This window comes from Thalia democratica, chromosome 1 (genome assembly GCF_965202585.1).
Source record: "Thalia democratica chromosome 1, ktThaDemo2.hap1.1, whole genome shotgun sequence".
NCBI lineage: Eukaryota > Metazoa > Chordata > Thaliacea > Salpida > Salpidae > Thalia > Thalia democratica.
Window position 1 is genome coordinate 68,451,558 of NC_139165.1, and position 72,089 is coordinate 68,523,646.

At 24.7% G+C, this 72,089-nt stretch overlaps 3 protein-coding genes across 3 annotated transcripts; 1 reads left to right on the plus strand and 2 right to left on the minus strand.

Annotated features, from left to right (window-relative positions):
• Positions 1-1,341: 1,341 nt before the first annotated feature.
• Positions 1,342-12,203, minus strand: LOC145833795 (uncharacterized). Its single transcript, XM_082940987.1, has 10 exons — positions 11,315-12,203; positions 10,772-10,953; positions 10,565-10,617; positions 9,675-9,861; positions 4,881-4,948; positions 3,652-3,812; positions 3,270-3,387; positions 3,107-3,166; positions 2,625-2,766; positions 1,342-1,690 (listed from the first exon to the last, which is right to left on the minus strand). The coding sequence occupies exons 1-10, from the start codon at positions 11,933-11,935 to the stop codon at positions 1,516-1,518; spliced, it is 1,767 nt and encodes a 588-aa protein (XP_082797113.1). The 5' UTR covers positions 11,936-12,203; the 3' UTR covers positions 1,342-1,515.
• Positions 12,204-13,247: 1,044 nt separating this feature from the next.
• On the minus strand, positions 13,248-13,716 carry LOC145838285 (protein UXT-like). The gene is made up of 2 exons (XM_082945857.1): positions 13,323-13,716; positions 13,248-13,267 (listed from the first exon to the last, which is right to left on the minus strand). The coding sequence occupies exons 1-2, from the start codon at positions 13,714-13,716 to the stop codon at positions 13,248-13,250; spliced, it is 414 nt and encodes a 137-aa protein (XP_082801983.1).
• A 23,106-nt stretch (positions 13,717-36,822) lies between these two features.
• On the plus strand, positions 36,823-44,987 carry LOC145838297 (thrombospondin type-1 domain-containing protein 4-like). Its single transcript, XM_082945869.1, has 10 exons — positions 36,823-36,904; positions 37,859-38,037; positions 40,139-40,493; positions 40,723-40,852; positions 42,205-42,412; positions 42,622-42,795; positions 43,697-43,888; positions 44,241-44,456; positions 44,540-44,687; positions 44,800-44,987. Exons 1-10 carry the CDS (start codon positions 36,823-36,825, stop codon positions 44,985-44,987), a joined length of 1,872 nt encoding a protein of 623 aa, XP_082801995.1.
• Positions 44,988-72,089: the final 27,102 nt, after the last annotated feature.

Consider the following 72,089-nt stretch of genomic DNA (forward strand, 5'->3'; position numbering starts at 1 on the left):
AGTTATCACTTTTTCATTATTTGGTATGTGACTCTTATAGTCGTTTCAAAATTTAATATTGAAAAGCTTGAAACAGTTTTATTACTAAACTAAAAAATCTCATTCATGAGCATTATCAATTGAACTTTGTAACACAACAAATCACTGCGCTAGCTAAGCTTTTCATATTAAAAGTTGACTGGCATGTTATTTAAGTAAAATAAAACAGTGATTCAGTCAAATTAAAAATAATACAAATAATTCTTAAATAAAAAAACTTATCAAAAAAAAGTTGATTTTTATACTGAAATAAAACGTATATTATACTTAACAGGAAGACTTATTTTTTAAAGATCAACAAAATTAAAACATTTCAAGTAAGTGAAAAAAAAAAATTAATAGTATAGAAAACAATATTTTACTTGTTTTTGACAACTATTTTGGATGACGATTGTAAGCATGAAAAAGTCGCATTTTATTTAAAATATAGTAACGTTTATTAGTAGAAGCTTAGTATAATTAAAATTAGTTTTAAATTTTAGTAAATTTCTATTTATTGTTCTTAGATTTTTCTGTTAATACTCGTAAATTTCTATTGAATGATTTTTTGTTTAACCATTTAAAAATTAAATTGCATAGTTTAATTTAAGTGTTTAAGTTAACTTATAAGTATTAAAAACTTTGTTACCAGTAAGAGACAATTTGTAGTTTGAAAAAGCTAAAAGTTTTAGATTCAATTTAAAGTACTTAACGACTGTTTATAATTAATAATAATATCTAACAAAATAAACAAAAAACCAAATTATATACTTACTTAAATCTTAATGTTTAGAGCGCTTTTATTAGATTTGTTTGTCAATGAAATTTACTTGTAAAAGCTTCCAAACTGGGATTATGTTCTAATGTCAATATACTTTTGCTTGTTTACCTTTTGAATATAACCAAGTAACTTTTCCAAAAAAAAAGATCTAGTCGCAAGTTGTGTTTTGCTATATATATTTGTTTGATAGTTTATCTTTATCTTAATTAACTTTTACTTTCAAATAATAGACTATAGCTTATAACAGTTGATGAATTTTAATTTCAACACCTATAAAAGAAACATAACTAAAAAAACTAAATAGTTAGTAGCTTTAACTATTTTGTTCAAACTAGCCAGAATAAAAAAAAACTCAGCAGTTGTACATGTAGATCTATAAAGCTGTCAAAATTGTCCATTGAAACAATTTTGGTAATATTTTAATCAATATATGCACTTTTATAATTATTGATAAAACATAACTTTAAATAAAATTACATTTAAATTGAAAATATTCAATTTTTTAAATCAGAGTATCAAAAGTTTCAAACTAGGTTACTGTCACAACTTATTATGTAATGAACAAAATACTTTCTTAAAAATTAAAAAATAATGTTTCAAAGCTTCATGTTCTATTTTGAAGAAACTAAACATTTATTAACTAATTATACAATACATACAAAAAATATTTCGAAATAGATGATAAACATATTTCCTAAAAAAGTATATTATGAAAATTATTGTTTTGGATGTATCAAGCCCTTCAGAATATCAAACGAATTACCATCAGGATGGAGACTTATGACGTCACATTCAGTTTTAACTTGCAAAAATCCACTTTCATCAATACCTATGATCTTACCAGTCATTTTACTGTCATCTTTATGTCTTCTGTACTCTATGACTCGATCTCTGTTAGTTTGAAACTATAACTTTTGTAGTAAGGAGTAAATTAAATAAAAATTTATTAATATAATATAAATATAAAAAAAATATTTTTTGATATAATATTCTTCTTTAAATATTCAAGCGAATTTTTTTATTTAAAAGCGAAAATAAGTTTACTTAAAAAAATTTAAATTTAATCTCTGATATCCAAAAACTTTCTAGATTAGTTGATGAATATAGTTAAAAAAACGTAATTAAACCTTAAAAGTTATTAACAAAAAAATTAACTAAATTTTAATCACGCTTAAACAATTAAACAGACTAAACACGTTATAAATAAGTGACTTTTAATTAACACAAGTAGATCTACTTATTTAAAAAACATGGGACTATTTTTATACATATATATTTTCTTTTACTGGGTTAAAAACTTTGACTATCACACAACTTTTCTCATATGAAACAACACATAAATTGGTCTATTAAGGGTTGCCAAATGTTTTTGGCAAATTTTCTTCCAGGTTTTTAAAATTACACATTATAGGGTCTTTTTTACTTTAAAATTGAGTTTAAGGTAAAAAAAAAGTGTTAAATAGTATAAGAACATTGGAAATATATATTTAAGTTTCTTTAATCGTGCTTTTTGTTAAAAAATAAATTGATGATGGTAAAATTTTTGTATCTATACGATATATTTTTGTGTCAAATCAAAATTTTACTACTTAATATTTAAAAGTTGCTTAAAATCCAGGTTTTTTAGTGACTTTTGTTTAAAATTCCAGGTTCTTTAGTGATTTATGTACAAAATTCCAGGTTCTTTACTGACTTATGTACAAAATTCCAGGTTTTTTTTTAAATTTATCAAATTCCAGATACTTCCACGATTCCAGGTTTTTTGGCAACCCTGTCTATTAAATATAAAAATTTTATATTTTTAATAAAGTGCTTGAAAACTAACTGATGAATCCAATATTTATAATACAGATGAAAAAACTCTTCGGAATTACCATTTTGATAATCAGTGACTAATCGTTCGAATTGTGTTAGTATTCGAGCAATCACCTGTTCACAGGACAGAACCACATCTAATAAGTAGTTATCTGTCACAAGGTTTTATTTCAGTTAAGAATATTAACTTCGACTAGTTAACTAAATTCAGGTAGCTTGAATTTTTTTTATCTCATATAGCTTTGTAAATTTATTAAACAAACAATAATTATATTAATTAAAACACATCCTTTCGCAAACTTACTAATAACTACAATACTTTTAGAAAAAAAAACATATGTCTGCCTTTTAAAACACCATAATTAGAACTTAAAAACTTTTAGTGCATTGTAAAAATACAAAACAGAAAAATTAGGTAGCAGAAGACTAAAAACTCTACGGGAACAAACCATATTGTTTCAAAACTAGGTTGAATAAAAAATTGAAACATACTTCTTAAAATTGTGTTGATTGAAACTAAAGGCTCGTCATTGCTTACATTTATACCACAACCTGAAAAAAAAACTAATTAAATACATAAAAAAACTTAATTCAAAATATATCCTTTTTTTGTTTTTAAAAAACAGATTAAAGAATAAAAAAAAACTAAACAAACCGATCTTGAAGGTAAAGCAATTTCGAGCAAAAGATGATTGCACAAGTATTCCGCCCAACTTAATTAGTTCTTCACCAAAGTAAATATCATTTGGCCATTTTAAACGAATGTTAACATCCTATAAAATATGAGAAAAATTTAAAAGAATACAAACTTTTAAGTCTCATATTATGACTTAAAAAGAGAAAAACATTTTACAACTCTTTATTCTAATAAGTTTATATGAAAATTTGGCTGTTTTTTCAAAGCAATATTAATCAATTGTATTTGAAAAAATTAAACTAATATTTTTTAGCATCTAACTTTTTTTTAGTAGTCATAAAAAACAAGTATAAATTTTTATTGTAAATCAATTATCATGGAACTAAAAACTGAATACCACCTTCAAGCCATCAATGGTCCGGATGGCATGCACAACTGCAACAGACATGATGTGTTGCACAAGTGAAGGCTTGCCGCCGAGTTCAGATTGAAGTGGCATCTTCATTGTGAGTGTGAACATGGCGCATCCTACCGGACTCAACCACTTGTTTCCACCTCTGCCTGGTGAACATTATAAATCAGATTAAGCATTAAGTTTTCTGTTAATTTATTCTAATAGTGACAAATAAAATAAAAAATATATAAATAACAAAAAAAATTAAAAATTAACTCCATTCTCGCTAAATTTTTTATACAGTTATGTATCTAAAGATCAAAGTAAGTTAAAATAAATTACAAATTAGACTGTTTTTTTTACATTTAGGACCTAGGACATAAAATTAATTTAAACAAATTATGATGATCGGAAAACCATACAACTGAAATTAAAACAGTTTTAATAACTAGATTTTAAATAAAACATAATAAAAAGAATTAAAAAAACAGACTTCATTTATTTTCAAACTACAAAAGTAACTATTTTTAATAAATTTATTATGAATAAAACTAAATGGTACTTAAAAAAATAAAAAAAGCTTAAGAATATTTAAGGATCGCAGTAATTTGAAGTTTGTTCAATTATTCTATTGCCTGTGAATTCTAAAAAAAATTAAGATAAAAAATAAACCTAGATTTAATGTATTCACTCAATATATAAAAATAATAAAATAAATTATTTATTTAAGCACTAAATATTTTAGAATGACTTATTTTAACTTTATAAAACAATAAATCTTTTGTGTTTAACTTTTTTTATCTTAACATTATATTATTTTTAAAAATAATACAATTACATTTAGATTTAAGGCATATCTAGGAGTTTAAAAACCATTTTTGGTTTATTGAATATAAATACGAAGAATAATAATTTACTGTTTAGTATTAGTGTTTTGAAAACTTATATCTTACAACTAATAATTCTTTACTTCTTATGTAAGATACAGTGTTAATATGAACTAAAAAGTATAGGTTAAAACAAAAAGTGTTATAAAAAATTGTATTTCTAATACTGTTTTCTTGATCGTATTAATTTGTTTTAAACTCAATAGTTAAAACAAAAGTGCCAAAGTATGAAAGTGCAAAACTGATAAAATAAAAACATGGATTCAATATTTTCTAAAAATATACAGTTTAAAAAAAAATACATATTTGATAACTAAAAAAGAGAAATAAATTAAAACTTAGTTAAACCTTTTCCTTTATTTTGTTGATTAGCAATTACAACAGCGGTAAACGTTTCTGGAAACCAAAAGTCTACACTGAAAAAAAATATTAAACGCTAATTTTTTATTAATAAATAATAAAACTAAAAAAAATAAGTTACACATCTTTTATATAAAATGATATGCCCTTATTAAAAAAGAAGAAGCTATTTTAGTAAGAGTATATACAATTAAATGGACCATTCCATACAATGGAAAATTAACTTAACTGTGTAGGCTAGTAAAATGATAAAGCGTGTTAATTTCATTGAAAAATTAAACAAACATAATTTAGTTTTAAACAAGAAAAGAAAAATTAGGATAAACCTAGAACGTCATAGAACTCAACAAAAAAGGTATACCATTAAAACTATGGTTTTACTAAAGTTGGCTAATTTTAATGACTATTTTAATATTGCTATAGAAACATGGCAGCCAATGATTTTATGAAAATTTTATCAAGATTTTCTGATTTCTTCCACATTTCTAAGTAAAGTTTTCCTGTTCTTCCTTAGAAAAAAAATTATTTATAAAAAAAGGTGCTTTCAACAGTTTAAAACTACTGAAAAAACACCGTGTCCAAATTTTAAATGTTCTTGTCTTACAAATGCAACTTTTTTAATTTTTTTCAATCAACTCTTCAAAGTCCTTGTCATATGACTGTCTAAAAGCCAAAATACTGATATAACATTTGTAGTTTTAATACTTCATTAAAATTTTAGTTTGGTTATGTTTTTTGAAGGAAAAAAACTCAGTTTTTTTTCTAAAATACTGAGCTAACTGACTTAATATCATAATTCGACATTAACAATAATAAAAATAAATATGGTTACATGATAATTAAAATTCTGGCAGTTCAAATTCTTATAAGAATATTGTTTGAATAGGCAGATTTCAAAAGAATAATTGAAATTAAAAAAAATATTCGAAGGTATAATTAATGCGATTATGATGGTAAATAAAATCATATAAAGTTTATAACTACTAAAAAAATCTATAACTCAGTAAGTTAAAAAAATTGTTTAGTCATATAACAAAAATAGTTTAAGTTAAAAAATAAAAATTTTCCAGAAGGTCTAATTAATAAGACAATGATGGTAATAATAAAACTATTAAAAGAGATAATTAACTATAACGCTCAATATCTAAAATTTGGAATGTAGGAGTTAAAATTGTCATATATATTGATTACAATTTTTAAATCAAGAAACAAGTGATACAGTTTAAAAACTAATTTAACAAATATCATTTATTACAGAAGACTATGACTTTTGTAAGAGCTGCTACTCTTCAGTGTACTAAATAGGGGTAGGTGTCAAATATGCACGAAGGGACATTTTTGCACGGCTTTAACTATGCACGAGGGGTCACTTTTGCACGGATTGAAACTTTTTATTTTAACAATTTATTTTTTTTATTAATTTCAATATTTTGTTTATTTTATTTTTACTATCACTGTTGCCCTTAACCCTTGATCGATAACTTTTTTCTTTTTCATTTTATTATGATTTTTTCTGACTAATATTATTAGCTAGCTTTTAATTTTTTCTTTTACTATCACTGTTAGCCCTAACCCTTACCCTCGGTCGGTAACTTTTTTAAAAATATTAATTTGTCTCGTTTTTTTCAATTTTTTTTATTTACTGTTTATTTTTTTTAAACCTTAAGCGAAAATGACCCTTCGTGCATATTTGACCGTTCCTATTAAATAGACAGTTTTATCTGAGGGTAACAACAACTTTTGTTTAATTTTATATATATTGTTCTATTGAATACAAAATAAAAGCTTAACATAATAAAAATATGAAAAAAAGCTCAAAATAAGTTTAGTCAATATACATGGTGTAAAGAAAAACCTTTAGTCTTGGTTTAAATCAGTTAAATAAAATATAACAACAAGTAAAATATATGACCCAACTAAAAGTAGTTAAGTAAAGAAAAAAAATTATAAATCTGTAAAAGATATTAACTACGGCACTTTAACTTAAGTGTTAAGTGGTTATTTGTGTTCTAATTCTGCTAATTGACTAGATTGAATAAAATAAAACACTTTCTTACTATCCTGCATAATTATTTACAGTATGGTAAACAAGAGAAGTTTAATAACAGACTTATGTAAGTATACTTATAAATAAATTAAATGGTTGCAGGGGCGTAGCGTGGGGAGGGACGCTGGCGCATGCGTGCCACCCAAAAAAAAAAAAGAAGTAAAAAAAATATAATATCTTTATTCTTTATTTTTTCTGATTTATTTGCCGTTTTTCAACTAACTTTTTCTAGTATTTGAAAAGTAAAACGAAATTTCAATACTAATTAGTGACAAGTTAGGGAAATTACCCAGTATACTGATTCGGTGGGTGATTTCAAATGTGCACCAATGTTGATGCAAAACTCCATAAGGAAAAATTTTATAACTTCATTAACTTCATAAGAATTTACACTCAAACAGTACGCAACCAGTTAGTGCACCGCAGTAGTATAACCTTATGAGAGAATTTTCTACAAGGACAAATGCTAACATTTTGTTAGCAAACCATAAAGCTAAACCTGTTTTATAGTGATAATAATTCAAGAATAAACAAATAGTAGCAAAAATAGCAATTAATAACTGCTAATAAAATAAAAATAAATTGATAATAAGAACAAAAAATATTAACAACATAATTTAAAAGATAAATAACAAAAAAAATAAAATAAAACAAATAATAAATAAACAGTTCATACTGTGAATGCAGTTTTAATCTCACTGTACAAAAATTATTCTTTAAATTACCCTAAACTTAAAGTTTTTATTAAAAGTAGTTTCTTTTTTTATTAAGATAACAAACAAATCAAACTTTGCTATTCTATCAGCCATAAAGTTAGAAAATTAATCAATTTTTGTAGCAAGTTATTTTAAAATTTATTCAGTCACATCATGAATAATATTATAGTAACTTGTAAAACAGATTTTTTACAATCAATATGTAGTCTTAAAGACTTATTTGATTAATTTTAAATTTATTTAATTTTAAATCAAGTTTAAATGGTATTTTAAAAAAAAATCTTTCTACCCACTGTTTGTAGTATTTAAAAAATGCTATTTCCTAAAGATCATAGAAAAACTGATCTCAAGATAAATGAAAAGCTATATTTCTTGTGAATTTTTCAAAGCATTGAAAAGGTTGACCTTCAAAAATTTATTTTTTAAACTTTTTGTTTTGTATCAGAAACATTTAGTAAAATCTTTCCACACACTCAGGATAACTCAAGATTCTATGAAGTTTTGGAAAACTTTAGTATGACTCAGTTAAAACCAGGATAACTTTTTTAATTTTTTATAAAATTAAGTATTTTTAAGCTCAGGCTGACTAAGGATATATTTGTTTTTTTTGTTAACTCAGGGTAGATTAAGTGGTTTTAAAAGCTTTTTTTAACAGCCTAGTTTCTATTAGTTTAAAAACAACAAAAAATATCTTTAAAATAATTTAAAATGCCTATGATGACACATGATATTTTTAAACTAACTCAGGATAGTTATTTTGACTCAAAGAGTGGCAAGGCAATCCTGATAGCTTCAAAGTTGGTTGTTTTTTGAAAATTTGTTTTATAAAACTAAATAAAAAGTAAAAATCTGTTTTCATTAATTTTTAGATTATTAATTAAAAAAAATATGCAAAGTAGTATTGTATGGAATGTTGCAAGTCTAAAAATATGTCAGATAGGAAAATTATCTGAAGCTCAAAAACTTGAATTGAAAAATAGCAGACCAACACCAGATATTGCTATTACTCAAGACTGCAGTTCAAGTGGTATAAAATTTTAATTTTTGTTTATGTTTCAGATCTTCTTCATTTGTTAAGATATATTTTTACAGTTTTATATTGTAATATAGCCAAAAATGTAGAAGTTAAAACAAAAAAAAAACTAGCTCTTTAGATTCAAAACTTTTAATTTTAATACTGAAATTTTAACATTTTTATATAAAAGATAGAGATAGTATATTGAAAGCTGCAACAAACTAAAAGTATGAGTTATTTTAAGTTTAATACAATTCTTTTTTGCTGATATAAAATAGATATTAAACATTATTTAGAAATTGCACAGAGAAAAATGTTTTGATGTATTAATTGTTGTACTTAGTTGACTATTTATTTGTAGTTTAAGGCCATAGGGGGGGTAAGCCATGTTTTTTAGTAGTTGATCTTATTTGAAATATTTTTTTAAGCTTTAAGATGCTTTTTATTGTTTTAAAAAATTCGAATTATTTTTTGAGATATGACCAGTCAAAGTCGGGCTGCATAATAAGTTACCTATTGGAAGGAAAAACTAAAACAGCGAAAAAAGGCTAGTTTGTTTAAAATCTATCTACTAATACTTTTTTCAAGCAATCTTCTTCAAACTTTAACAGTTTAATCTTTATACAATAACAAAAAAACATTACTTGTGAATTTAAAAATTTGTAGTAATTTTTTGATTTTTGAAAAAAAACGACTGTATTTTTAAATTTTTTATATAAAATTTTTATTTATTTTAATTATCTAAATTAATAAGTACATTTTTTTCTTTTAATGTAAGGAACATTTTCTAAAATTTGAAGAAGATTGCTTGAAAAATGAAGGAGATAGATTTTTAGTAATTTCTTAAATTTCCGAGAAAATTGACCCCGAAAAAATTGCGGCCCAAAAGTTTTAATTTAAGGGATTTTTTGAGAAAAAAATTTGCGCACCCCCTGACCAAAATACCACGCTACGCCACTGAATGGTTGTACTATTTTTTCAGTAAATCAACAAAAAAAACTAACTTATCAAATACAGTCATAGTTGATTCAACAACACCAAAGTGAACAGCAAACTGTCCATAATTCCTAGTCGATAAATTAGTATTAAAAGTATTCCAGTTGAAAAAAGGATATTTCAGCTTAGGATCATATACTTCAAGATGGGTGAAATTATTCGTCTTATTTTCATGTATATTTTGTTGACATGAACCTATTAAAAAACTTCAAGTTTGAAAAAAATACTAAAATAGAACTTAATTGTATGAAGCAATTCTTTTTTTGTTTCTAATATTAATAAATTTTTTAAAGGAATTTAAACTTTAAGTAAGCTCTATCATTTTTTGGTACAAAAAAGACACAAATTTTAGAATCACATAGTTAAATAAATAATATATGATTCATAAAACAGTTCAAAGAGGGTACTAAAAAAATCAAACTTAAAATATAAAATGAAAGTTTGTGCTGAACAGATAATTATTTAAACTTATATATAGCATAAATTATGTCTTTGAAAAAGCTCTACTAATTTATCTATGAGTGATATTAATTATAAAATTGTAAATACTATATATCACTTTTTTAGATAACAAATATTACTATGTTTTAAAACAATGAAATATACTTTAAAATGTTTTTTTCAATTTTTTAAAATTATAAGAGATTATATTTATAATGAAAATTAGTCCAACTTTTACTTTTGTACTACACTTAAATGAAAATACCTAATCAAGTTCAATTTAAGTAATATAAAATAAAAACACAACTTCTTAGCAATGCAGTAAAAAAAATATTCCAGTGACAACAGATATAAAAAGTTCACTACCTTAGTAAACATACGTTTTGTAACTTTTTAATAAATAATTAAAAATATATATATCAAACAATTTTCAGTAGGCATATAAGGTGTAACATACTGTTGATTTCACTCGGACTGAAAATTATTTCTCTTTTTCCCTTCTTTTTTATACTGAAAAGTAGTATATTACTTTAAAAAGTTTAACTTATAACTATGAACGTAATTTAAATACACAATGTAGTTATTTAAATTGAATACACAAAGCAGTATGTTGACTTTGTTTAACAATATTTTGCAATAACTAATGTGAATATACTTTACTAACCTTGTTTTAAACACTTCTAGTAAATGGTTAGAGGTAGAATTAACTATCCCTTTGTTAAAAAAGTCTTGATTTTTTTGTGCATAATTTTTTTCATTACATTCCAGTCCTATGCTTCTCAACAATATTTTCAAGGCGTAGTTGTAATCATTGTTAAAAGTACCATCAGCTTCAAGTAATGGAAGCTTTAATGTCAAATATAATTTAGCATCATTAACTATAAATTTAAAAAAATTAAAGCTTATTTATATTTTTTACCCAAAAGGATTACGCTTTTGAGAAATTTTTTAATCAATTTTGTAAAACTGATATGTAAAAATTAAATTATATTTATTTATAAAAACAACTTTGATTTTTTAATTATAATGCACTTATTTTTTTTTTCAACTTAGCTTGAGTCAAATACAAAAGCACACTTTATACTTAAAGACCATGACATTAATGTGATTAAAAAATCTTATCGATCAGTGTACTTTTGTATTTCAATAAATTTAATAACTTATTTATCATAAAATTTAACGTAAACAACACATATTAAACAACTACCAAGCTTGCAGAAATACATCCATTTGAATGTTCAAGAGTCATTTTTGAAGCTAAATAGAAAGAATTTTCTCCTTGAACAAAGTTAAAGAAAGCCCCTTTGTGGTCCATAAAAGTTTTCATATAAACTATTTTTTCAGATTTTATGTCAAAACAATTGTCTTCAGCTGTGTGTACACGACACCCATTAGAATTGAAAGCATATCCATCATTTAAAATTGGCTGGAAGAATGCAAGTGTCAGCTTGTTGTTGTCAAAGACAAGCACTTTACCACCTTTCTGCAAATAAGAGCTTATCAATGAAAAAGCTTCTCTCACTTTTGAAGAAGTTTCACAGTTTAAGTTTTTACACCACAGTATCACAGCTTTGACAGAGTCTTGCCAAGGAGAGTTGATAAACTCGTCTAAACTATCTATTATTTTCAGATCGTATGCGTTAGGCGATAAAGAATCTAGCAAACGGGCTTCAGCAAGCTTAATAGCAGGTTCTTTTTGGTTATGTGATAACAACAACACATTTGGAAGTTTTAAAACTTCTTTTGAAATTTTTTTACTGTTACCTAGCATACTAAAATAACCTAAGTGCATGTTCCTAATTCGTTTTCTGAAAACAATATTATTCATGTTTTAAAAAAACTTTGAGCAGGTGATTGATTGAATTAGAGTTATTTATTTTGTGAGAGTTTTTTATTTGCAATTAACAAAATACTTTTTTGCTTTAGTTTGCAGTCAGTTAGTGCTGCCTCCTTACTTGAAAGAAAACAAATACTACTTCCTGGTTGTTGGACATAAACAGCACGATTTGGCTTGACAGACTCTAATTCTCCTTGGATAACTTTTTGTAAATGAAGTTCTGGACTAATGTAATTTTCCATATTAGAACAAAAACTAAAAATACATTCTGAAAACAAACATAATAAAAATTAGATATACTTATACTAGAATATGCTACATTGAATTTTTTTTCTTACTTTGAAAAACTTGAAAACATTAAATACTGCAATAAACAAGTTAATCCTAATACATCACATACTCATCATTTTGGTTCTCACTATCCCAGATAGCAATCAAATGAAATTTAAATAAATAATACTATACACATTAAAATTGTATTCTATAATGATAAAAATTTGTAACCTAACTTTAAATAATTTGTTGGCAAAAGTAAACAATTAAAATATTTAAAAAACTGTTTTCTTTCGAATGATATTAGTTAATATAAAATATTTAAATTTATGTATACTTTTAAAATAATTGTTAGTGTACTTACTAATTTTCATATGTGTAGACTATTTTGTTATTTTAAAAAGTTCTTTTAAAAAATTAAAACATTTGATTGTAGTGGACACTTTGATGAGGATGTACTTACTTTATGATTTTATTATAAAAAATACTTACTATGAAATTATCTAATACCCAATTAATAAAAAAAATATTATACCTTAACAGTTTTTTTTTCATTTATATAAATACTATGAAACTTAGTTTAGTTGTACTTTAAATAACTTTCAGCAAAGATTTTAATACTATAATTGAAAAACTTTAACTAATAGTAATAAAGAAAAAAAGATACTAAAGTAATTATTAATTTTCACTATTTTGTGAGAAAATATTAACTAAACAAAGTAGATCTATAAAATAGCTTTATTAATATATTAAAATTTCACAATAATTAATGTTTATCGTTAAACATTTCTTTGTAATACTTTAAAAGATATTACCTAAAAATACAAAACTTTAGTAAACATATTTAACTATTTTTTACCTATAAATGTTATGCCTTTCAGCTATTAATCAAATGAAAGCAAAGTAAGAAGTATTTTTTTACTGTCACACTTTTAACTTTAATTCATATTTATAAACTAGAAATTAAAGTAAAGCTTTAAAAAGAAAATTTAAGAGAAGATGAATATGTATTTATTTATTTACATAAATTTTAATACCTACCAAGATTTCCTAATTATAAAAATTGTTTAAATATTGTTAATGAAATAGTTTTCTTTCAAAAAACCACAAGCAACATCAATCTCAGCTTTTTTCCCAACAATCTTTTCAGTAAATATTTTTTCGTTTTTTTTTAAATACTCCAATTTTTGATCTATGTACTTTAAAGCTTCAGGGTAAGTGTAGTCTACATAATAACCCAGACCTATCAGCATGCATATTGTCTTTGTTTCTGGTACATTTGCTTGAACGTAAAATCCACAACCCAAATCTACTTTTGTTTTAATAATGTCCTGATTACTAGCATCCAGCTGGCATATTGTCTGTTTAAGCTTCTCATACTCAGATATTTCCTCATAAATCCTTTCTCTATTTTGCAGTAGAAATTTCAAATCTGGTTTCATCTTCTCATTAATAAAAGCTTCAAACTGTTTTGCTTTTTCGTTTATGTTCAATGCCATTTTGGATTTTACACTTATCTGAAATATAAAAAAGATAGTTTTTTGTTAGTACTTTATTAAGCTATCTAAAAATTTATACTGATTTAAAACCTAAATTTATGAGTTGAATGAAAAAACATTATTATAGTTATGTTTTTCTTATAATTTTTCTTTAAATTATTAAAAATTGAAAACTATTGTTATTTACTAACTAGAAACACTCTTCTTTGGTTTTTGATCTTATCTTATATAGTTTTTACTAAGCTACAAGATGCTTTTTACAAATTAAAAAAAATCAAAATAATTTTTGAGATATAGCCAGTCAAAGTCAGAGGCAACAATAGGATCCTTATGGGAGGTGCAAACTAAAATGGCAAATAACTAGATATCACTAAAATTCTATCTCCTATGTTTTTTGAGATAACTATCTTAAAGTTTCAGGAAATGTTCCTTCCAATAATTAAAAAGTTCTGTGAAAACAGAATTTGAAAAAATTAAAAATTAAAAAATTTATAACAAAAAAACAATAATTTAAAACAAAAAAAAACATCCCCCCATGCCCTTAACTTTAACTATTAAAATTAAAAACCTAGTAAGTTAATCTATATATTTCAGAAAAATACTGCACCCAGTAACGAATGTAAAGACAATGATACTATTTTCAAAAGTAAATGGAATGCAACTTCTATATTTTCATATTTTCTATAAATTTAAAATATTTAAAAGTTCATCTACAGCAGAGTTTCCTAATGTCAGCAATATTGCCCCTTTTGAACAATTTTAAAATCTTAGTGGGTAATACAAAAAAAAAATAGAAAAAGAGGAAATCTTTAAGTTACTGGCCAGTTTTATTTTGCATTTATGTTATCTAAATCGGAACTAAAAAAGTAAATTTTGCTTATTTACAAAACTGCACACGAACCCTGTATATTTTTTATTTAAAATATCATACCAATTTGAGTTTTCTGAATTTAAACTGTCATGCGACCTTTACAGACATTTACCTTTGTAACACTCTACTTTCAGAGTGCTAGATCAGAGAGTGCAAAACTACTAAAACTAAATACTTATTTGGAAAGAAATCCCAGTTTAATAACCTATTCAACATAAAACAAACTAATTCTCAAACTTAATTTCCATTTCAGAAAATTTTACACATTAGTTAACAGTAAAATTAAGATACTGAGCTTAAATTAAAATACTTTATATATTTTTCAAAAAACAAATATTATTTGTGCTGACAAATTCTGATATTTTATTAATATTGCCCTAACTTTAGTAAAAATAAAGCTACTCAATTGTTTATTTATTGATAAAGAGATCACAAATTAAATAACCTACTTGATAAATTGATTTTCAAATTTCTTTGAACATTAAAAAAAAATTCATTTATTTGAACTGACATTTTGCAAACATTAGAAAAAACTGATTTAGCCTTAGACATTCAAACCTTGTTGATTGCTTCTTTTTTTTTTGATTTAAAAATATCTAAAATACATATTAATCCAAAATTTAAAGTCTCTAGCTTGAATAATAACCGATCAGACTCAATACTTTGTATTCAAAAAAAGTAAAACTCAGAGAAATGTGGTTTTTAATGTTGAGATTTGAACATGTATGTGTTTGCCAAATGGTAAGCCAAAAGGTTTTTATCATTAAAAGTTGTAAAATTTTCTCTTTATTTATTTTTTATTAATTAAATGTTAACCACTAAAAAAGTGAAGTGAAATTATACGTGATGAAACCTTCTTGCTTAAGTTTTGCATACACTTTGTTATTGAAGATAGAAGAGTATACAATGATGATGTACCTTTTAAACTAAAAAACAATAAATAAAATTAATCCAGTTTTTTCTATAAAGTTGAAATTGTTCATAGAAATCCTGTGTAGTGTAGTTGTAAATATAATTCTGCTATTTGTAATCGAGTTGGGTTTTTTTCAATGAAAAAACTTGGTAGAAGTTTCAGAGAGATATAAATGTATTATTCAAAAAAAGTTTTACTAAACTTTGTGTAAAAAACAATAAATTTTAAAACCACAAAGTTCTCTAAATTATAGAAAAACGACTTAACTAAGAAAACAAACTTGTATTTATCTAATGTAGTTTAGGCAAAAATTTTTATCAAAAATTTATGATTAAATTTTTTTTGTACATGTGTCAACCATGTGATGTTTACTGTTTTCTATATTTTTTTTGCAGAAATTAAGTTTTTTTTCTTACTTGTTTAAATTATATTTTAAATTGACTATAAAAGATTTAAAAGTTTAATTTGTTAAAAAACTTTTTAACTTTTACTAATGTTATTACACTAAAATAGTTGTGTAACGATCTTTATCAAGAATTTAAAATAGTTTTTAAAAGTTAATGTGTTTATTATAGTAATAATTTAGTGTGCTTTGACAACAGCTCTGGTGGAAGTGATCACATAGTTGGATTTTTCTGTGATTCTTGGTTGTTAATAGTAAATTTAAAAACTTGAAAACTTGCTTGGGGATTTGAGCTTTATAATTTCCTCACACTTTGTGGTTTTTACTGTTTAGTTTTTAGCCTTTTTAGTATTCTCAGGGTTGCCAATATTTGTGTAAAACAACTGTCCTGAGTGACCTTAATCGGTCCTGAGATTTTCAAATCCTTAAAATATATTTTAACTTTATTAAATCTTAATAACTTCCTTCATTTTCATGTAAGTAGTTTATATTATGATTTGTTATTTTATTTTGTATTTTTGCTTTAATTTATTTAATTTTGACTAAATAATTACATATATTATATGTTTTTATAACAGTTGGATTTAACATTAAGTATTTTATCTATTATTAACCATCAACTTATAAAAATCTATAGCAACTATTTTATACTTTTACTGTTTTAATGGACACATGTATATAAGTACTTAAGCTTCTATTCTTTCCTTACAGTACTTGTTTTTTTACAGAGCTCAGTTGAAGTGTGTTGACTCGTTTATTTAACACACAGAAACATATGTCAGTGTAATAAAAGAAGGATACTGTATAGTTTTTTATTATTATATATTCCAGTGAACTTGTTTTGCTTGAATCTTTTGTTAACAAACGCTTAAATTTATATTTTGAATAGTTATTCAAAATATCCAGAGTTAACCTGATTTATTTTGACATTTTCTAAAACTTTAAAATATCTTGAGTAATCCTATGAGCTAATATACTTGATGTATTTAACTTTTAGTCAACCAAAAAAAAACTATCTTGTAAACAAAAAAAAAACTTAAGTGGCATCAGGAAGGTAATACTACAAATGATGTAATACACTAACTTCTGCCCAGAAAAAATTTATCATTGAAAAGGGTAAAACTAGTGATGTACCGGACTCACTATCCGGGTCCGGGTCCGGCCGGATATTGCCATTTTTGTCTGATATCCGGATCCGGCCGGATTCTAATTTGAAAAAAAATTCCCATCCGGTTCCGGCCGGATTCTAGTTTGAAAAAAAAGTCCGGGTCCGGCCGGATCCTAACAAAGATCCGGCCGGACCCGGATCTAGTTAGTAAAAAAGAGCATACTGAAAAGTATTTTCTAAAAACAAACCCTGTGTAAATTAATAAGAGTCATTTTCGTCAGTTAAAATTAAACACCTACCGTGATTGGCTCATTTTGTACACGTGACTAATTTACATTTGTTTACATTTAAACTATGAAATAAACATTTCAGAAAAGCAACTCTTTACATATGTTGTAAAATTGAAAACTTTGGAATGAATACTTGCATTATTTATTTTTTAAAGTTGAGCTCAGAGAATATTTAGAGTTAATACGGTTGAATGTACGAGCCAATGAGAATCATATAACGAAATGTTTCAAACTAAATACTGATGCAACAAAACATCAGAACATGATAGATCGTTTATATGTAAGCAGTTACTTAGTTTTGTGTGCAGCTGAAGCAACAAAATACCTTGAACTTTTTTGTGAATGCTTATTGTAAGAAGTGTTTTGTTTTAAAAGTGAATATTTCAACAGTTGTTTAATTGTTTAAATATTTAAGCCAGGTTTATAGTTTAATAGTTTGTTAAAAATTTTACAGTATTTTGTTTACTTAAAGTTTTATTTAATTTTTAGTTTATTGTTTAAAGTCTTTTGATATGTATTTAAAAAGCTTCCAGTTTTTAAAGTGTTACCAAAGTAATTAATAATTTTGTATATGCTAGTATTTCTTGTTGTGTTTTATATAAAAGATTCATCACTTAAAGCTGTCGTGTCTGATTATAGAAAATAGTCTCAGTTAGAATTTAGTATTTGTTAGATATTAATTAAATAAGGTAGGATTTAATTATGATGGGCAGTACTAATAAGTTAAGTGTACCACAATCAGTCCATAACTTTACTACCAAATCGTCAACCTTTGCTAGCTGTTCTACTGATTATTAGATTAAAGTAATTTTTTCAGTTTTTAAAAACTCATTCTGACTCATGCTTGTTTATACTCACTCTAGCTAGTTTTATTGACTTATACAGTGGCAACCCTGCTAGTTTGAAAATTTTTGGGAATTTTAGAAAATCTTGGACTGTCTCAGGCTAGTTTAGTTTTTTATAAAAACTCAGGCTAGCTTTCTTTTAGATTTTGAATGAGTTTGAGCTGATCCAGTTTTTAATATTTTGTAATTTTCTAGTATATTTTGTTCAAGAACTTGATTTCAGATTTTTAATTGTAAATAACACTTAAATTTGTAAACCTTGTGGCTAGCTGTTCTACTTATTATTAGATTAAAGCTCTTTTTTTCAGTTTTTAAAAACCTCATTCTGATTCAGGCTAGTTTATACTAGTGATGTACCGGACTCACTATCCGGGTCCGGCCGGATATTGCCATTTTTGTCTGATATCCGGATCCGGCCGGATTCTAATTTGAAAAAATAGTCCGGATCCGGTTCCGGCCGGATTCTAATTTGATAAAAAAGTCCGGATCCGGTTCCGGCCGGATTCTAATTTGAAAAAAAGTCCGGATCCGGGTCCGGCCGGACCTAAAATTGTGAGTCCGGTACATCACTAGGTAAAACCTGAGACTGATTTTTATTTACCATCAAAAAACACCACTGGTTCTTAATGGTTTCATTTAGGCACATAGAAAAACTTGGCTTATATTTATTTACTTCACTATAAAAAGTACAACAAAAGTGTAAGTAGTTTGAAAATGACAAAAAAAGTACTAAATGTTAAAAGCTTATTCAAATACAAGTGGGAATCTTTTATGTTTAAATTTATAAATAATTTTACCAGTAAATTTTAAGTGTTACTAAAGTATATAGTCATTCAACAAGGTCCTCAAAAATAAAATTTTTCTTACCTAGATTTAAATACAGTAATGGTCATAAATCACTAGCTTATCAAGGTAGTAAGCTTTGGACAGACCTACCTATTAATTTATAAGACCATAGCCAACTTGGAATGTTTCAGGTTGAACTGAAGGAAAATTTATTACATGATCAAATAATTAAATAGAGTTTACATAAGACAGGGTTCCCACTAAAAATTTGAAAAAAAATTGTAGGGAAATCCATAAATATAGCAAATTTATATAAAATTATAAAAGAAAAAGAATTTTTAACGTTACAAACATATTTTCTAGGGACATAAAGTAAAATATGTCATTAACAGTTTATAAGGACAGTATTAATAAAAAATTTACATGAGTTTGAGGGTTTTTGAGCTTTAATTTTAATTTAATAAGCAAACTTTAGATATATTATATACTTAACATAAAAAAGAAAAAAAAAGAAATTCCACTAGGTGATGGCACGGAGTTACAGTTTTGTACTGAGATAGCAAAGTTTTGAACCATAAATAATAATGAAATTTTTTTATGTGTTTTTTACCACCTGGTGTTGCTGTTTTGGCTATCAAAATTCAATTACTAAGCAATGTAACGTGATTTCTACGGATTTTCAAATATTTTTAAATTTTTTCTAAGGATCTTTCAGAATATTGCAAATTTCTAGGGATTTATAGGAAATTATAGGGATTTATAGGGAAGTGGTAATCTGATAAGATGAACATAACTTTTTTGACAATATTTATAAGGAGTAGATTAGTATTTATTTTTCATCTGAGTAAGTGTTTATGTTTTTTTGAGTATAATGGGTTTCAATAGCCTTGATCCAGTCTAGTTTGCAGAAACTTGTAAATTTTTTTTTAGTTTGTTAGTGTATTAGTAAACAATTTCATTAAATAGTCTACATTTTATCTGTGTAAATAAACTTATTAATCTCTTTATATGTTTTGTCAAAAAAAAAAAGAATATTTAATTCTTAAGCTGAAATTACTGATAAAATTTTAAATTGGTAACAGGTTGACTTATTTTATGATTATTATTGCATTTTAGTTTTTTTACAAAGAAAATTAGTTTAATATTTCAAGTGTTTTTTGTGCTTGTTTACATTGTTAGTTTGGTTTGGTTTAACTTTTAGAGGCTGATATTTATTCAAATTTGTAAAACTTATAGTTTTAATTAAAAGTGTATACTTACCAATCTTTTTCTTTTATTTAATATTTTTATATACTACAGCTTTATTTCGTTTTTTATTTTCAAAATGTTATAGCTTCATTCAGGGTATTACTTATTTCAAAAGAAATAAAAATAAGTTGATAGTAGAATTTAAGTTTAAAAAAAAACTTTTTAAAACTTGAAATATTTTATTTTATTTTTTTTTCAATCATAGAAAATTTTTAAAAGGTTAAATTATTTTCTAAAGTTATTGATAAATTTTAATTTAAAAAAACATTTCAGATTAAAAAAATTACCTTTAAACATATAATTCAAGATATATTTTATGTTTGTTTAATGTTAGATAGTTACACTTTTTTTTTTAATATTTTTGTTTAGGAAAATATTTAATGTTTTAAAGTTTAATATTCTCATTTTTCATAAATTATTTTATCTTATTTTTTAGCTCATTATAGTTTTGATTAAAGTTGGATATAGGACTTAATGACAAAGAGGTCTTTTTGTGTAAAGAAAAAAAGAAAAATGTGAACTCTAACAACTAAGGTCAATGGATTGGTGTGGAGAAAGACATTTTGGTCACTGAGCTGCACACCATTTGCTTGTAACTAATAATTTGAGCTAACTTTAAAACAATAAATTTGTTTAAAACTTGTGTACCCAGGTCTTTGGTCGAAAGAATTTTTGAGCATTTTTTTTTTGTTCAATAAACATATATTATTTAAAACATTTTATTACTGAAATACTTCTTTATTTTATAATTCGAACTTTTATCATAATGTTTAAAAATGTATAATAATTTTTTTTACACATATTTTCTCCAGTATATGTTTAAGTTTTTAGGATAATTTCCTTACTAATTTGATTGCACACTTTTTTGAAGCAAAATACAATAAAATTACCTTTTTCGATAATAAAAACTTTGTGTATGAAGGTAGAGAATGCAGTAGCAAGCTTCAGCAGGTTGGCTACAATAATGCTGTTGCAATAATCTCATAATTATAATATTTTATTTTAGCGTTTCGCAACACATTTACTTAAGCTTGAAATTTTAAGAAAAAAATAAATAAGCGTTTAACTACTTGTTTTGATTCTTAATCTGAGGAGAATTTTTAAGTTATGTTATGGCAATGGCAAAACAAACACAGGCCCTAAAGTACACTAAAATAGCTTGTATAAAACTAAGCTTATTACTAAAATTATTTAGCAGCCGTCACTTTGTCAGTTTAATTGAATAAGTAAAATTAGTTAGTAAAAGATAACATAATAATCAAAATTACTTATTTTCACTCACGAAAGTTTTAAAATCTTGCATGTTAGTTTCTATAATTAACAAAATAGCTTATTTTTAGTTATTTTTACAAATTTTTTTAAGTAAAAATAACATAACATAAAAGACGTAACGTAAATCTTCTATTAGACTAGTAGGAGCAAGATAATTACTTTTAAAAAAATTAGATAACTACAACATTTAGGTATAACTGTTTTAGAAAAAAAAACTTAGTTGTAATTTTCAATTATTGTTTATTGACTTTCTTAATAAGATTTTGCACGGAAGGTTATTTTTGCACGAGAGTAACAAAAACATAAATAAATAATAAGAATAAAAAAAGAACAGAAAAAAAGATATATTAATGAAAAACAAAAAATAAATTACTGACCAAGGGTAAGGGTTAGGGGTAACAATGATCGTAAAAATAAAAAACAACTAATTAAAAAAAAAAGTATAAACAAAAACAAATTAATAAAAAAAAGCTACTGATTGAGGTTAAGGGTTGGGGGTAACAGTGACAGTAAAAAAAAAGATAAAAATAAAAAAACTAATAATAAAAAATATATATGTACTAAAATTCAAAAAAAAAAAAAATTGATAAAAAAATTCAAAAAAAAAAAATCAACTCATGCAAAAACGTCTCCGTGCAAAATTGTCTGCTGGTGAAAAAGTGTTTTCGTTCGCCAAAGTGTTTTCGTGCATATTTATCTTCGTGCATTTTTTTACGCACGTACAAATTTGACGGGTAGCTGTCAAATTTGCACGCGGGGACAAAATACAAAATTGAACAAATTAACTTTTGCACGAAGACACTTTTGCACGAGGGGATAAAATTGCACAAAAATAAAATTGCACTGAGACATTTTTGCACGAGTTAATTTTTTTTTTAATTATTATTTTATTTTTTTATTCATTTTATTTATTTATTTTTTAAATAATTTGTTTACTTTTTTTTTACTATCACTGTTACCCCTAACCCTTACCCTCGGTTGGTAAAATACTATTTTTAAAAGTTTTTTTCATTAAGTTTTAATTATTATTTTTTTTACTCTTACTGTTACTTTTTACCCTTACCCTCGGTCGGTAGCTTATTCTTTTAATCGATTGTTTAATTTTAATTTTTTTTTAATATTAATTTCTATTAATTATTTTTTTTACTATCACTGCTACCCCTAACCCTTACCCTCAGTCAGTAATTTTTTATTTATTTTTAAAATTATCTTTATTATTTTTTCTGTTTTTTTTCAGTATATTTTACTCCCGTGCAAAAATATAATTTGTGCAAATTTGGTTCTGTGCAATTTTGTGAACTCGAGCAGTTTTGTTCTCGTGCAATTTAGTAACATCGTGCAATTTAGATCCGTTCCCAAATTTGACCGCTACCCATACAAAATTGTTGTTTTACAATAAACCTTCGTTTGAACTGTTGTAGTTAATTATTTTTTTCAACATACAGTTCTAGCATAAATATTTATTTAACTATATAAACAAAAGACGTTTAAAAAAAATTGTTTGAATGTTTATTTTTTTAAAGTTGTTTTTACTTTCAAAGTTATTAAGGTTAACTACTTTAAAATATTTTAAAAGTAAATGTTAATTTATTACTAAGAAAACCTAACAGTTAAGAAAACAAAATTTTAATGTGCCTGTTTGGTAACTGTTGATAAGAATTTAAATAATCAATTTGCTTTAAAGCATTAGTTTTGAGGGCAAAGTTTTCAAAATAGTAACATTAAAGAATTCTTATTAATGTTCAGAAAAAGTTTTCTTTCAAAACGGGTTCAAAGAATTATATCTAAAATAAAACAGTTTTCTATAAAATAATGATAATGTATATCTAAAAGTTCTAGTTCTTTTTTACAAAAGTAGCTAAAAGTTTAAAAAAAACTACATACCAAAACTAATCTTGAATTAAAAGCAAATTTAAGTATTAAGGTACGATACTTCGTAACATCTATATTTTACTTGAAACTCAAACTGTTTTAAATTTAAATTTTGACCATACCTTTATGATCATCAGATCAAAAAATCTTCATGGGGATTAAATATATATTCGAGTGCAACCGATGAAACTTAAGATATTTGATTTACAGTAAGACTACTCTTATTATCATTAAACTGTTTTTAGAGTGATTGAAGTTTAAGAAATAAACGAAATTCTCATAGGGAATAAATGTACACAATTTAGCGTTGATATTTTTCATCACTTTGTTTAATAAACAATTAGTATTTATTTATACTTTTATATAGACAACGTATTAAACGTTGCACATCGAATTCATCAAACTCTGCGTCACAAATTTATTTGCAAACAGTCGTTTATTGCAACAAGTGAAGGGTTTTACCAACAAACCAAACTTAGGTTTGTGTCTACTAGTAGGTTTTGGTCTGATAATCTAAGTCCTATGGCCAAAACTTCACGTAAAAAATTGTGTTTTGTTTGCAGCAAATCAACGTTTAATTTTCTTAGAACTTCGTACTTTACGCTTTTAACCATTTTAATTAGTTTAATTTAGATTTATTTGATTAGGTTTACTCTTTTATTAGATTTTATTAAAATCTACAATAAAGCAAATCTTAGGTTTTTCTCGGAAAAAATATTATGACATCATATTTTCATATAGGTATAAAAAGGTATTACACTATGTATATACAAAAATTAATGTTATTATTTTTCAGCTCAAATATGTGGTTGACTAAGATTTATTAGCATTTTTTGATGAATTTAGAAGTATTAAACCCAGAATCTTGTACTTAAAAATCCATTAAAAAGTAGTTTGAACTGTTTTAATCAAATTTAAAATATAATTAAACCAACCTAACATATCATCTTGCTAAGTATAAAACCAAAGTTTAAACAAAAAATAACATTGTGGTTTATATACTAAGGAAAAATACATTAAATGTTTCTTATTAAAGTTTAAGAAAAGCTTACATTTTTTAAATTATTTAATTTTTAGCAAAAGTTTACTAAACTCAGTTTGATTTCTATTTTTAAATGGTAACTTATGATACACAGAAGTTTATAGAACAGCTTCTTTTTAAAGTTTATTTTATAGTTCAAATATAAAAAGTAATAAAATACTAGTAATAGAAATGGATTACAAGTACTACAAGGATTAGTCTAAGTTTGTTTTAGTTTTGACTTATACAAATAAGTTTACGATGTGAATATAGAAGATTGTAAAATTTATAAATAATGAACATTTAAAAGAGGGGTCGGCCAACTGCGACTCTTGGACAAAGTGTGGCCCATCAACCAAAAACTTTTGGCTTACGACGCACTTTTTAGTTATAAAACAACTAACACAGCAGAACTAAGTTCAACAATATTTATAACAGAAGCTTAAAAGTATGCATTTTTTTGCTTTTGAAATTATTCATATTTTATATTTTTTTCTTTATACAATTGCTTTTGCTTTTATATTTTGAATTTATACTGTATTACTTACAAAATGCTGTGGACAACAAAACACTTTTAGTTTTTGAATTAGGCGATGATTTTTTTCATTTAATTTATAAAAAGATGCCGACCTCTAATATATAATATTAATTTTTTTTTAATTTAACAAAAAAATTTATAAAACTTTAAGTGACCTTTGTCTTACAAAAATGTCTTATGAACAAAAAAAAATCATAATTGTATCATTCAAAGTTTTACGTTTTTGCCAAAAATTTATTTTTTAAATTAATGTTAGTAGTCAAATTAAGTTATATAATAAATGTGTTTTTAAAGGTTAGTTAAAAAAGTTTTATTTTGGTTTTTGTTTAGTTGTAAAACTTTTTCGATATAATAATTGGCTGTGTAACTTCACCTGCCGTATATTTTTGCTTTTTAAAGACTTGTTGAGTAAAATATTAAATTAAAAAACATCATATTTTATATAATATATACTCAAGATATTTAAATTTTATTTTCCCTAAGAGTTTTTGTAATAAAACGTTTTATCTGTTTAATACTGGTTAAAAATATAATATAAAGTATTCATTTTGTAATGTTTAACAAAAACAATTATTTTGATTGCATACTTTATTGAAACTGCACAAACAATGAATGACATATAAACCTACAGAAAATCAGTTAAAACTTTGAACCTGCTATGATTCTTTGTACATTTATCGCATATCTTCGCAATATTTTTTTAGACCTTAACAACTTCGTTTCAGTTTTTATGTGGTACTTGATACTGTGTGCTAGAAACAGTACATTTTGCAAAAAAAAATTTTTTTTTAACTACGCGTTTTAAAGTCGGTTTATTTTATTTCTAAACGCGAAGATACTGGCCAGGTGACTGTAATTTAAACTTGAAACAAAACAAACTTGTTGTTATAAATTACTACTTCTACTAATTTTTATATAAAACTTTGAGCAATATATTAACTTGTAATCTTGAAGTAGGCAGCTGTAAAAATAGATTTGTTTTTATAATAAATCTGTTTGGTAATAGATTTTTTTTACTAGTTTTTAAAATTAGACATTAATTCAAAATACAGTTAAAACTTTTTCTTTAAACACCTATATATATATATATATATATATATATATATATATATATATTTTTATTTTTTTATACTAGTTTTAGTTTTTGAACCGAATATAAAATATTAAAAGAAAATAAACTATAATTGAAATAAATACTAATTTGTTGTTTTGTTTAATACAATTTGTATGTTATGTAGGTATTTTTAAGAATTTTTAGAATTGAAAAAAACTTTATGCAAATAATATGATGGTAATATCTTAATATTCTTGCAAATTTATTTTGTCGTGAATAACACTTTTAATTCGTCAGTAGAAAAACTAGTCTTTTAAAGTCTGTATTTAAAATAGATTTTGATAATAGCTGGATTTTCGTAGTCTGTACACCGTATGCAACTAATTTTTATTTTATATATATATATTTTTTAGTTTGTACTCAATTGTAACATTTAACTTTTATACTATTTTAAGCGTCAATAATTTCTATCTTTGCATCGTCAACTAAAATGAATTTTAACTGGTCAATTATAAACTTTAAAGCTTATGAATATCCATATAATAGAGTATGAAAACTTACTTCAGAGTTTAACTGACTATATAATCAAAACTTTAATGTAAACTATTGAAATAGTAAGTATTTTGCTAAAATATAGTTAAAATTTTTCGAAACTTATAATAAAATATTTAAGTTTATTGTTCAATTGCAAATGTGTTTATGTCTTAGGTCTAAGTTATTTTTCATATACTTGCCTTAAGGACGCTTATTTTACAAATAGAAAGTAACACTTGTAAATTTATAAACCTAGAATCTTTCTTTTTTAGATTCATTTTATCTTTTTATTAATAGAATTTTCCTATGCTAAAAGGACACTAAAATTTAAAGCGAAATTTTACTGTATAATATTGTTAGCTTTTATGGGAATTGAAATAATGAAATTTATTTACTTTGCCATTAGTCGTGCACCGTAGCGTAAAAAGTAAGCTCATTATGCACACTTACAAATTTGTCATGGATAAAGTTAAAAAAAAACATAGGCAAAAATATTTAGTCATAATCGTGTAAGTGCAACAAACAAACTTAAAAATTACAAAAGCAAATATTTAAACGGGTAATTTTTTACTGTTCCAATTGATTTAGCTTAATACAAAACAAATATCCTTTTTTGAATGCAAATTAGATTAACCACAGTTTTAAGGGTAGTCTGTTATTTTAAAAAGAATGTTTCAAAAGTTTTTTTTCTAATTGGATAATAACGCTAAAAACTAATAAAATATAAACAACTAATAAAAATTTAAAGTTAATCGTTTACTAATAAACATCCTAGCAAACAAGTTCACTGGAATATATAATGACAAATTTAAACAGTACTCTTTTTTTTTTTTAAATAACACACGTTTCTGTTTGTTAACAAGGTAACACACTTCAATGGAGTTATGTAAAAAATAAACACTGTAAGGAAAGAATAAAAGCTAAAGCAGGTGTATCTAGTATATGTATGTATTTTACTTTATCATAATTTAGACTTAAGAATTACAAATATTATATACTTTTGTAAGTGTCGGGTTTAAAACTATATATTGTATCTATTATTAACCATTAATCTACAAAAGTCTATGGTATTTATTCTTACTTTTAATAAACACAAACATATATATTTATATATATATATATATCTACTTAGCTTCTATTCTTTGCTTACAGTATTTATTTTTTTACAGAGCTCCGTTGAATTGTGTTAATTTGTTAAAATAAATAAAGAGTACTTTTTAAATTTGTTATTATTAAAATTCAAATAGCAACCGGAATACAAGAAACAAAAAAACAATCACTTTATTTATATAATTAAAAAAAAATTCACTTATAAAAATGTTTTATAAAATTTGTTGTTTCAAAAAAGTTTATATCAAGTTATACGGTAGCTTTTCTATCTTAATAAACTACATAGCATATTTATTTTTATAGCTTACATAAAGCTTTTTATGTAGCTAAAAAAGATAAACATAATCTAGTTTCAAATAATAAAAAAAGTATTTCAAAGAAAAAAAAGGCTATACGTAAATTTAAAGTACTCAATGTTTAACTAATAAAATATATAACAATAATAGTACTAAAGCTTGTAAGTCAGCAAAAAACAAAAAAATCAGTTTAAGTATATTTTCTCATAAGTATAACATTTTACTTAAAATCGATGAAGTAATAGTTTGGGAGTGAACTATTTAATTACATTGTTGACATTAATTTAGTAAACACATACCGGTTTTTGATAGTTGTTTCTATGGTAATTTATAGTTGATAATATTCGTTCTTGCTTTATCTTTAACTTAATCATTAATTTACAAAACGTAAATTAGTCAAGCTACGTTGGGTTCAGCGATATTTTTTAGTTTAGTCAATTTTTTAAGTTTAGTTATTTTTTAGTTCAGTAATTTTTTCTCCATGATCTATCTAAATTATATTCAAAAATAATCAAATATACATTTTAAGATATAATCAGTAGTTCAACAACTACTTATATGATTACAATTGCATGCAAAATGTTCTGTTTTATCTATATTTCGAGTATTTTGGTTCAAAATGATCAATCAAAAAAATCTAGAAAATAGTATTTCTATTTTTGAACTGCTGAAGATATTAACGTAATACAGAAACTTTTGAAAGCTTATAGCTTTTTATAAAATTTTACAAGTTGTAGACCAAAAAAGGTATACTATCAAATCAACACTTCCCTGTATAGTTATTTTTTTACAAATTTAGCTATTAGTTTATTTTTTTATTTTAAATTAATTTTATTCAGTATACTTCAAATTTTAAGATAAATTTAAGTTAACAAATTTAGTACATAATGATAAACACTAACTTTATTTTTGTGATTTTGTGCAAACTACTCCTAAAATGATGAAAGCTATCTATAATAGTCTTAAATTTAGATATGAAACGGTGTCTAGAGTTTATCTAATTGTCCCTTATTCGATAAAAAAACCAACATGTTTACTTTAACGATAGTTTTAAATAAGTGTTAAAAAAGCTTTATTCATACAGTTTTCATTCCTAAATTAATAGTTTAAGATTTAGCTCTATGTATGCTTATTTTATTTAAAACAGACTTTTTAAGTGAAACGATAGTTATATTAGCATTTATTCAAATAAAACCGGTTTCAACTGTTTATTTAATACTTATAGTCTTTTTTCAATATTTAAAAATAAAATAAAATGTTTTTTTATTGTTTACCAACTAGTTTATACGGAGACTTGTGATTAAACAAACAGATTAAAGTTTATTATCTTTGAAGCTAACTTTAAAAATATTTTAATCTGTTTTTATTTTGGCGGTCACATAGTACTTCAGTTAAATGTTATCTTAAAACTTTTAACCTTAAACTTAACTTAGTCTAGCAGAATATTATTGACAACTAAAAGTACTTGACAGCGAAAGTGATAACCTTTAATTAGTTTTAAAAATATTTTTATTGAAGTACTTATATATGTTTTAAAATTCGCATGTCTGAAGTTTTTTTAAGTGTCTAAAAAGTTAGATTAGTGTTTTAGGCTGCTATTAACCATGTTTCTACTTCAAAGATATGAAGAAAAAAATAGTTTATATTGTAAAAAGACCTACCTTAAACTGAAATTTAGCATATTTTCTAAAAGCTAGCTTTTTGTGTATTAAAAATAGCTTGAGCTTAAATTTTTTTGAATTCATTGTGTTTAAAAATTAATATCTAATAAAAAATAAAGTATTTTTTTACAATTTTGAAAGTCTTATCGAAAGTACGGATTTTATCTTTTTTCGATATTTTCAACTTATTCTTCGTGGGAAAATCTTGACTTGCCTATTTCTACAACAAAAAATTGCAAATTGCTCATTCGTCAACACCCTTATGCAGTCGCTTTAACACCAATAAAACACAATTGAGCAAGCATTGCTAATCTCAATACCATGACACGACACTTATACGCGCACAAGGCTCATCAAGGGCTGCTCGCAAACACATAGTCCAGATATTTCTTTCAACTGCTTCCGACTTGAGTTAAAAAATACAAACAAGTTTTCAAGTGCTACCAGATAAAACCGACCGAGCTGGCTGATTAGTCTAATCCCGCTGTGCGCTGTAAAACCTAAACGCGCTAGCTTGTTGTTGTGCTAGATAACGGCAAATTAATCAAAATCTGACAGCCGTATCCAGATAAACTTCATAACTCTTTCTAGTCGCATGTTTGCTAATCCAACCCGCTGATACGCATGTCTAAGCGTCGGCCCCTGCTTGTTTTCGTCTTCTGAGTACGGGTAAATACCTGGTTCTTTAATTCTCGAAAATTTAAATAAAAGCTATAATTAAACATTTTACAAAGTAAAGTCAACGCGGTTAGTTCTTCTAGCAAAGCCTTTTTTTTTGTCAGAGAGGTTTGTGCAAAAAGTAGTTATTTGTGTTTGTTTTCGATGTATAAGCCTATCTAGTCTTAATTTTATGCATACTTTTAAATTTGTTGAGATGTTTCTTACAAAAAAAACTTAATAAGAAGATTTAGATGGCCTTTGACTTCTACACCTGTTGATAAAGGTTAAAGTTACTGTTTTAAAAGATTAGCCAGTTTTTATTTTTCCGATAAAACAAATGGTTTGTGAGATTTAAACTGTTGATATAAAACGTGATGTAAGGCCATTACTTAAAATGAAATTATTATTTTGGGCTATAAATGTTTTCAAAAAGATTTCGGTTCTCTCCATTAAGCAGGACTGCAGTCTCTTGTTACACACATTTATGTAGTTATCGCCGCAATTTGTGTCATTACGACGCGAAATAAGGCTTTAACTTTTATGTCATTATTGGTAGTTTTTCAATGTTTTTACTTCCGTAAAAAATAAGTCGTGGTCATTTACAGGTGACTAATGACAAAACTAAAAGACGAAAGTTCAGTAATTTTGCAATTAGTTTGGGTCTTCTATAGAAAAATGTTATCAAACTTACTACAAAGGTAACTTATGAGTTTCCAAATTTCACTTAGATGTCCTTTTGAAAGATTTCAGTACAAAACTCAAATAGACTTAAAAGTAGTTTGAGTTTAATCCTAATCACTTGATAAAAATTAAAGTTAGTCTGTTTATTGTTTTAGTACTGATAACTTAAGGTCAAGTAAGTATAAATTTTCTAGTTTCGACTAAGCAAAGAGTGTCTACACGTTTTTTACAGTTTTTCTTTTGGAAAATAGAAAATAAAAAACGCTAGACAGTATTTTTGATTAAAACCAGAACTAATTTTGTAAAAAATGATTGATAGGTTTCAAAGCAAATAAAAATGTAACCGAACTAATCAATACTAAAGTTAAAAACTAGCCTGTTTAAGTTTACTTTTACTGACCCTTGTTGCTATTTTAAATCTGTCATAAAACTCTCCCTATAAACACTGAAATGTAATTATAATTTGAAAGTTTAAGTTGAATACAGGCCAAGCGTAAATCAATAAAATATTATGTATACTGAGAATACCGCAGCGTGTTAGTTTATAGTACAAAAACTTTAAATCCATCAACTTCACAAGCAGTTCGAGTTTTGCATCAATATCAGTAATCGAACCCTCCAAAATGAAGTGAGATAAATTACTTTTTTGTAATTGTTAACATTTGCTTGTGTTAATAAACATGCGGTTTATTTACTAGCAAGAAACGTAATGTTTGTTTACATTGTTGAAATTGAGAATTTCGCTCGCTTACCCTACAGCTTCTATTGTTTACTGGTAACACCCTCGGAGTTTATATTAAATCTAAGCAAGAAACAATTTATTTTTATTACTTTTCTAGTGATTAATTAAAATGCGTAAGAAAAGGTTTTAATCGAAATAGTTTAGCTTATTTAGAATTGAAACTTTGTGCAATATAAAAACTTGTATTGACATTAAAACATAGCTGAAAACAGTTTTTGTTTATTTATATTGGAGTAAAATAGAAATAGAAGAAAGTTTGTTATTTCTGTAAATTTTAGAAAAATACTTTTGTTCTATTTAATCTTTAATTTAGTTTTGGTCATAAATAAAAATATAAAATTTCTACTTTTCCAATAGCTTTTAAGTAATAATAATAAAGTTTTAACAGGTAACATTTTTGTTTTCCAGGTTTTAAATTACTGTTTACTTAGAACCCAAAGCAAGTATTAAAAAATAAACTTATAAACTAGAACTATACTTAAATGTTTGTTTACTAAAAAAAAACATTAGTTTTAGGAAAAAAAATTGTAAATAGGTTAGAATGAGGTAATAAAATCGGATTTAGAACTTAGGTTAATAAAAATAAAGGATGAAAACTGACTTCAAAAATAATTGTATTTAGTCAAAAGCATTTAATCAGTTTTCAGACAGTTATTTAACTGTACTAAAAGTAAGCTTAATATTATCTACAAAGTTTTAGTTTAAAACAACTAATAAATTTTATTTTAAGTTTTGTACTTAGTTACGATAACATAATCTAAGCATACTGAAAAAAAAAACAATTAAAGCTTAAAATTAAATTCAAAATTATTATATAAATCAATAAAAAATTGTAATTAAATAACCAAAGGTTGTTAACTCGTTATTGCACTAATATAATTTTTTGTATTTAATTTCTAACATTAAAAAAAATCTTTTGAAGAACAAGCTATAAAAAGTTCTATTATTTGAAATTTATACTAATTTCTAAGCTTAAGCTTATATTAAACTATTATTTATGCTAAATTGTCAGTGTTTTCACATATAAAAGTATAAAAAATTTGATTTAAACTAAAACAATAATTTACTTAATGTTTTATTTTAATTTATCGTTTAAAAACCTAAAGTTTTGTTTAAGTAAATGTATCCTTTTCCGTATGTTACTTATAATAAACAAAATCATTAATTTGTAACTTAAGTCAAAAGAAAACTAAATTATTTTACTTTACATTGAAAATAAGCTGTTAACCAATAATATTTAGTTATTTCAAAAACTTAAAACTAGATCAGAAAAACTTCAGAACTTACTTATGTTTCGATATTGCGTAATTTATAAAGCTAAATGTAGTTTAGAGAAAATTTTTGTTTTGTAAATCAAGTTGTTTTTTTTTTTTTTGTGAATAATTAATACTCTTATTGTGCAAAAACTCTATATTTGGTTTCGTTGTGCTAAAAAAATAAGAGTATAATGAACATGAATTTGTGATACAAAACAACACAAATTTATCTAGTTAAACAATAGAATTCAACATACTAAGAAGGAAAGTTATCTAGTTCCTTGTGGTTTTAAATATATTCTAATAATACTTTTGGTTGTAAAAAAAGCAGTATAGTTGTTATTAAAAGTTATAATTACAAACATTAAAAAAAAGTGAGTTTAATTTATAGTTTAAGGTTGATAAGTAAGTTCTCTATTTTCTGTGAGAAGTAAAAATACAAATTAAAATCAAAGAACAGAGCATTTTAAAATTCACTTAAAGCCTTTTTGTCACTAAAATGTGGTATTTCAGTAATTTTTCGAAGCAAAGTTGTACATATACAAATATATTTGTAGCAACAAGTTTGAGAAGCATTTTAAAGCTCAGTAAAAAGGGTGGTAATCGGAGAGAAATAGAAAAAACGCATGGAAAGGTATCTAGCTTTTCTGTTATTAGTTACAGAATGTTAACATGGTGTTCAATACAGTATTTCTAGTTGGCACCGTTATAAGATTTTAACAAGTTGATAGGTTTTTAGTTAGTAATGAGTCTATTAAAAGTCTTAATTAAAGTAAGAGTACTGCAAAAAAACTTTTTTTTCTATATATACTTAAAAAATAACACATGCTTATGACGGATCAGTTTAAAGGTATGTGTTTATACGAGACATACTAAGTTAAGTTAGTAAATCTGTATTCCGTTTTAATTTAAAAATTTTAAGTTACTAGTTCATGTTGATGTTAAAATAAAGATAAGTTGACGGAAAAGATGAGCAGTTTAATTAATTTTTTCACTAAATTAGATAAAATCGTTAGACTTGTTACCTATCGATCAAAAGTTTTGTGATGATTAGCAAATAAGATTTAACATGTTACTTATTTACTGGTATTATTTTGAGTAAACTAATTTTTTTACTTGTAAATAATTTAAACATAAAAGTTGTAGTAACGAGAAATTTATTTAAAATCTAAATGACATCCATCAATGTTGAAACATAAATGCAACATTTTAACCTTGCGTAGTTAATTAGTATTTCGTCTTTGTAATTATCTTTACCAACCATCTCAGCTTACAATACTTAAAATGAAATTAAAGTACTTGTTTCTACTCGTAGCTGTAACTGCTTCAAATCATTCCGGAAAAGCAGATGAAAACGTAAGAGATGTAAGTTTATTTTTTGTTATTTAAAAGTTGTTTAATGTTTTTAAATTCTTACTGATAGAATAAAAATAAAAATCTACCTTTGATGGTTAGCGAGTTTTTTTAACTGTCCGTTGCCTTTTAGTTTTATTGATTCGTACATAGTTTAACGAGCAAAAGTATAAACGCAAAATAATGTTCTAGCGTACTAACACATAGCTTAGCCTAAGTAGGTAGTTGAAAGCAAGGTGTTGAGTAAATGATCTTTTGCAAACAACATTGGCTGTCTAAGCAAATAAAACAAGACGGTACTCGGGTTGCTTAGAATGTTCTTTCTCATTAGGCACAAGAGTTATTGATTAGACTTGCTATGCCTTTGTCGTAGTCTTAAATTTAGGCTAGATTTTCGCGTGAGAAAATTTAAAGTTGTTTTTTACACTGTTTGCTTAAACTTTAGAGTATTAGTCATAGCTACATTTTTGATGCTTAACAAAAAAATTTAAATGTAACTTTACTTATAATTTACGAACGTAGAAAACTTTGTACGAATAGAAATAATGTTCAATTAAACTATTAAAATGTACAACAAAATATTGAAAAACTATTGTTTGTTGTGTTTACACTTGGTAAAGGATGTTGTTGAGTCATGTATGTTTTAAAAAATGATATATTTAGTTTCTTACACTAGAAGCTTTTTCTTGACTTCATAAAACTATATTTCTTTGAATTGAAACTTATAGTATGAGTCACTAAAAGTCTTTTAAATAAAGTATAGATAATATCGTTTTGTCACGGTCGATGAAATAAGTTAACATTCTTTCTAGAATCTTGAATGTATGAACTCCGAAAAACATCAACAGAAAAGAGATTTATGTGGAGTTTGTAATGGTGACAATTCAACATGCATAAACATAATAGGTTACATTTAGTTTAAATAAAATAATGGCAATAATTTATAAAAGAATACTACTGCATAAACTTAAAACTAACATCTTACTTAAAAAAAGTTTTCAGATGACAAGTAAAAGCAATTTTGTTTTATTATTTTAACAAATCGCTAAGTTGTTTAGGGTGGTTTAAAACATACAAAAGACTAAAACTTAAGCATGTTTATATTAAACACCTTAACGTATTAAAAACTAGATCTACATCAATTAACAGCAATCAACAGGTATATAATTGTAAAATGATTGAAAATTGAAAATTACATCCGGACTTAATAGCATTTTAACTAACAAAATTGTTTTGTAAGCATTATGGGGTAAACATGGTTTTTTCTTTCTTTTATTCATGAGAGTACTACTTTTTAATACTTTCTAATAAAAACTGTTAATAACCTCAGTGTTTATAAACATGAATGCGAAAGTTTGATAAGCTTATTTCCTTATCTTTCGTCAGATTTAGTTTCAGTTGCATACTTAATCTTAGCTTTGTTGTTATGAGTCAATCGGCACTGTTTGCAGTTTAGTCGAATTGGATTAAACTTAAAATTACAAAATATAGACTAAGTCTAAGGGTTTTCATTCAAAGCTGTTATTACTGTTGTAAAATATAATACTTAGGTTATTTCAATTAAAAGTATTCTCCAAGTAAACATTTATTATATTATGACATTCCTAATATCTAGAATTTTAAGCTTAAAAAATCTAGCCATATTTTAATACTTGTAGCTAACCGTTGTTTTTTTGAACTTTCAGCTACGATTTTGCTTCACAATTTTAAGCGACTTAAAATATCTTTAATAATTTATTATAAGTGTTTCAGTGTAAAAAATTTGGAGTTTCGAAAAATCAACTCATAAAATGTTTGTACTGTTTTGAAACACTTATTATTAATAGAATATATGACTATAAAATAATAATGTGCATCTTATATAAATCGGATTTTAATATGATCAATTGTTTTCGGGATTCAGAGTGCGCATAAAGTTTTTAATCTAAAAATTTTACCAAACATTAAGGATTGAAGTAATTATAATCATTTAAAAGCTGGTTATTCCAGAAAATGTTGAATTAACTGTATAACTTTGTAAACATAAAAAAGGCAGAGTTAAAAGTAAACTTATTTTAGTAATTGCGAATAACACTTAAACCTTAACGTATGATTAGGTACAATAAAACTGTCATTATAGTTGTCTTTTTTGAATAGTTTTGAGAAAACAACTTAAACTTTTGAAGCTTGTATTTAGTGTAATTTTAAACTATCAAAAATTAAATTTGCTATTTTTTTAACTATAAGCTTAGGCTTTGTAAAGTGAGCAATTTAGTAAAATAGCGGTGGACCTCTTATTTATTTTCTGCCTCGTTAAATTTGTTTGCTTTAAAAGTAAGTAAAAATCTGAATTCATTGCATTCTAACTTATTTAAGCATAGTGTTTTGGCTTGAAAAAACTCATCATACAATGAAGCTCTTAGTAAATTAAATCATATATCGTTTGATTTACAAATATATAATTAAATTAAAGTATCAAGGTCATATGTACTGTGGTTTTAAGTTATTAGGTATTTCCAATTTATTTTAAAACAACTGTACTTTAATTTTTTTTAATAAGAAGATAAAAACTTTGATAATAAAATACAAAAGAAGCAGTTGAATTAAGTGCAAATGTTGTTTTTAGAACGTTACAGAAAGCAATATGATGACATTGGATACCATGAAATAGTCACAATACCTGTTGGAACAAGAAGTATAAAGATATATGAGATGGAAGCAAGCCAAAACTATCTAGGTAATGATACAAACTAAGTTTTATTTTCTTTATCATGAACTTCATAAAATTATCACTATTTAAACTTAACTTATTAGATAAATAGTTAAACAAGTAAAACTAATAAATGTTATTACCAGCTTCAAAAAATTAAGTAAACAAAGTCTGGTAACCTGCTGAAATTTATCTGAAAATATAATGTAAGATTATACAATAATTGGTAATAATGCTTTGAAATTGTTCAAAAAGTGTGATCAAAAGCGATAGTTTAATAAAAGAAGCCTTTTGAAAATTTTGTCAATTTTATGACTAGTTTATAAACTCAAGTAGGATTATCTTATCGAATTTTTTCAACACCTGTACACTACAAATACTTACCGTCTCTAATTTCAAAATGATAAACTAAAGCTACGAATAATAAATTTTGACACAGTACTTTCATTATAATGAAACTGTTTAGTTTCTTTCAGGATTCAAATGAGTTCAAATGAAGTGAGCTTAATTTAAAGTTTTTTCAATTGACATATTAAGTAGTATACTTAGCTTTGAGATAGAATACGTTCTCTGGAAAACAACTTGATCTTTTTATATACATGAAAGCTTCACTGTATCAATATATTAAATCCTAAAATTAGTTTACTCTTTAAAAAACTATTTTATCTTTTAACTAAAACCTAAACTGATAGAATTTTAAATCTTTCTACATTAGTTACTTACAGTTTAAAAAACATGTGATTTACAATTTGAGATAAATAATGTAGTTCTTATCAAACACAATCATTTTAAATAAATTTTCAATATGATCTTCGAGTACAAATATTTAAATATGCCGTAAAATACTAACTAATATAAATAAAAAGCTAAATACTTTAAATAGCTCGCAATGAAAAATACTAAGCTATATATGTAATAAACTTCATAATATCTAAACAGCAATTAAGTCGTTAGAAGGAATTTACTACTTCAATGGAAATCTGAGGCAGGGTTTACCTGATCCTTCAGATACTTATGACATCAGCGGAGTTCCTTTTAAATATGTAAGACCTTTTCAAAGCGAACAAGGGGAAGTAATAACCAGTGATGGACCTACTACAATTACACTTCAACTTGTGGTAAGTCAGTGTAGTATATAAATGAGATTCATTTCTAAATCAAATCACACTTTTATATGAAAATTGACCCATAAACATTTTAATCAAAAAACTTTTGGTAGCTGTTATCCACAGAGTCTAGTTCTAATTAACAGAAAAAAAAGTTTGAATATCTGAGACTTTTAGATGGGAGATTCTATAAAGTATAAAACATATAACTATTGATATTATATAACAAATTTTTACACTATTGATCAGTTTTATTGAAAAACTGTCAATAAAAATTAGAAAAAAATTTAAATGTCAGTTAATAGATAGCAACAAGAATAAAGTTCATGAGACCGTTCATCTTAATGACTTTTCAATTACCAGCGAATAACTAGGTTAAACCTATCTCTGTATGATTAATAAAAAGAGAATACAGCAGTAAAGGTACAGCAGTGAGAAAGACAAATGGCCTTGATTAAAAAACACAGGGTGATGTATGTACCAATTACCGATGGCCATTAATTCAACTTGGTACGTTTGTTCACGGTTGAAAAGGAAGCCTATCTCTCAAAATTGTGTTTTAATGATTTATTGACACCTGTGTTATTTTGGTCAGTACTGAAAAACTGATCAGTTGCATAAAAATTAAAACACACATAAGGTTTTGTTACTTTCAAGAAGTATTAATTTTCAAAGAAAACTATATTGAAAACTCATTATTAGCAGCTTTACGATAAATAAAAAACTTTCATGACATTTACAATTGATTAGATGTATATTTAACTTTATAAATTCATTTAAATTGTAAAATGCAGTTAAACATTTGACTTCATATGAAAGTGTTAAAAGCGACCGTTACTGACAAGTTTATTTACACACTTTTTTTACAATGTTTGCAGTGAAAAAGCAAAAGTAACTCTTAGCATTTTAATAAACAATTAAAACTCTAAACGTGGATTTCGATATTGCTGTCTGCAGCTAAGTTGTTTTGTCTGCTTTCATGGCAAACATTTGTCTTTTGTGAAGCTGTGAGATATTGATCATTTCAATATCACGTTTATTGATATAAATCAGCACGTTATGTTGATATCAATCAACATCGGGAAAACGTCTCGTTTGCTTATTAAAATTTCACAACATTACAGAGAACAAAACTTGCATTGAATTTGTTACAAACTTTAATGCTAACTTTTCAAAAATGATTGATCAACAAATTATGTTGATAATACGTTACAAGGTTGTTGAAGACATTAAAAAATACTTTTTCGCAAGTAAAAACTTTTATGAACTTTTGACATGTCTCTGTTTCAATCGTTTTTCAACTAATCTTTTTATTGAACTTTAATATGTCCTGCCGTGCCTTATTGATAAACTCGATATGTTTTTTTGTAGATATTCAAATTTCATTCGCAGTAAAGCTTTGAACGTACTTTTATTTTTGAAGTTAAGCAATGTAATTCGACTAAAAATAAGGTTTAGCAAAGAAATGAATAATTTGCTGACAAGAATCAATAACAACCTTTTATAGTTAAAATAGGAATTCTATAAATACAACTGTCTCAGCTCAAGTATTAATACTTCATGTAAACCGAGTCTTAATTTTTAGTTTCACTGTAAATGGTTTTAAACTAGGTTAAATTTGAGTGTAGTTAAGCCTAACTAATCTAATAAATTAAAATTTTATAAAATTATTGAAAGCTTGGTATAAACTTTAAGAACGTTCACTGAATATTTTTGTATAAAAAAAGTTGTAAGCTTGATTATTTTTCTGATGAAAATATAGTCTTTAGTGAAAAGAGAGTTTTTTTTTTACTAATAAAACACAAACTTAAATTTTTCTTCAATGTGTTCTATAATTATTAGTTGGAAATGTAAAAAACTATTATGAAAGGTATTTATCTAAGTACATAAAATTATCCACAATCTGTTTAAAATATCTAAATGATAAAAAAGTGTATTTAAGACTAAATTATATGTTTTTACAATCTGCCCAAGACTTAAAAAAGTTTTACCGAAAAGTTTCATAGTTTTTTAAGTTTTTAAGTTTTCCAACAGACGTATAATAAGCTTAAACAATTGAAGTTCGTCTTGTTCATCTTGGTCATCTTTTACATAAAAAACTAAACTTTCATAGATCTATCACCAAGAAAAAAACCCGGGCATTCATTACGACTACGTTGTGCCGAAAAGACAAAACGCCGAAAAAGCGATCGTTGAACCGTTGACAATCGATTTTTCAGACGAACCGTATGTTTTCGAACAGTACGACGATGACGATCAGAGCGATCTGAATTTAAGTAAAAACCTGCAGCAGTTTAACAGCAAACTGTTGGTGAGAAAAGTAGACGGGAGCTTGGAAAATGTTAATCAATACCGAATGCAAAACGACGAGCCTTTCTTGGTCAGCAACGAGCAACTTCGTGAAACTGAACCGAAAGTTGCATGGATTAACACGGGTTACGGAAAGTGCTCTAAAAGTTGCGCTGCTGGTAAGTTTTATTAAACTTTGTAAATTACTTTGAAAACGTAAAGAAAGAAAAATTTTGGCGTATCATTTAAAAAAGCTTTGGCTCTTTTTCCTTTTCAAGTACTGTAGAGTAGAGTGATTCAAATGTTATAAAAACTCTGTCGTTTCATTTTAATATTTAAAAAAAGTAGTGAAGCTCACAACAGATGTTTATTCAATGCTCAAATTTCACACTTGTCTTTTTATAACAGGTATTCAAGTGACTACCGTTAAATGTGTTGACGTTACTTCTAATGACGTCATTGATGATACACACTGCAAGCGCTTGTACAAACCGAAATCGCGCGCGAAGGCTTGTAACAGAAAAGCTTGCCCACCAAGGTAAAATATTACTCTAATGATTTTAACAACTATAACTTTAATAACTTATACTTATTCAACTTTACTACAAAAAGATGTTGTATAACAAAAAATTGTAAACTACAATCCTCTTATATATTTATAAACTTAACAGACAAGTAGTTTAAGATATTAATAAAACCTTTCGTTTTAAATAAAGTTTTTTTTTATTATGATGAGCTCAACGCAATTCCGGTGTTGGATTAGATTCGTAAACAAACAGCTCAAAAGTTGTGTATGAGAACATCCTTAGAGCTAAAAATAAACTTTGTGTGAATTTAGCAAGCATACGTAACAAAACAAACTTGTTCAAACGGATTAAAAACAAACACACAATAACACTACTTCATTGTTTAGATCCTTGTTGAAAAAAAAACTATAATATTTTTGAAACATTTAAATCTTTATGTTGTTGCTGTAACCTTTTAAAATAACAACATTGAAGAGTAATTTGATTCGGAAACTTAATATCTTGTAAAATATGTTTTTAAAAGTTATTATAAACAAAAGCTTATAAGTTTCATCGTTAACTATGTTTTTTTTCAGTATTTAGGGTTTTAGTATTGTATTTTAGTATTTCATAAGAATAATATTAAAATTAGCTGGATTAAGTTTATATTTCAATTTTGTTAAAGTTAAGTTTCAAAATAATTTCTTTAGTATCTGAAACGAAAACAAGAATGCTTACTATTTTATAAACAGTTCCTGTCTTATGAAAAAAAAAAAGACAACAATTATTTGTTGGACACATTCTTATGTACTAAAAGCTTTTTAAAAATCTACGAACGCTTATTTAAAGAAAGTTAGTTTTAGTTACAGTGGGCCAGTTTAAATTCAAGTTATGTATTAGTAAATTTTAATGTATTTTTGAACAAATTCATCCAAGTCATACAAATTTTTTAGTTTTTTTTTAAATGTTGATGTAAAATAAAAAGGAAACTACTTAAAAAGTATAAATTACTTTTATATACACTGCTTCTTTTAAGCTTTTTTTTCTTAAAAAAAAAGTTTATGATTGATTACAAAAAAACTATTTAATAAATTGTTATACACAATAGCACCTGAATTTTTACTGTAATTTCTTACCGTTTAAGTATTTTCTGTATTCTTAACTAGAAAAAGTACAGACATAGAACATAACAATTAAAAGTTTACCTGTTTTAATATTACATTTTTTTTACATTAGTATTATTGCGGAGTAAAGTATCAGTCAACCAAATCTAAAAAAATTGTTTTTTCAATCACCTAAGTATAATAAAATACTTTTATTTTAATATTATTTTTTTATAGTAGCTTATAAACTGTTATAATCTGTAACTTTTGTAAACTTGCAGTTATTCGGCTGGGTCTTGGTCACCATGCAGTAAATCATGCGGAGTCGGTAGTAGGACTAGAAGTGTGACCTGCAAGCAAGAATTTCCAGGCAACTTCATTACAACAGTTTCACACAGAAAATGCAAAAATGCTGACAGACCCGAGACACATGAAAAGTGTCAGGTGCAAGCTTGTGCCAAATGGGACTATACTAGTGGATGGTCACAAGTTGGTTTAAAATTTTTGCTTTGCTTTTTTTCATACTTTTAAAAATTGATGACATTTTAACTTATTTCTTTTGATACATAAAAAATTAAAATATATTAAATTTACTACTACTTTAAACAGTTCTAAGCATCTTTTAGTAGAACTAAACTTAAAAAAAAACTTTGTTAAATCAAGTGAGTAAAGCTTTCAATATTTTGACCAATCAACAGTGTTCGTCTAAATGCGGACTTGGCAAGCAGCATCGCTTGATAAAATGCAAATTAGACAACGGATTAGAAGTATCTGAGGATCAGTGCGATGCCAACAAAAAACCTGCTCTCGTTCACAGGAGTTGCATGAACAGCGCCTGCGTTACCAAGTGGTTCACGTCTGATTGGCAAAAAGTAAGTCGAAAAGTATGAAAACTGTTATTTCTTGCAGTTATTACCAAATTATTGGTTTAGCTGTTTCAATTTTACTAGTTAGGATTTGCCTTGTCTTTTTCAACTTATTGGACGCCGCTAACCGAAGTTGATTGAGCTTCGGAACCGAAGTAGATGCTGTATGTGCGGTCTACCGTTCGATCAGCTGTTCAAATTAATTAGACGAATGTTGCGTGAAAACTTTGGGTTTAATACACCTAGATTGTTTGTTAGCAAAAAACCACCGGAAAACGTTTACCAGCCTTTGCTTATTAGCTTATCAACTTTTTAAACTGCACTTGTTTATTTTATACAATGATTTGGTTATCAGAGGGGAAAGTTGAGAACTTTTTGCACTTAATCAATTTTTAAACGGCATAACATTACACTTTAATACAATTAAAAGTAAATTGCATCCGTTTAGTAAACAGGCTATCCTTTTACATTGATGACCTTTTGTTTATTTTATTAACTTTTTTATAGGAAAGGCGTGTTTCTTTTTTAAGAAGCACAAAAATAGAAAATAGTTTAACAAAAACCTTTTAAATTAGAAATACAATTGAAATTTTTTATTTTGTTTATTCTTGTTAAACTAATTTATTTAACCATTGAATTTATCTTTTCAGTTTCCCCATTTAAGAATGCTTTTACGTAGTTTACTGTTTTATTTAGTTAAGATATGCTGCTCTTGTATATTAAGCAAAAAGCCTACAACTGATTTTAATTGAGAGACAAAAAGCGAAAATTTGCTTAAAAAGGCGTAACAAGTTAATCCTTTAGCTCAAAACATAAACAATAGGCATTTTTTACGTCGGTTGTTTACTCAAGAGATTAGAAAGCAAAACATAAATACTTTTGCATTAAACTCAACTTATTATTTCAGTGCACAAAGCTGGACTGCAATAGTGATGGATTCCAACATCGAAATGTTTTTTGTGTAAACACAGCCGATAAAAGCAACGGTTGTCGAAAAAATTTTAAGCCATATTCTACGCGAAATTGTACTTCTGACTATGACACCACTTCGAGGACATGTGAGGTCAAATACGAATGGTTTTCGTCTCAGTGGTCATCAGTTAGTGAAACTGTGTACATTTTTTTGATTAGCATTAAATTAAGCTTACCGCTTCATGAATTTTTGCTATAAAATGCAAAGTTTAATAATTTTTTTTTTTAGTTTTCCACATTGAATTTAGTTTTAAATATCTTTTGCTTGATGCTAATATTTAAAGGATGTAACTTAAGATTAAGTAATGTAATATTTTAGTTAGTTTGAATGTTTTAAAACAATTGTTTTTTGTTTGAAACAGTATATTTACATTTTTTTACTTATGTATAATATTTAATTTCTATTTCATATATATGTTTTTAGACAATATTTTCAAGTAAAATACGTGAAACTATCTTAATTTATTATTAACTTCAAGTGCTCAGCCGATTGTGGAAGAGGGTTTCAGAAACGGATGGTTGTATGTATAAAAGTTTTCAAAAACGGTACATCAGAAGTAGTTCCAGAATCTGACGATTATAATGATTATGACGAAATAATTTCTAAATGTGATATTTTAAGCAAACCATCATCATTGCAGCGGTGTAATGTAAAAAGTTGCGGTTCAAAGTGGCACTACACACCTTGGTCTGAAGTAAGTTATCTAACACTTGTTTAGAATTTTAAATACTCTATTTTTATAATTCGTTTATTCTAAATCATAACTTTTTTTTTAAGTGCTCAAAGTCTTGCGGAGAAGGTAGAAAATCTCGTATTGTTGAGTGTTTAGATGACAAAGGAAAAATAAGTAAAAATTGCGAAGAAAGCTTGAAGCCTATAAACTATGAAAAATGCAATATGGGAACATGTGAACCTTCTATACTAGGTATTTTGCCAGTTTAATGTAACAAAAACTAGTTGTTAAACGTAGTTAACTTCAATTCTTAGTAATAACGTTTGAGTTTTCTTAGTGCAACAAGCAGTGATACTTTTCACAGATGCAAGCTGCGTTGATCAAGAAGCAAAGAGGTGCAAGAAAATTATGAGATCGCGATTTTGTAGTTACCCAGTGTTTTACAAGAAACGCTGCTGCAGGACTTGTAAAGCCTACAGAAACAAGATGAATAAATACAGAAGAAAGCCGAAAAGAAAACAGCACAGGCTCAAAGTGAAAAATGCAATTTGATCAACTGATCACTCATTCTGACTGGACTGCTATATTATAACGAGTAGAGTTGACAAATAGATGGTTTTAGAAGGAAATAGCAACTACTACAGGCTTCAAGTTTCTTAAAATTTCTAAAATATTCACTTTTTTTTTGGTTATGTACATTCAAAAAATATAAATTGTACATGTTTATTTTTTACCTTTTAAATCAACAGCATTCGATTTAGTCTAAACTGGAAATACTTTGATATTTTGATATTTGATGTTTAGGTAATATAACACCAATCATATGTTTAAATTTTATTTTTTATATAAGAATGATTGATTACAATTTATATTTAAATAAAAACATTTGACAAATGTTGTTTTTTACCAAAATTTTTTCGAAACTTAACACATTTCTCCAAAAAATAAATTGTTGGTATATTTTTACGAAGTAAACATTCTTATGCGTTTTATTTCAATAAAACGTTGGAAATATTTTTTTATTTAATATAGAAGTTTTTTAAAATACTGTTGCAGAAAAACTTAAAATTAGTTTAAGCTTTAAAAAAAAAATTTAACAAAAGCTTTGTTTGTTTAGCAGTTGAAAAATTTTTAACTTAAAACTTAAGTTCGATAAATAAATATGGTTTGTACTCAAACGTAGTAGTTCTTAAAAAAATATATGCGTTTAACAACAATATACTATTATTATTTCGAAATAAAAAACAAATAGTATTACAAACCACACTTTCTAATTAAAACAAATCATCCAAATAAACAACAACAACAACAACAACGTAATACATTAATCATTCTTAAAAAAACAACTTTTCTTTTGATCATTTGTTACTATTGTTAGCTTATAAAGAATTTATTTATTTTTACTTTGAACAATGTCTACTTCTTAAAAATTCTTTTAAGTTCTAAAAATTTTAAGGTCAAAACAAAATCTAATTTTCTTTTAAACAACTTTGTTTTAATTTTAGACCTAAATAACATTAACTGTTTACACTCTAAACTGTTTAAAGATAATCAGTTTTACAAAACCATTTTTTAGTTTTAAGAATAATCTAAAGAGAAAGTCTATCGTTATATTTACAATAAAAACTTTATAAACTAAGATTTAGTTTTATGTATATTTAAAATTAGCTAACTATTTTATGAACTAAAGCAAAAATATAATTAAAAAAATAGTTATAGGAAAAACATAAACATTCGAAATAAAATGAAGTCTGCTGATATATTGTATATAAACTTTAAATGGTAAATTTTTGTTTTTGATATGAAGCTCAGTAAGTTTTATAAGCTTCGTTATTTATTTTTAAAATCTTAAGAGATTAGTTTGTTAATTATTTTCCTTTCCTAACTGAAAAATTAGTTTTGTAATTTAAAGTTCTCTACTTTTTTTTCTACTTCAAAAATAAAGCAGTTTTTAAGGAATCTAGAATTTTTCTAATATTTAGTAGAAACTATTTTTAGTTAAACTGAATTAAGGAGTATCATTTATACAGACAAAAAGTTTGTTACTAAGATATAATAGTTTTGAGAGGATGTTGTAATATGTAAAAAAAATAATATGTTATATCAACATACTTTTAAGATATATAAAAGTAGAAAATAGAAAGTATTTATCAACTATTTCAGGTAAAATAGAAGAAACTAGAGTCATAGCATAAATTTTGATTAAAAAAATAAAAAATAAAACACTATCAATAATATCACAAGAAATTAGGTCAAACACGAAGTTATATCTTAGTTAGAACAAAAGAGCAAAACCATACTTCTGTTAAACAGTTTTATGTTATTACTTTTTTTAAAGGTTGAGATCATCATATAAATCATTTCATATACACCATTACATTCGGTCTTTATAATAATAATGTTCATTATTTTTGCAGAAATACTAATGCTGTAAATTGGCAGTAAGTACCTAAAAGTTTTTATAGTGACTTACATTCGATCTGCGCAGCTGGCAAAAAAAAATCCTTAAGCAAATAAGCACAACGTGATTGTATCCAGTAAAGAGTCACACACCGCAGTTTAATTTAATTCAGTTGGAGGATATTTAATTAGCTTAACGTCGGAAATTTGCAATTTTTCGTCATCTTTTCCAGACTATTAAAAACTTATTTTTAGAAAAGTGTTAGCTTAGTCCATTTTGTTTAAAACAGTCAGTACTAGTTATCGTTAAGTGAAATAAACTATTACCAACTTGAAGAGTTTTAAACAATTAAATCAATTTTTTATTTATATAACTAAAATACTTGTTATAAACACATTACAAATCATTAAAATAATTAAAACATGACTTAGTTACGTAATATGAGTAGACAGTTTTGATGACATAGCATAAGTTACCATCAGTCAACGCTTCAAATTAAAAATTTAATATTATTTGATACTAAATTTCGTATGGTCGTCTATCAACGTTATAATTAAAACCACAGAGATGAAATAGTTTTAGTGCAGACAGTTTTTTAGCTAACAATTGCTTTGAAGATTTTTATTGTCAAGGTAGTAAACGCTAATTAAATAGTCAATTAGTAGTTAAAATACAAAACAGTTGCGAGTATATATTTTAGATACAGTTGCACGTATATATTTCCCAGAAAATAAAGTAACGGTTTTTGTTTCGATATTAAACAAAACCTTTTTTTTTTGTTTTATAATGTGATTGTGGCCATTGGTTTTGCTAAATTATGCCTAGAAAATTTTTAAGATGGTTAAAAATTTTAATTATTTCAAAAAATTCGTAAAAAATTTTAAAAGTATAATAGTTTTTTTAGATATAGATTTGATCTGTGTTTATGTTTTTACATATTTTTATGTCTAGTAAGCTAATTATCGAACAAACCTAAATTAAAATACTTTTTTAGGTTTTGTTTGATTTAGTTATCAAAACGTTTTTCATAATCTATACATTATATAAAAAAATTAAGTTAATTTTTAATGTTAATATACAGTTGTTCCTAAAAAATATTATAAATAGCTTTGATAGTAGTGTATAGTTGATTAAAAAAAGTTATTAAAATATTTAAAGAAAATACGTATTAAAATGACTATTACAAATTATTGTACAAAAAATTAGCTCGTTTAAATGATAAAAACTTACCAATCAATAGTTTTAAAACGACGAATACATGAACAAATATTGTTTTTATACGTAAACCTTATCAACATAAATCGATATAATGGAAAGATATTATCGAACTGATAATAAACTAATTTTTTGTTTTTCTTCTTGTATAAAACTCACTTAAACAAGCTGGATAAGAAAAAGTAGCAAATACAGCGTCGCTACTTGAGCCATGTAAAGCAAGATCATTAAACACAATTGACCACTGTGTTTATGTGTTTGGATAATCAATTGTAAAAAGTACATTTGAGTTTAATTTTAAAGAAGTAATTTTTCACATAAACAATGACTATGATAGCATTCCATGTTGTCAAGTGCAAAAATTTTTAAGAACGGACAAAAAGACTTTCGCTTTTCAAAGATTCAATTACTACTTGAGTTTTAATGACTCTCTTAACATTAAGTTGATGAAGGGTCAAGAGAGAAGGCTTAAAGGAACATTACAAAAATATTTCTATGCGATTTTTATTGATTACCAGCTATTTCTTTGAAATTAACTTTTAAAGTTTACTTCTTTTAATATAAACTTTAAATTTTTTTCCCATATTCAATTAGTTCGTTATACTCAGAGTAACTTTTAGTATTTGTCATTGAAAACTTAATGGAATGTTTTAAAGAAAATAGTACATATGTATAAATATTTAACTTTTAATTTCGGACAAAAAGAAAAAAAAAAAAGTTTTTTCATCCATTTAAGAAATTAATTTAATTTCCAATTCTATTCATTTTTGTTTATGCCTAAGTTCTATTATAGATAAGTTTTTATAAACTGATTAATGCTTACTTTTGTATACAAACGTTTACATTTCGAACAAAAACATATTTTAAAACCTTTTATTCATACTTACGTGACTTTGTTTCAACAGTCAACATTAAAATTGAATTCTTTATAGAAAGTTTACACATGTAAAATCGTTTAATTTTGATAATAATCAGCCAAATCAAACAGTACTAACTAAATATATTTGTGTGTCTTTAAGTAAACATGTGAAAAAAGGTTTTAGATTAAATTTTTAGATTTGTCACGTATTTTATAAATAAATTAGTTTTATAAAAACTGCTAGCTTTTCTACAAAAAACAATGTTAAATGAGGCATTGAAAACAGTTCTAAAAGTTTAGCATTACGTACTACTTTTCCTTTGCTTGAAGATATATATAGAGCTAAAAATTAAATTACAGATAAGTTTTTGTTTTTCACTCGTTCGATTCATGTTTAATCATGGTTAAAGCTGGATAATTTATTTTTCTTATCTTACCGAATCCAGTGAAAGTCAATTATTGATTGTTCTTCATTCTCTCTAAGCTTTACGTAACAGAGTAATAGAAAGATTACATCAATCAAAACTGTAAGTCTATTTAAATTATCAAAACAAACAAACGTTCAATGCCAGAGTAAAATATTAATAAATCAAATCATGTTTTATTCAAGTAGTTTATTTTTTTAAGTTTGCAAACTAGATCGCTTGATAGCTGTCTCAACATTTTATTGTTGTAATTAAATTAATTTTGATTGGTTTACGTTATCTAATAATCTAATTTTTACTAATGCTAAAAACCATTTTTTTTATGAAGACATAATTTTATTATGTTTTTTTTATATACAAGAATCAGTGTTTTTGTAAGGCTAAAAAGTATTATAGTTATGATTAGTACAAAACCAATCACGTGTACTTTGCAAAAATGTAATAAATTTATGACAGTTTACGTTGTGATAAGTCATTTTATGCAACATTTTATAAGATAAGTTATTTTATAAGATAAGTTATTTCATAAGAAAACTACTTTTATTCAGTAAGAGTCAAAAATTTTATATATACAATATTGCAACAACTATTAAGTACAAGGTAAAACAAATCAGCCTAGTTGATTGAAATATTCGAAACAAGCGCAAGAGAAAGCCAAAAAAAACCGTTAAAAATAAAAACCAAGTTTCAAAGAGCTTAAAACTAACTTCCAACGAACTTTATGGACACTTTTTCAATGAAAACACTCCAATGACCTGGTGCTTTGTCACATTTAAATGATTGATCGAGAAAATAAACAGTCGATAATCACACATCAAAAGGTCGTTGCGTCCGTTTATTCAAAAATTTATTCAACAGAAACTTTGTAAACAAACATTTAAAGCCAAGTAAAAACAATAACATGATACGTAAATAACCAAAAAAGTCTGCCATTTGAGCCAACAACAACATTTTTTCTGCCAATGCTTTTGAAACAAAATGGTTGGAAATGGTCTCTTAGCTGATTAATTTTCTTTTGATGCTCTGTCCAAAATACCCTGACTTTTATCTTGTGAGAATATTTCTGTTTAAGTTTTGTGCAAACAAGAGTCAAGTTGTTGTTATTAATTTTGTAAAGAAAATCCAAACCATAAACTTATCATAATGCATTGTTATATATTTTAGTATTTTTTTTACTTCTAGTTAAAGAAGTATTAATAATTTTTTATAAATTTTACCAACTTATTTTTTTTTAAAGTCTATAGTTTTTAACGAATATGTAGATTGTAGGTCATGATATTTTAATTCCACTTTACAATTTAGTTCTCTCTTGTGTGTTATTAACATTAAGTAAAGGGAAAATCTTTTTGAAAAGTAACATAAAAATCTTAAACTAATTACATAAACACTTGTTCGAATTAATGTAATTTTGATTAGTTTATCTTAGTTTTAAAACTTTTAAAAACTAATTTTAATGTTGCAAAATTCTAAAAAAAATAGTTAAATATCAAAAATTTTAGGATTAGTTATAAATTTTAACCAGTTGACATTTACTTATTTCAGTTTATTTTAAGCTATTTAACTTACTTTGATTATTAAGTTTTAAAATAATAAAAAATAGTTTTTATTATCTTTGAAATTTAAACAAAAAAAAATTATCAAAAAAATAGTGATTTTTTAAATCTTCAGTGTTTAACTCAAAACAACAGTAAAGTCTGTACACACAAAAACTTTTTCGATGCAAACTAATTTACTCAACCTAACAGCACTGCATTTCAACAATATTTTTGACTTAAAACTTTATTGTATTTGAAAATTTTATTATGTTAAGAATTTTAAATAATGTTTACAATTAAAAGGCTTTTAATCTGTACAAAAGTTATGCACTGCTTTACTACCCACTTCAAAAGGCATTTTTTAACAAACTTTTTTTTTAATCCCTTAATAAGTTGTTAACATGTCTTCACATAAACCTTTTATAAACTAAAAGTTTATAAAACTTATATTTTGTTTTGCTATGCACCTCATGTGATAATATAAAACCATAATTTAAAATTAACCGTTAAAAGTGTAAATCTGTATTTTTACTTTAGAAAAATCGAAAAGATATCTTAAAGTATTTTATTCCAAAGAACAAAAATTCAAAATAGTTAGTATTATTTTGTATAATTTCAAATATATTTAAAAAAATGAATTTATAAAGTAAATCATAACTGATTTGCGCTTAAAATTTTTAAGATACCAAGCTTAAGTATAAAACCATGATAAATTAAATTTAAACTGAGTTACAGTTTTAATAAAACATAAATTGAGTAAATTTCTAATATTTAGTTTAAATGTAGTAGTATCTTTATGTAGTTCAAGAGCTTTTTTATTTTTATGTAATTTTGTGTTTTTATGTACACATCTTATAAAACAATGATATATATGCGGTGTAAAAACCTATTAATTTTTCAACGAATAAGGAACATTTTTGACTTATTTTCTGTTTGTTTTGTAAGTTAGCTGTTTATGTTCATTCTTCTTACGATTAATAGATTTGAAATACGTGTCTCGTTACGACTTCATGTAATTTACTAAGTTTTGATTCATTTATTTTTAAATGACTTATGCTTGGCTGCTTATAATAAGCTAATTGTTTACAAATTTGTGCTAGAACTTATCTTAAAAATGTTTTTGTTAAGAAGTACACAAAAACTTTCTAGTTTTGTTTTCCAATAAATTTTTTTGTCTAGTCTATGATTTGTTTTAAAAAAGTTAAACAAAGTCAATTTAAACGTTTAAAATAACCGTAACTTTTTTTTTTCTTTTTTAAAAACTAGTTTGTTAACTACTTTGGTTATAGTAAAAAAAATACTTTAGAAAAGTTAAATGCTTCATATTTTAAAATTTATAATTACAGCTTTAAGCATTTTTATTGCTTAGGAAATAATATTAATAAAACTATACATTTTGAAAACCCCTCTTACACTCTTATTAAGCACAAATATAAATAAAGTAGATTATCGAACTACGATCAACAGTATTTTTTTGTTTTATACTCTATATATTTGTGTTTGCATTTTTTCAAAAGAAGTATTTACTTAGTGAACAAAGTAGGTTCTAAAGAAAAGCTGTAAGCTTAAACAAACCTTTTACGATAGACTAAAGAAAGATTGATTTAATTTAGTGATCAAATTTTTATTTGGTAGTTACAATTTAATGTATATAATAGAATTTTTATTAAAAATATATTCATGTTTAGTTTTAAAAGTTTACCTATAACATTACGTATTTATATTACGATAAATTTAATCTCATACTTTTTCTTATAAAAGTTAGAGAATGTTATACTGTTGTGTTTAACTAAAACAGTGCTTTTTAACTATATCATCTTTTATATACTTAAAAAAGTTCGAATGTTAAAGCGATGATTATGATTTTTAAAACATTATATTATGCATAAATTAAAAAAAAAAATCTGTTTTGACGCCTGTTTAACTTTTGATAGTTTAAAACAAAAATATAGTTTACTCAAAGTTAACAAGGTTATTTTTACTCATTTAAAAAATGTATTGCTTTTATTAGATAGACACAATTATATTATTTTTTTAAACTTCCTGGACAAGACATTAAAAGGTATCCAAGTGGTTTTCAATCTATAACTGAAAATTTTCGTTCAATAAACAATATAAGTATATTAAATACATATATACTGAACGATAGAAAAAACGCTCAATAGGTTTGGATCTGGTGTGCAAAAAGTATTTTCGGTAATCGAATCGTACACCACATAATTTTACAGTTTATTACGAGAAAATAAAAGTAATTTTTTTATAATGAAAATTTTCAAACTTAAAGAAATAAAAAAATAAAAAATTAAAGAAAAGAATAGAAAACGAAATTAACTAAGGGATGTGTTTACTTAAAAAAGTTCTATTCATAATGTACTCAAAAACTTGTCTAATAAGTAAGAACAAAATAAAGAGAAGTCTAAGCCTAAAATTTAAAAATTAAAACATAATTAGAGACAATTTTAGAACTAAAAATATAAGTTTAACGTAATTAATAAAACGAGATAAACAATACCAATTGATAACATGATAATATTTGAAACTACTTAACAAATTCTTTAACAAAGGTAAAATTGTAATAAGTAAAAATATTATTAGTATTTTATGCTATAAATTTAACTATTTTTATTTATTTAATAACTTGATTGAAACAGTTAAAGAAGTTTATATTTAAATAAATAGAAAATATAATGAAGTTTTATAACTTTTTAAAAGAGTAAATTTAACAATAAACTTTACTTAACTTTTATAAATTAAAATATAAAAATAAGTACTGTAACTAGTAGTTGATTTTTTTTAAGTTTTAAATCTTTTTTTTTCTTATTTATAAAGTTTAATAGATACACCTATTACTTAAGAACTGACTTTTAGTCAAACTTTAAACATAAATTTCTAGTTTAATATTTTTGTTAAAAAGAAAATGATTATGTTAAATATTTCAAGTTTTATTACAACTTAAACGATATGATGTTATTATAAGTTGAGTGATAAAACAGCACTTAAAATTCTTAAGATATGATATCTTTTTCAATAGTTCACACAAAAGTTAGAATTATATTGCTTTTACACAACAAAAAAAAAGATTTTTTTTTAAAGAAATATAAAAGGTGTACTAATACACAGAACTTTTTATAACGATATTAGTTTAGTTTAACATACAAAATAAATACCTAGTAAATTTATTTATTGTTCTATAACTGTACACTACAATACTTTTAACGCTACAAAAATCAACTTTTGAATGTTAAACAAATAGTTAAATTTATATTTATTGTAATTACTTAAAACTTTCCACGTTTTTTCCACTATAAACATAATTCATTGTAGTAAATAGTCGTTTTAGTTAGCCTTTAAAGACAACTTTGTAAAAAATTTTTGAAACTATAGATATCTTTTAAAAAGTAGTACTTCAAAAATTACAAACATTTATAATAATGACGAATTATTTAAAAAAAAAAATCATATGACAAAATTTTGATAAATTGTCTGATCATCTTCAGTCTACAAAATATATAAACTTAAAAAGGTTTACTCAAATAAGTGTCTTTGTTTGACTTAGATTAAACCTGTTGGTCGTATTTTTTAAACAAAATATTTTCGTTCTTAAAAACTTTTACTATTTGTTATTTATTTTTATCATATAGTAATAATTTAAATTTAATTTAAAATATTTTAACTTGTGTAAGAATTGTAAAACTTGCTTAGAATATAATACAAAAACTGATTTTTTGATAAGCTTTTTTTAATTTCCAATCGTCGTATTACAATACTGTTAAAATAAAATAAAAACACCCAACACAAAACAAACAAAGCTTTTTTTTCATTCATGCATTCTAAACTTCTTCTGTTTTATTTTTGTTAAAATACAGCCTGTAATTTGTTTTTAAGCCAAGTAAATCCTATATATACTGACTAATGAATAAAATGTATTCAAGTAAAACATAAATAAACGTCAGACGTTGCTTTGATTGTAAAAGATAAAAGACATTGCTTATGCTTATTGAAAAACTCTGTACATGTCTTGGTAAATAAACTATATTACTAGTTGATTTTTATTTACACTATATATAATAGTTTTTGAATAATTTTAAGTTTTTTGGTGCTTCTTTTGGTTATGTTAAATTTTAAAAAAAACACACACCTGGATTTGATATAGTTTAAATACTTTTTTTTTATGGATCTTTTAATCTTTTATAAATTGGAACTTGATAAAAGTTACATTAAACAAGTGTTACAGCTAAAAATTAACAGCTTAAAATTCAGTATATATATACATTATTATGTTATTAGCCAAGTTTTGTTTATGAAACTATTCGTTTAGGAATTTTTTTATAAAAATCAAGAGAAATTCATATTCTTATATAAAATATTACTAACTAGGTGAGAAATTATGCTACAACTTAAGCGTCCAGACATAGACTACGTTTTATAGTTTTATAGTCAACAGTTACTTTTTTATCTAATGAGTTGAGATATCAGATTTTATTTTCGTCGTTAAACAAACACTTGTTATTAGTTCAAAATTTATTTTTTTAAATGAGGAGTTTTAAACAACAATCACGTTTTCTTAAAAACTTATTTGTTTACAGCTATAAACCTTCAAAATGTAAACACACTTTGGCATCTAAAGTGATAAACTAATGTCAAGGTGGATTAAATAAGAGTCTTGATTTTTTATTGATAACCAGCTGATACAACGTGAGACTAAAATAAATTTGTTGAACGTGATATCCCACCATAAGAACAATTAATCAAGGTGAATCATGTGAAACAGCAAACAAAGGAAGACTAAACAGCGGAAGCCTGGTAAACGAGTGCTGTATACCAATACAAGACCATGAGAATATTAATATTGCACAGTGATTTATCAAATGAAAATATGAATTTAGGATTAACAGTTTGAAGCTTTAGTTACTAAATGACTTAATTTTTTGTGTTTTAAGAACTGTAATAGACGGTGTTTGTTTGAAGTTAACATATTTTTAAATTGTTTGCATGTTGAAGCTGAAAGCAACCATAATTATTTTAGATAACAAGGTAGTATGCTTATTTTTTTTTAGTTTGTTTGTATTAAGATTTTGTAAGTTAATATCAGTTAAACAAAACTCAAAAAACTCTAAACACTTATGTATAAAAACTTTAAAACTTTAAAACTTTAAGCTTTTTTTTATAATAAATAGTAATAGAACACTTTTTAAAATTTTTAAGTCTACATATCAATAAAGCATTTATAACCACTATAAAAACAAAAAAAAACTTTTGATAGATTTTGTTACACTTTCACAATTAAGTTACTAAACAGGATGCAACATACGCCTATTTACTAATTTTGTACTGCTTTAGTTTTAAACATGCCCCATGTCTTTTAATGCAAAATAGAATATGTTTAACTTTATAGTGCATATATAATCGTCACAATATCTATGTACTTATAAAGTGTGAAAAGCTTAAAATGTCAAGCCAAAATTTTTTGAATTTATAAGAAACAAAGTTCCAGTAACTTTTTAAGTTTATAAGTTCAGTGTAAAATAAACATATTTTTAAGACTACTCAAAAACTAATAATTTGTAATACTAGACGTTAAAGTGTGATAAAAAGTCAAAAAGTCTGTACAGTGTAAGTAAAGTATAGTATAGTTCAAAATACCTCCTACCTTTATGCATTTTTGTAAGTTACATTGTTGAGTTAAATTATAAAACAAAATATTGAAATTATCTCAAACATTTTAATCATACATTAAAAAAAGCATGAAACTTCTGCAATTGTTATTTCGTAAAACGTTATTTTGTACAGATTTAAGATCAAAAGCTATAAATGAACGGAATTTTTATAATTAAAGTCCTACTTTTGGAGCTTGTATCGTAAACTGCATATATTTTTATTAATTTTTATTAGGGCTAATTAAAACTAAATATATGTGAAGTTTTAAAATTCATAAAGTTTAGATTTAAATTTTATAGATACTGATTGAGATACTATAGTAAACATAACTAGTCAAAAGACTAATATTAAAAGTAGTTGTTTGAATTTATTTTAAGTAATTTTGTTGCATTTTGTTGTAATAGTAGTTAATAAAAAGCCATAAAATAAACTACTAATAAGATCTTTGTTGAAACTGCTTTACTAGGGTCTAACTATTTTCACGTTTTGTATCACAAAAAGATGCATAACATTAGTAAAGATTTGTGAAACAATTATAATATTGCAGGGTTTACTTTTTGTATTACAGGGTTTACTAAATATAAAATTTAAAAATTAAATTTAAAAACCTATAAAATCAAATGATATGTTCATTATCTATTATATTTTTTAATTTTTTCAAATTGTTACAAAAAAGGTGTTTAAAGTATTTCAAATATTTAAAAAGAATTTGTTAGAAACAAGAAAAGTTTCGACATTTAAATTCACTGTTGGTTTAACTACATAAACATAATTATTGTACGTTACAGTAGAACTCATAAGTTATAGTACCTTAAGCTGAAAAGTTTTCAATTGAATAAAAAATCATTAAGCCAATATTTTGAGAAGTTATTTTTGTTTTTAAGATAATCTTTGAAAGAATATCATAATTTTGAGTAAACACTTTTTTAAAGAATTTTCTTTATATATTTTACGCGTTACAAAACTTGAAAAAAATATAAAAAACATATTATTTTCCAGTTATTTCCTACCATTTTAAGACTTTTCTTTTATTTAGCTATAGAAAAACTTTTCATAGTAAAACTCAATATCATTTGATTTAAAAACTTTAGTCATTGTTTTTAGTTGATTAGCTTCTTAGTTATTACTTGTAACTTAAACTCTTTAACTAAACATCCTACAGCAAACACCATAATAAAAAACCAAAGTAGTTCAAACCTTTTAAATTACTGTCTTACACAATTGCGTAAAATCGTTTTAGTGTGGCTATATTTATATGTTTAACTATTAAAAACAAAAAAATTGCACATTAACAACGTTAAAAAGTTCTAGTTTTATGTGTTTTTTTACAAAATCATTTAACTGCAATGCTTTACCATTTAGAATAATTTCTTTTTTTTTCACCGTTAAATAACTAAAAATATTATTTAATCCATAATATTTTAGAAAATAGTTTTTTTTTAGCCTTTTTAAATAGTACTAGTTTGATAAATAACAAAAGTTAATAACTTTTAAGAGACAACTGTTTAAATAGTTGTGATTAATAAGTAATTTAGAAATCTTAAACTTATCATCAAAACTATTTTTCATACAAAAAACCATTATTGGTTTGGTGTCCGAAAAGATCTTTTTATACACCACATCCTTGAACCATACATTTGATCTCTTTTTTTTTCGGGTTCAAAAAAGTAACATTAGCGTTAATCTATGAATCTGTACAAACTTCAAATTATCTATATGGTTATCTTAGTTATAGTTTAAAAAAATCTATGTACTTAAAATAGTTTATTTAAGATTTGAAAGTGAACAAAATTTTTGTTAATTTTTATAATTGTTTTTCAAAAAGGATTAGAAATTAATTTTTGATAGTTTTTAATTGATATAAAATAGTACATTAAGCAGAAAAATGTCATATTTTAGAATTTTTTTAAATTTTTACAGGTAGTTTTTAAAACCTTTTTTTTTTACAAAATAAAGATTTTAAAAAGGTTGAAATTTATTGCACTAACTTGATTTATAACAAAACTTATCGAACATCATATGAAAACTTTATAGTTTTACTAATGTTATATCAAATTAAACCATACAGTTTTTTACGAGTTCGTTGTTACCATGTTCGACGTAAAAAATCCACTACTGACCACTTTAATTTTTACAACAAGAATATTAAGTTTAAACTGACATGTTCATGAAAGTTTCTGTCTGTATAAAAAATAGATCATGTGTGGTCTTTTAAAAGCTATTTAGGTAATATTATTAAACTCTTAGCTATTTCACATATTTCTTTGAAGTAAAAGTCATAGCAAAATAATTGAAAGATTTAATCTATGCTTTTATAATGTAAACAATCAACATAAACAAATATAAAGATTCTTGTAGGTTTGTTAGTGATAAAATAGTTGATCCAAATCATTGCTTAAAGTATGACTAAACTCGATTACTTTATTGTAAACAAAATATAAATTTACAAAGTACAAATTAACATTTCACGTTTATTAATTTAAGATATTCGAATTCTTATATGAAACTATCAGCTTCGACATCGTGAGCTTAAGAGAGATAATGTGACTAAGGTAATATGACTAAGAGTGCTCACTAAATTACATCAAGTTCAACTATGCATGTGGTCATGCCCGGCTTCTTTGAAGCTTGTTTATCTGTGATATCAGTAAATAATTACTATGAGTTGTAATGCCCACCTATAAACTACCAAAAGTAATACAGTTAGAGAGTATTTAGAAAGTTAATAAAAGCTATAAATTTGCAATAAAAAAATCACATTTGAGGTTTCTACTAGATTTTTTGTCTACCAGTATACTTATATTGACTTATCTAAACAACATTCAAAATAAAATTATATTAGATGTAAATGGTACTTTACATTACCGGAAAATTATGAGCTGATTTTGTACGTTGCCTTTCTTTATAAATTCTGTTAATTTTAAGTAACGTAAACAATCAACATAACATTTTTTATTTATCTATATATCAAATCTCTTATATAACCCAGGAATAACTTTAAGTCTTATAAGAATAATAAAAATTAAGTCGACATTAAACCAAACTAAAACTTACTTTTTTCAAAAGCACAAAAGTAGCTTTAAACTATCAAAACTGTGTAGACAAGTTTAAAAACTTTTAAGCTAATCATTTGTACGATTGAACGGCTTAAAGTATCATACTTAAGCTAAAAAGGATTTAAATTTATCCTTCAATACTAACATTGATACATGTTAAAGGTTAATCCAATTTAATTTATTTTCCGAATATCATGACAATTTTTATAAACAAGTTTACTGTATGTAAAAATGCCTTAAAACTTAATAAAACTTGAGTCGCTTCCGTTCCCTAACAAGCACTATAACAACATAATTCTAATTATTTTCCTGTTTTAGGTATGTTATTATATTTTTTTATAGCTTGTTTTATATTTTACATTTTTAAATATTAAATTTGTTTATAATCTAAAATGAGTTGATGTTGTTTTTAATGTACATTTTACAATGTACTTTTTATATAACATTTTAAATGTGGATAGTACAAAAATAAGTCGATTAATCTTTTTCGAACCTTTGAAAGCAAAAACAATATAAAAAATTAATGACATAAGTTAGTTTATTTTAATCTTTTATATTTTATTATGTTTACGAAAAAAAATATAAATTTAAACAACACACGTACTAATTTTAAAGATTTCTTTGTTTTTATACTGAATAACCTTGTAAACTGGTATACTTTAGAATAAACAACAAAATTTCAGTTACGTACAAAAACTATTGGTTTTTTCTATTTTCTATTTAAAATGCACAATAGTGTAAGTATTTTAAGTAGTTACATAAAACATTTTGAAGTTAGTGTTGTTAACATCTTAAACTGTTTAGTTTTGTTATTGTGAATTTTGAACAAGTAATTACAAAATTATATAGCTAAATACATTTTTGTTGTAGCTCTCAAGTTAATAAAATTTAGTAGTTAAAAAAATTTTATTATAATAAATAATAATGTAAATGAAATTTTATTTCAAACTATTTCTTCTAAAAACCTTATTGTTTCACTTAAAATTAATTTAATCCATTTATGTTAAAAGTTAAGTTTAAAATATCAAGTTTAAAATATGTTAAATATCAAATAAATAGTGATCTAATGTACAATTAGATACACAAAATGACGAATTAAACTAACTGAGTTGGTATTCAAAACAAAAGTACAGGTTTAAAATATACTTAGTTAATTTGATAAACCTGCTTGTTTGTAAGTCTCATCAACACGGTTATAAAAAAAAAACCGCAATATTTTTTAAAGTTTGAAAATTTTTGCTTAACAGATGAAAAACATATCTTAAAGTTGATATACCTTTAATTAAAAGAAACATATTTACACATTAAGGATTTATTTTTATATCATAAATTACAGTTTCAGTGAGAAAATGATTTTTATACATGTTAGTTAATGTTGGCATTTAATGTTAGAAATTAAACAATGTTTTATTTTATAACAAAATCTCATTGTTCAAAAAAGCTTGATCTCTAAAGTATTATGAACATAGCTTTATATTTTTGTTAAACAAACTAATGTTCTAAAACTAACTTCGTTATTTTATTTTTCTTAAACTGTATTCATTTTAATTTTTATTTCTTCTAGGTCGTTTAAATTTTTTAAATTTATTAAAAATTATAATGAAGCATAATAGCTTTAAAATGTAGTAGGTAGTACGCAAATTTTAAACATGATTTTATTTTTGAACTTTCTGCACGTTTGATTAAAATAGGAAATATCTACAAATTTCGAGTTTATCACAAGAGTAGACGAGATATAAAAAAATTTTAAGTTATCTTTAAACTAATTATTTTTTGATATTTTCATTATGTAACTATATAAGATAAATAAAAGTTCAACATGAATTGCTCAAGGAAATTATATTTGTAAACTTTAGTTTAGTTTATTGAACAAACGAAAAAAACGAAAAATTGCTCAAAAATTTTTGGTTTAAGGACCTGGGTACACAAAAAGACCTCTCGGTCATCAAGTTTCATACCCAACTTTAATCAAAACTAAAATAAGCTAAAGCATAAAAAAAAACTTAACAATTAAAATTAAACTCTAAAACGTAAAAACCTGTGAAAAATGAGACTATAAAACTTTACAACAATCAATATTTTCCTTTAAAAAATATCCAAAAAAATTAAAAAATGTTATATAATAATACATAACATTAAACATATATATTGAACTCTACGTTAGAAGGTAAAGTTTTAATCTGAAATGTTTTTTAATTTAAAATTTGTCAACAATTTTAGTAAATAGTTTAACCTTTTATACTTTTTATATAATTAAAAAAATAATAATAAGACAATAAACTCTAAGTTTTTAAAAACGTATGTTTAAGAATTTGGATTCTACCATGAATTTATTTTAACTTACCAAAAAATAAGTGATAATAAAATAATGCTATAACTATTAAAAATACAAAATCAAAATAAAGCTGCAATATGAATAAAAGAAAATATAACAAAATAAAGCTGTATTTAAAAAAGTAGTTTAAACTAAATAAAAATAATAAAATAATATACCCTTTTAATTAAAACTATCATATTTTACAAGTTTAAATAAATATCTAAATATAAGAGTTTAACCAAACCAAAATAATACTGTTAAAAACAAAAAAAAAACTTAAAATAGTAAGTAAATTTTATTAGTTAAAAATAAAACAAAATACAATAATAATTATAAAAAAAAGTCAGCCTAACACTAACTTCAAATATTTTCAGTAATTTCAGCTTATGATTTAATTATATAACTTTTCAGTATTTTTTATTTATTAAACATAACTGTATATAATTAACATGGTACTGACTCGGAAACTTTGCTTTATACGGGTCTTTGCCGTAATTTTTCGATCCTGGACATAATTATAAAGTTTTAGAGCACAAGTAACAGTTTATAATAACGTTTACGATTTACAACCTAAATAAGCTTAAACTAGTGTAAATATTTTTAAGTTTTTATAAAAAATGCATGTATAGTTTTAAGGTAGAAAACTACATAAACATTTTGTGTTTGCTTTTTTTCTTTTAGAAGTGTTTTTGTTAATTAAGTTTTGTGCACATGCAAATTATTTTTTTAAGATTAAGATATAGATTTATTTTTAATTTTTAAACAAAACTTTAGATGATGGAAACTGTGTTCGTTTATTATTATCATACAGACTAGTTGAATTACGTATTTTTGTTTTTGTAAATCATCTTTTACTCTAATTATATAATACTTAACAACATTAAACTAAAATGTTTTCAAAAATTAGCTTTGTGGTAAATAATAAGGAACTTTAATATTTTATAACTTTAGTTGCCTTATTCATTTGTAGTAAAACAGTCTTAGACGGTTTGAAAAAAAAAATTAAGATTCGTTTTTTTTTTATACTGTTTAATGCAATAAATTTTGTGTTATTCTCAGTTTAGGTAACATTGGCTTGATTTATTTTATTTTGTAGCACATTTTTTGTATTATTTTGTAAAAATATTTTAAAAATTGAATTTAAAACTTTTCAATATGTTTTTACTTATTTATAATGAGTTCAGACTCCTGCAGCAATAAGTTAAAGTGAGGATTGAATTAGTTTTAGTATGTATAAGACTCTTAAAGTAAGCTAATAAAACTGTCATATCTAGTTTAAAAATACACTAGCACTAAGGTTAAATTATTCAAGTTCAAATGTAGAGAAGATGATTGAATCTGTAAACGAACACCATTTATTAAGTAAGTATAAACTTTTCTCTTACCTATTCACTAGTTAACAATGTTAGGGTTATAGCAGTCAGAAATACGGGCTGTGCTAGCTTGTAAATGTTCATGTTTTAACATTTTCTCCTTGTATAAAAAAACCGCCAAAGAATGCTTTTATATATATAATAACTACAGAAAACTATTTTAGTTGTAAAAACGACTACCATTTTACATTTTTTAATATCAATTGATAGCAGATCAGTTGTATTTATGCTTTATTTTAATAACATTTTAAATTTCAGTATAAACTATTTGTTTTTGTTTGTTTATACATTTTTTAAATATGTTTTACTTTCTTTAGTTAAAAATTTATAATGTACGTAAAGTTTGTCCTACTGGAACAGTTTACGACATACTTAACGACAGTCTAGTATACCTAATTGTGTTTTTCTTTTGAATTGATGTTAATTTAGTTTATATAAACTTGATAATAACTTAATTTATGTTCTCAAATTAAATAAATAGCTACTGTTATTTATCGTCTTGTTTTAAGTCATAGTTAAAACTCAGTATACTTTTAATAGACAATTTTAGAATTAATAAGTACTTTTATGAACAAAAAACCCTGCATATTTAGGAAATAATAATGTATAGCTTGGTTATCTAATATTGAAAATACAATATTACATTTTAAACTGTGTAAATTAAATATTTAAGCCAATTTAAATGCCTAAATCCGACCCTGCTGGTAGAGAAAATTTAATCAAAACCGTCAATGTTGGCAAGTTTTATTAATGTTCTGTAAAAATATTATAAGCTAGGCCGCTCATTAAAAAAATTTTAGGATAAGTACGTACAAATTGCACATCAAGAAAATACATACTGGAAACTTGTTGAAAGTTTCTGAATACAAAGAGTATAAAATATAACAGTTTACTTTTAATATACTTTGTGCAAAAGTATTTTTGTGTGTTATGCAGCCAAAAGAACTGCTTTATATAATAGATGCAAATTTTCACACAGTAACATGGTTAATCTTTTGCGTAGTTAAACTTATCTAAGATGTAAAGAAGATTTTCAAATCAAAACATATTCACGTAATTCTGAAGTTACCCAAACCCGGCTTAGAAGCTTATTATATGTTAGTGATATACAAGTATAAATGTAATCTTAGGCTATAGATGTTGTCTACGGTTATATTGATAACAAATTTTTATTCAATTTTATGATTTAAAAACTGCTACTTTTACTTATTCATTAGACTGCCAAATTAGTTACAAAAGACAGCTAGTCTACTTTATAGAATTAGTAATACATACTATACCAAGTTGTACAAATTAAATTAAGTCTTAAATTTAATAGAAATGTCTTATTTTTTTTTGTTCTAATATAATTTTAAATTTATAAACACTAGTAACTATAATAAAAACATTTGCATATACCTGAAGATATTTATGCATTTATTTGATACTTTTGTATAGTGACGAACTTCGATCTTTTTAATATTAAAAATAAAGCATTTTACTTAAATCTTTGAAAATAAAATAATAAAAAAACAAAACCAACTAGCAAAAATCAACGATAATTTTTTATAGTCTATTTTTACATCTTTACATTTTTTATTTTTTGTTATTAGTCTATATATACACCAGTTACAAACTATCTAAGGGCACAAACGTTTAAAAATTCTAATAATTTAATGATTAAGTATTTCTTACCGTGTTACTTCTGATTGCTAGTTGTCTAAAATTTTAGCTTAGAAGGGGCAAAGTTAGAAGGGGCCCTATGGCAGAATCAGCCAGGAATCTACGAAGTATTACTTAGACTTAAAACAACTTGCGTGGAACAAATAAAGTTAAGGTTTTCTGTAACAAAAGTTTTGAAATTTTCTCTTAACTCTATTTTTTCATACGCGGTTATTTTATGATTGTTTCACCACATCGTTAGTGAAGTTTTTCAATTTTTTTAATTTTTATTTATTACTTGGCTGGCGACTTTAATTTGGTAAATCTGGCCCGGTGACTAAAAAATAACTAAAAAGTGACTAAAATTTAGCTAAAGTTAAAAAAGCTTTTAATTTAAAAGTTATTGATTTTTAATAGTTTAGAAAGTCAAAGTAGTTGTATGATTTAATTTTAGTTTCTGTAAAATTATAATTTTTAGTTAGATTATTTAACTGTTTCTTTTATAAAATGAACGAAAAACACAAGTTTTTCTATTATTTTACACTTTTATATCAAAAGTAAATCAGAAAGGGTGATAGCAATTAAAATTTAAAGGTTTAATACTTTTTAAATAAGACCTAAAACAAATAAAGTAGTGTGAAACCTTATTAAATTTTCTGGGCAACAAATAGTTCTTTTTTTAAAATGTCTTTAAATAAAATCTTATTAAAAAGTCATTTTAATAAAACTTACCCGAAAAAAAATTATTTTAAAATTTCAATTATCGACTCAGTAAATTAAAATTTAATTTCGTGTATTCTCATCAATAATGCTAATTAGTTTGTTTTTATTATAAAATACAATTTTCTAAATTTCTACTTGATTTCACTCATTCAAATATATCAAAACTTAAACGTAGTACAAATACTCCCGTTCCAAACAACTTCTACTTAAACCTTAGATTAGGGGTGGGCAACGTAAATATTTGACGGGCCGGATCCAGAAAAATATAGTCCTCAGCGGGCCGGATCATTTCAAGTTAGTGATCTTTTGGATTCAGCTGGATCCTTTTTTTAGATCCGGATCCCATTTTAAACATATTATCCGGATCCGCCTAAATACTAATTTTAGACAAAGATCTAGATCCGAATGGAAACTAATTTCAAAAAGTTTCGAATCCGGTTAGATGCTTATTGATCGGGTATTTTAGAATTTTGAATCAATATATTAATTACCAAGGTTGTCAAGTATGAAATTTTATGTTAAATTTAGTTAAGTATTCATAATTCTATATATATTATAACGCTGGACAGAATTAATACTAGTTAGTCCTAAAAAAATTATAATTTAGTTACTAAAAGTAACTCGAGCCTAATATTTCAAGCTAAAACATAAAAAAAATTGCTAACTATTCGAAATGAAGTAATTTTGGAAATCCTTATCTGGAGTTCATATTGATAATTTTTGTTCAAAAATTATTAAACAATACAATATTAAACTACTATTATTTAATTTAATTAAGCTAAAGAAGATTCAATACATTTTTTGCATGTATAAAAGAAAAAAAAACAAAAATAATTCTGATATAATAAACAGTTTTACCATAAAAGCAAAAAAAAATAAATAAAAGATCTCGATGAAACACTTAAGGTTGATCATGTATTAGAGTTGTTTAAATCTAGTTGCATGACAGTTTTGGAAAATCTGCAAGTGCACTGAAATACCGATTAGGTTTGAAGTTAGCTTATCCTTGTTAATGCTTGTGGTCGGAAATGTTTGTTTTCAAATGTATGAAGTATCGAACAACACAACTAGTTCCATGGTCATCTTTAGAAGTTGACAAACTTTGGCTCGATCAATTTTACATAAAATAAATCTTAAAATCTTATAAAAGCAACAAAAATTATATGTTTGGTTTCAAATTTTCTTATTAACTTATTTAAAAAGCAGTTAAGCCTAGATAAAAAAATATTTTGGCTTGAAATTTTAACACGTTCACTTTCAAAATATCAAATAGTTATAATTAACCTACGAAATTTAACTAAGTTATGTACTTTAAAAATATTATTATCAAACAGTGAACCTAAAATACTTTAATAAGAGTACTAACATAAAATAACGAAATATTGAAACAAAAAATAAATTAATATGTATTTTTAGCATAAAAAATATTTTAGTTTAATAGACTTTTAAATTAAGATTAATTTCGCAATGATAAAACTGTCACATTATACTTTAAATGTTAAGTTTAAAGAATTTAGCAAGAATAATTACACTAAAAAGAAGTCGATGAGACATTTATGGATCATAAAAGTTTTTAACAAGTTGTTTAAAATCTGGAAGTTTATTTGTAGTAGATATTCTCAGTATTAACTGCAAATTGGTATCAGTAAGATTTGAACGCAGCTTACTTTTGTTTATAAACATGGTTAAGAATATTTGTTTGCAAAAATATGTAGACCAAAATATAACAAATAACTTCATTCTCATCTTTTTTAAATTAACAAATTTTGACTTGTTAAGTAAGTCATAAATCTGTCAATTTTTCAGTTTTGAACTTTTCTTTTTGTGTACTGCCACATTGAAGTTTAACAGTTCTAACAATATTACTAAGTACATTTTCGGTGTCAAACGTCGACGGTGATGAAATAATGTCAAATTATTCACTTAATTGTTAAAAGTCTGCAAAACGACGACCAAACTTATTATCAAGTGAAACTATTGTCATCAAATGGTCATCTTTAAACTTAACCATATATTTAATAAAAAAGTCCTTAATGAAAAAACAATAGCAGAAAAAGTTCAAATTGTAGTCTAAACTTAAAACATTTGACAAAAAATTAAACTTGAGCAGTTTGACTTAAAAAAGTTGTCGATGTTTAAAGGATATTTTTTTTACTATTTTAAACATTTAAAAAACAACTCAATACTTATCTGGAAAAGACAGCAATTTTTTACACGTCTATTTTTTGTGAAAACATTATGGTAGGTATGATCATCAAAGTTACTTCAGCAAACAATTGCTTTTGTATAATTTGAGAAAGGATTACTTCAACTGACTTGAAACAGAACAAGATACTATAACAAAGTAGTGTTTTATCACCATAAAATAATAAGCCATTTTAACAAACGTTTTCAGGGTCAAAGTCTTACAGTTTTGTTTAATGAAACAGTTCAAAAAACGTTTTGTACAAGTTTTGTGGTAATTAAATTGGCTGGCCGGATTTTATATAAATTTTGAAAATGCTTAGCGGGCCGGATCATCTACTTGCGGGCCGGATCAATGTTGTCCGCGGGCCGGATTCCATTTAAAATTAAAAAAGGTTTGGGGGCCGGTCATTTTCACTCTGCGGGCCGGATCCGGCCCGCGGGCCGTACGTTGCCCACCCCTACCTTAGATAAACGAATAATTGTTTTCTATTCCCTTACTTAAAGTTTGTCAAGAATAGTTAACAAAAAATATTAAATATAATTTTATTAGAATTCATTTAAAATTTTTTATTTAAAATGTTATTCAAGGTTTGACTGTTTTCTAAGTTCCCAAAATTTCTCTTAATGTCATTTAAGTTGTAAAGTTTTAAATATACTAATTAATGATTGACATTAATTTATCGCTTAAGTTTATATACATTCCGAGTATTTTCTATACTTTTGGTAGACAGTTTACAACTAAGACGTTTGAAATAAGTAAACAAGTACCACAAAATATGTAAAACACTCGTTTTTCGTAAAAGAAAGTTTATCGTTGCAAGAGGTAGAGTTTGAAACTGATGTTTTTTTACCATCAAAAACAAGAACGTTACCATGTTACTAACTATTTGTAAAAAATTATTTAGAGAAATTTTTATACTACTTAAATTTTATCTGTTTTAAATAAATGTTATTGGTTCATTAAATATTTTAAGCAGTTTTAATACTTAAGTAATTAATTCGATTTATTCTTTTAACTTTGTCTATTTACTAACTCTTTTTGTATTTCTTTATCTATTAATTACAAAAAAAACGTAATTAAAATTATTATATTATGAGCACATTGTATAGTTCTTCTTTTATACACTAATAGACAAAGCACTCATCAAAACAATTAGTTATTGATATACAATTAGTATTCTACTGTGAAATAGTTTTTTCTAAGACTTAAGCTGTGACAATTACTATCTTCTGACCTTAAAAACTTTCTTACGAGAAAGAAAAGTTAAAGTAAAAAGAAAATAAGTTTATTTATATTTCATTTTGTTACACAAACTTAATAAAAAGTTTTTTTTAAGAACACTTAAAAAAGTTAAATTAAGTATATCAAGTATTTAACTAAAATAGAGAGTTCTATTCACTGTATATGCAGTATTATACTCTAAGGTTTACATACTGAAGTCAAAAAAATCCCATTTATGACTTTTTAAAAAGGCATTATTTGTTTTGGTTTTTATTGCTAAGCACTATACTGTTATATGTATATAAAAGTAGTTAGATTGTTTTTTATTGATATACCAATGTTATCAAGCTAAAATATTAAATAATAATAAGTAATAAAAAGTTTAAACAGTACTCTTTCTTTATTACACTAACACATGTTTCTGTGTGTTCAACAAAGCTCTGTAAAAAAAAATACAAATATATAATTTTTTCTTCGTGCAATTTAGACCTGTTACCGGTATATATACATAAAATGTGTGTGCTTATTTGAAACAAAAACAAATACAATAGATTGTTGTAAATTAATGGTTAATAATATATACAACAATACTTATCTTTAATAAACACATATAAATATACCGGTAACAGGTCTAAATTGCACGAAGACGAAATTGCACGAGGTTACTAATTTGCACTAGGGGACTAAATTGCACGAGGGTACAAAATTGCACGAAGAAGATTTTGCACCAGGGGCCAATTTTGCACGAGTTACATTTTTGCACGAGAGTAAAAAAATACAGAAAAAATAACAACAAAAAATAAATTTAAAAAAAATTAAAAATAATTTAATAAAAAAAAAAGTTACTGACCGTGGGTAAGGGTTAGGGGTAACAGTAATATTGAAAATAAAAAAATAATTAATAACATATAAAATGAAAAAAAAAATAAAAATTAGAACTTAACCCGTGCAAAATTCTCTGCTCGTGCAAAAGTGACCCTTCGTGCAAAATTATCTTTGTGCAATTTTTGTTCCCTCGTGCAATTTAGACAGCTACCCATATATATCTACTTTAGCCTCTATTCTTTCCTTACAGTATTTATTTTTTACAGAGCTCCGTTGAAGTGTGTTAACTTGTAAAAAAACATGTGTTAGTGTAATTATGAAAGAATGTTTAATTGGGTAGGTGTCAAATTTGAACGAGCTGACAAAATTGCAAGAGGGGACTAAATTGCACGAAGACTTTTTTGCACGAAGACACTTTTGCACGGATTGAATTTTTTTTTTTTTTTACTTTCTTATTATTTTTAAACATTATTTTTCTTTAGTTTGTTTTAGTTTTTACATTTATTTTTTTATACTGTCACTGTTACCCCTAACCCTTACCCTCGGTCGGTAACTTATTTTTCTTTTCTTTTTTATTATTTTTTTTTTTCTTTATTAATTTTTACTATCACTGTTACCCGTAACCCTTACCCTCGGTCAGTAGCTTTTTTTTTTTGTTTTAATTAGTTTACTTTTATTTATTCATTTTTCTTGTTTATTTTAATACTAATTTTTATTAGTTGTTTTTTTATTTATTTTTTACTATCACTATTATTCCTAACCCTTACCCTCGGTCAGTATTTTTTTTTCTTGTTAACTTTTATTTTAGTTTTGTTTTTCTATTTCATTTTTATATATTTTTTTATTCTGTTTTTTTTTACGCTCGTGCAAAATTTTAACTCGTGAAAAATTGACTCTTAGTGCGAAATTGTCTTCGTGCAATTTTTCCCCTCGTGCAAAAGTATCTTCGGGCAACTTAGTCCCCTCGTGCAATTTCGTCTTCGTGTAATTTTGACCCGTTCCCGTTTAATTCGTTATATATTCCAGTGAACTTTTTTCGCTAGGAGCTTTATTAAAAAACGATTAAATTTATATTTTGAGTAGTATTATTAAGTATTCGTATAAAAAACACAATAATAAAGAAGCAACACATTATTTCTGCTTAAAAAATACCATGTTTTTTAGAGCTGAATATATTTTTTATAAAAGTGTAGAATATATTAAAAGGTCTTTTCTCAACAAAAACATAAAGTTAAAGTTTCAGTCTTTAAAAAACTAAATTTCAATTCTAAAAACTACAAACCTATATTCTACTTTACTTTAAATTGAATATAGGATTACAATGTTATATATATGATTAAATATATGATTAAGTATACTATGTATAGTGTTAGAAATTTTAAAAGTTTAGTTTAATTCTTTATGCTTTATCATACTCTTTTATTCATTTAAAGTGTAAAATATATTTTTAAGTTCTTTGTGGCTGTTTTATAAATTATTTTTGTAACATTAGTGCCTTTTTGGAGAACCACTTTTATAGTTTATAACATATAGTTATTTTTACCGTTGATAAATTAAAATTAATTAAACTTTTACTGACCAACTTTCTTAAGTAAAATGTTTTATTAGTTGTTTTTATTTATAAAAACTTTTTTAAATGTTAATAAAGTATAGTACAGTGTAACTTTTTTTAATCTTTTGCAACTACTATAGTGTGATTGTTAGAGATATAATGTTTTGAGTAGTAATATTTTAACGTCTTACTTTCAAATACTTTTTTATAGTTTTAAGATGGTCAGTATAAATGTCACAAAATGTGTTTACAAAAAACTTATTACAAAAGCATTATAGTGTGCTCATTTTAATTTTACAGTTGTAAATTGTTAAATTTGTAAGATTTAATAACACGTAGATAAATAATTTTAACTATAAAACTCAAAAAGTAAGTTAAAAGCATGAAAAATTGAAAAAAAAGTTAAATACATAAATTAAGTTTAATACTTTAATTTATGTGCATCAATTAATTAATCTGTAAAGAGGTTTAATATAATATTTCTATTATTGTATATTTAACTACTGTGTGAAAGTTTTCGAATAATATACATTTTATTTGAATTCAAGTAAATTAAAGTATTTAGATCGACATGACATACTTAAAGTTCTGATAAAATAGTGATATCTAAAAATAATCTGATACAAAAGTAAAAAATTGCATTAAGTATAAATTGTTATCCTTAA

What these genes read in the sequence shown, in the direction of transcription:
- LOC145833795 (XM_082940987.1), bottom strand. Translation starts at nt 11,935, where the DNA reads ATGAATAATATTGTTTTCAGAAAACGAATTAGGAACATGCACTTAGGT. An exon ending in GGACCATTGATGGCTTGAAG is followed by an intron (nt 3,388 to 3,651) that starts GTGGTATTCAGT and finishes CATATTTTATAG; the next exon opens with GATGTTAACATTCGTTTAAA. An exon ending in TTGCTTTACCTTCAAGATCG is followed by an intron (nt 3,167 to 3,269) that starts GTTTGTTTAGTT and finishes TTTTTTTTTCAG; the next exon opens with GTTGTGGTATAAATGTAAGC.
- LOC145838285 (XM_082945857.1), bottom strand. Translation starts at nt 13,716, where the DNA reads ATGGCATTGAACATAAACGAAAAAGCAAAACAGTTTGAAGCTTTTATT. An exon ending in TGAGATTGATGTTGCTTGTG is followed by an intron (nt 13,268 to 13,322) that starts GTTTTTTGAAAG and finishes TTTTATAATTAG; the next exon opens with GAAATCTTGGTAGGTATTAA.
- LOC145838297 (XM_082945869.1), top strand. Translation starts at nt 36,823, where the DNA reads ATGTTGTTTTTAGAACGTTACAGAAAGCAATATGATGACATTGGATAC. An exon ending in ATACTAGTGGATGGTCACAA is followed by an intron (nt 42,413 to 42,621) that starts GTTGGTTTAAAA and finishes ACCAATCAACAG; the next exon opens with TGTTCGTCTAAATGCGGACT. An exon ending in ATGTGAACCTTCTATACTAG is followed by an intron (nt 44,688 to 44,799) that starts GTATTTTGCCAG and finishes TACTTTTCACAG; the next exon opens with ATGCAAGCTGCGTTGATCAA.